Source organism: Quercus robur, chromosome 4 (genome assembly GCF_932294415.1).
Source record: "Quercus robur chromosome 4, dhQueRobu3.1, whole genome shotgun sequence".
In the NCBI taxonomy this organism is placed as follows: Eukaryota; Viridiplantae; Streptophyta; class Magnoliopsida; order Fagales; family Fagaceae; genus Quercus; species Quercus robur.
Window position 1 is genome coordinate 46,415,311 of NC_065537.1, and position 63,882 is coordinate 46,479,192.

General features: G+C 33.1%; 3 protein-coding genes across 4 annotated transcripts; 1 reads left to right on the forward strand and 2 right to left on the reverse strand.

The window, feature by feature from the left end:
* Nucleotides 1-12,531: 12,531 nt before the first annotated feature.
* On the forward strand, nucleotides 12,532-14,124 carry LOC126722312 (40S ribosomal protein S17-3). Of its 2 annotated transcripts, none has more exons than XM_050425465.1 (2): nucleotides 12,532-12,697; nucleotides 13,488-14,124. In XM_050425465.1, the coding sequence occupies exon 2, from the start codon at nucleotides 13,507-13,509 to the stop codon at nucleotides 13,930-13,932; it is 426 nt and encodes a 141-aa protein (XP_050281422.1). In that variant the 5' UTR covers nucleotides 12,532-12,697; nucleotides 13,488-13,506; the 3' UTR covers nucleotides 13,933-14,124. The 2 variants fall into 2 exon arrangements, with proteins under 2 accessions (XP_050281422.1, XP_050281423.1); XM_050425466.1 differs by having other exon boundaries at nucleotides 12,538-12,697; nucleotides 13,494-14,124.
* A 2,935-nt stretch (nucleotides 14,125-17,059) lies between these two features.
* Nucleotides 17,060-19,878, reverse strand: LOC126722314 (pentatricopeptide repeat-containing protein At5g04780, mitochondrial). The gene has a single exon (XM_050425468.1). The coding sequence runs from the start codon at nucleotides 19,543-19,545 to the stop codon at nucleotides 17,620-17,622; it is 1,926 nt and encodes a 641-aa protein (XP_050281425.1). The 5' UTR covers nucleotides 19,546-19,878; the 3' UTR covers nucleotides 17,060-17,619.
* A 13,374-nt stretch (nucleotides 19,879-33,252) lies between these two features.
* LOC126722318 (cationic amino acid transporter 7, chloroplastic) lies at nucleotides 33,253-38,569 on the reverse strand. The gene is made up of 5 exons (XM_050425471.1): nucleotides 38,116-38,569; nucleotides 37,796-38,015; nucleotides 37,363-37,711; nucleotides 36,119-36,353; nucleotides 33,253-34,106 (listed from the first exon to the last, which is right to left on the reverse strand). Exons 1-5 carry the CDS (start codon nucleotides 38,492-38,494, stop codon nucleotides 33,541-33,543), a joined length of 1,749 nt encoding a protein of 582 aa, XP_050281428.1. The 5' UTR covers nucleotides 38,495-38,569; the 3' UTR covers nucleotides 33,253-33,540.
* Nucleotides 38,570-63,882: the final 25,313 nt, after the last annotated feature.

The following is a 63,882-nucleotide window of genomic DNA, read 5'->3' on the forward strand; positions in this document are numbered from 1 at the left end:
GAGTTGCCTTACCTCTTGCATTATCCAAGATACATAATGCACTTCATATCTCTAATCTTAGAAGATATGTTCCTGATTCAAAGCATGTGATAGAGTATGAACCACTTCAAATCCAAGAGAACTTGTCATATGAAGAGATCACAATTAAGATTTTAGATCGTAAGGAGCAAGTTCTTCACACCAAGACAATTCCTATAGTCAAGGTGCTATGGAGAAACCACTCTACAGAAGAGGCAACATGGGAGCAGAGGAAGAAATGAGACAAAAGTATCCAAATCTCTTTGTTGAGGGTATGGTACAATTTTCGAGGACGAAAATTTTTTTAAGGAGGGAAGGATGTAACATCTTAGCTTAATTACATAATTAATTTTATGGATTTATATACTTGTTATTATCTTAATTACTTTAAGTGCATAAAGTTTTGATATTTTGATGTTATAAAACAAATATGCTCTTTTAACGTTATGGAAAGAAGTTTATAAAGGTAAGACTTTATATGCAAAGTTATTTTATTATTTGGACCTTTCTAGAATATAGAACTATGGGAGGGTGATAAGTAAATTTTGAAAAGCTAAAAGGGTGAGTCATTAACCCTTTTTCCCTTAACAATACATGTGCCCTACCCAAATTCTCTTCCTTATTTCTTTGTTGCTACACTGAATTCATACTTTGGTTGATTTGTTCATCTTCCTTTGTTCTTACACGGCAGCACCATCTCACACACCAACAACCTCCTTTCTCTCACCAAGATTTCATATACGTACCTCTCTCTCACACATCAATAGCCCTTTCTCTCGTGCGCCTTTTCTCTCACTGAAACCATATATACCTCTCTCTAAGAAGAAATTAAAAGCTTAACACTAAAGTTTCAACTACAAAGTTTATGGGTAAGTAAATAAAACCTTATTTTATTTTTGGTATTTTGATGGTGTAATTGTTTTCTTTAGTTTCCATTCTATGCTCTCTAATATGATTGTTAGAAGTTGAAATTTGTGATTTTGTGTTAGCAATTTGAAAGATTGAAGATATTATGGTCAATTAGATGCCTATTAATGTATTCTAACATGTATAGTATAGGTATAAAAATACCCACACGAAATGAAGGCCAATTGCAATTAGTTGATGATTTTTGTAAGAAAATATGTTAAAGCTGTCACTGTATCAGATTCAGTGTTTACAAAATGAAAAATTTGTATTAAATCAATTTCTATGAATTAGGATGCTAGGAGTAGTTCTTATGAATTCTAAGACACATATGATTGTAATAGAAGTGGTCTCACAACAATTGGATCAATATAAAAATAATGGTTTAATTTCTAAGTTGAATGAAATTCTGTTAAGACAAATTTGAGCATGTTATCTTGTATGATTTTTAATAAATCATGATTTTACGCTTTGACTCTGAAATTGATATGGTATCTACTAGACATCCAGAGGAGTGGCTCTGTAAAATTGCATAAAGATTGGATGTGAATAGATAGCCTATTTGTATTTTATAAATGAGATATATGCTACTGAAATGAGCAGTGAACAGTAGATTATATACCTGACTTTGAGGATTTAATTCTAAAGTTATGGTGAATGTTTTGAACTATAAATTATTATGCTCATCTTTTGGTATGTTTGGATCATAGATAAATTTTGTATGCTTTGGTTTCTCTATGGTTTGGTATATAATGTGTTTGATGAATGTACCTTGTGCTGTGGGAACCTTTTGAGATGGGAATTAAGATTTTCTTGAATTTAAGAGTAGGTTATGATTCATGTATAAGTTTAAATACTTAAGAAGAATTTGTCAGTAATAAGTTTTGATCTTTCATTTAGGTGAGAAGAACGAGAACGTGAACACTTGAGCTCCTCTACAAATTTCTCGCGTCTTCTGTTTTCAGGTAAGAGATATGTGACATGTGCGTTTAATAAGTATAAGAATTGTTTAAAAAATTTATTATGCATCAAACCCTTTTAATTAGACCTATTACATATAAGCATGTTTTAAGTAAAGATATATGTTCGTGAATTGTTGAATCCTATATATATGACAATTTTAGCATATTGATGTTATTACTTATATCACGAACATAATAATTAAAGAATGAAGTAGATATGCTACTGTTATGAAATATTTTTGTAAAAGCATAATTGTCAGAAAAATATAGTTTTCAAGTTATTCCATTATTATGATCTGAACTCAGTCAACAGGGGTTATAGTACTGGCATTTCCATGGAAATTTTGATTGGCCATTATAAGTGGTGATGACTCAGCTATACCCGCCCTCATTGGGAATGACCAACTGTGGAGGATGCTAACCGACCCCCATGGTTAATGATATGATCACACCAAAAGGGGTGATACTTTCTGATATGATCCTGGGATTTCCTAATATTGTGGGGAATGCTGGATACCTGGCACAATGTGTTGGAAGCCTCCCAAAGTTGTGACAGACTTACAATTGGATTGACTAATATGTATTATAAATGAGCTAATAGGCTATTTGGAAATTATAAGAAAAGTATGTTGAATGTGTTATAAGTTTGATGGAAAGTTTATGATAAAGTATTTTATAGTCTATTCAAAAGATAAGACTATTGAATTATGTTTATGTTTTTTAGGGTGTGTTTGGATACCGCTTATTTTGCTTAAAACTGAAAACACTGTAGCAAAATAATTTTTAAAAGTGCGAATAGTGCCGTATGACCCATTTTTAATGAAAATTGTGATAAAAAAAGAGGTTTGTGAGTCCCGTGAACATTGCATGAGATCCACTAGAAGTGCATTGGCTTTGCTGAAATGCATTTCTCCAAAAAAAAAAAAAAAAAAAGAAAGAAAGGAAAATGCAGATGGTGGATAGTGCTTTTCAGCACTATCTAAACGCACAATTATTATATGAAAGGAAAATGACATATTTTCATCTGAAAATTCATTAGTTAGTTTAAGAAGGGTATGAGTACTATTGAAGGCTATTTATCAAAGCTGACATATCCATAAAACATTTGATTTACATGCATTCTTATTAAATGCTCATGGAGTTTAAAACCTTACTAGACTTCACAGCTTACCTTATTATATTTCAATGCACAGGTTTTTTCCTGGAAATAGTGAGAGTATTAGAGATGACAAAGAATCTGTAATTCTCATTTGTTAGAATGTATAGTTGTTTTTGTATAGTAGTTTAGCTTTTTTGTTATATAGGAATCATCAAGATATACTTAGTTTGTATAGTAGTTCAGAACCTTAGTTTGTTTTGAACCCCAGTTGTATGTCTTTAGGGTTAGACTTGTAAATAATAGTTTTGCTAAATGTTTATTTATGTAATAATTACACGAATACTTTAAGTTTCAGTCAAGTTGTAATCTTGCAAAGTTCGAAATGAAATGAAGTTTCAAGATTTTTATCAATTTTGTATATTATGGCTTTTATGCAAGGAAAAAAAAAAAAAAAGAGAGAACACAAGAAAGGATTTTTGATAAGCACCTTCAGCTTAAGTTGGTTCGTGTTAGTATTGAGGTAAACTTGATATTAACATGTCAGACATGCTTTAAATTCTAAAGTACAAGTTTGAGTCGTGACATGTGCTAATAGGATGTTATCAGTAATGTTTCTACCCTGAACAAAAGCATTCTGATAAGGAATTATGAGCAAGTCCATGAGAGGTTTAAGCCTAAATACCAAAATTTTGGAGATAATTTTATAAAAGACATTGCAAAGACTAATGGACATATACCCTTAAGTATTTAAAATTCAAATGACCAATTGGTCTTCATGTTTCTAAATTCTCAATTAGCCCAACCTTATTAAAATTGCATCTTTACCGTACCTTTATAATATTTTTCCTAATGCTTCAAAGTATTAAAGTCTTATGCACCTCGAGTAATTAAAAATATGTAAATCCATAACAAATAATCAAGCAAATTGGTTGGGATATTACACTTGGGCTGCAACCAAATTTGTTGTCAAACATTATTCTTTTTTAATTGTTTATTTATCTTCACACATTACAATTATTATCCTCTCTCGTTCTTTGTCCTCAAAAAACGCAACAAAATTAGAAAAAATCATGCACAATATCAGTGCATGTATATATTTACACAAGTATTATAACAAAAATGCATTTTATATAATGGATACAAAAATTGATGTAGTTGACTTTGGGGTTGGTTGAGCAAAATTTAGCCCTTAAATCATTATACCACAGCTGATCTGTCATGCAAGTGCTCTTATAAGATAAGTAACACTTATACTTTATGGGTAACTAAACACCCATTTGGTAATTAACGCTGAGATCACTAAAAAAAAATAGACCATAGAGTCCTTTTGAATATGGAACCAAAAGTTAAGTTTCAAAATGAAACTTTTGAAACACTAAGGATAAAAATGAAAACAGTACTCTATAAAAATAATGAAAACAATACCAAATGTTAGAGTATTCGCTAATTCACATCAGCTTGTTCAAAAATTTCTATTAATTTTAACATAATAACTTTTTATTTTATTTTACATATTCACTTTTCAAAACATCTCATATCAGATTATTTATTATTCGTTATATTTCATTAAAATATCAAATTTTCTTTATTTTTTTAAATTTTTTATCTTTCTTCACACATAACAACCATCATCCACTCTCTTACTTCATCATCAAGATACATAAAAATAAAAAAATAAAATAAACAACTAAATACAAAATGAATAGTATCATTATAAATTTACATGATTATTATAGCAGACTTATAAATTTACATATTTACACACAGACTGATGTGGGTCATTTCTAGGATAAATTGTGTAAATTCTACACATTTTTCTAAGTCTTTTGGCTGAATATTGCTGAATCTGGAGTTTATTTGCATTATAGCCACTGTTCCAAGTTAATTAGAGAATTGAGGAAAGAGAGTAAATTTCGGCAACGATGTTGCTGAAATTCAACAAAAGTATGAGAGAGAAAGAGAAAAAGTTGGAGAGAGAAAATTTTGAATTTCGATAATCACATTACTGAAATTTTGCTGCCCAAACCTGCTGACCGAGTGGCTCGAAGTGTCCTAGTGCTAGGCGGGTGCCCAAAGGAAAACTAATTGTGGCAATGCCATTGCCGAAATAGGGGGAAATTTTCTTTTTTTTTGGCAATTGTGGCAATGCCATTGCTGAAAATGGGAGGAAAAAAAAATGGTTGCCGAAATCTGGGGAGGAATTAAAAAAAAAGTGTTACGTCCACAATATTTTCACAACAAATCACAAGTAATTAGTTATTATTAGTTCAAATTTGAATTTAACACTGAGATTACTTTTTTAATCCAACAATAACAATCAATAACAACCTGCCACTTAGGATTTGTTGTAAAAATGTTGTGAAAATTTTTTTTTTTTTTTTTTTTTTTCCAGTAAAATACGATTGCATTAAGAACTAAGGAACAAAAACAAAATCAGTACATATCCTGGTTAAGGACAAACCATTCAAGTCAGAATTGAAAACAATGACTAAGTCCACAGGCAGACACAAGAAAAGCTTAAACTGACTATCCTGAGCAGCTCCCATCCTAGCCAACTTGTCTGCACTTCAATTGGCTTCCCGAAAACAGTACTTAAAGTGAATTTGGTGGATCTGAGTAGCCAGTTGCTTGCAGTCATCAACCAAGGGAGCAGCCAGACTGTTAGTGCACTTTGAAGCAGAGAGAACATCAATTACAACTCTAGCATCCACTTCAACTTCAACAGCATTAAAATTCCTATGAACACAGATCATCAACCCATCCCTTAAGGCCCATAGTTCTGCTATGAAACTAGAAGAAATTCCTATATTCCTAGCAAAACCCACAACCCAGGCACCTTCTTCGTCACAAATAAGGCCCCCACCTCCTGCTAGCCCCGGATTTCCAAGGGAAGACCCATCTGTGTTCAACTTAACCCATCCACGCCCAGGTTTCTCCCATCAAATTTGTTTGACTATCAGTTGAGATGCTATTTTTAGGAAGTAAGCACAGTAAAAGAACTCCGTGGCTTTATGAATTATATCTTTAGCTAATGAAGGATTGGGAGTTTTGTTGTTGAACACAACCTGATTTCTATGACTTTAGATTGTCCAAACAGCAAAAGGAAACACAATCTTCCAAGAAATTGGGGGGGGGGGGGGCAAAAATCTGCCTTATCATTTGCACAGTTAGATGGTAGCCATGAGTGAAAGTTTTGCACAAAGAATGACCCATTGCTAACCGAAATACCCAGCTGAATCCACATATCCTTGAGAGTGGGACAATCTCGAAAAGCATGAGAGATTGTTTTAAGACCGGTTTGACATAAAGGGCGGGTGGCATTAGTGCCTATGCCTCTTGCTACTAAGAGCTCTCTAACCCCGATACTATTGTGGCAGCACTTCCAAAGAAAAAACTGAATTCTAGGGAGGGTTTTTAAATCCCAAACCCACTTCCCGTGGAAAGGCTCACTAGCTCCCAAATTCTCTGCAATTCTGTAAGCACTGTGAAGATCAGAACCTCCATGTTTGGCCCCCACCCAAACCAATCTGTCTTGACTTCTAGTAGTTAGGGCGAAAGGGATTGCTTGAATCTCTTTCTTGTAATTCAAAGGGAGATCAAAAGGGATTAGATCCCAATTCCACCCTAAATCATCAACAACATCTCTAATCTTCAGCTTCTCACTTTCCAAAGGCAAAGGCCCTTGAACCACCTGCCTTAGTGGACCTAGACTTGTCCAAGAGTCAAACCAAAAATTCAGATTGCTTTCCCTTCCAGGAAACCACCTTGTTCCATTTTGAAAAATAGTCTTAGCCTTCCTCATCCCAGCCCAAACTTGAGAGCAAGGAAGCTTATCACTGTTCCTTGACCTCAATCTTTGCTGGGAACAATACTTGCTTTTAATTACTTTGGCCCATAAGGAATCCCCCTCTGTCTGAAACCTCTAATTCAGCTTTGTAAGCAAATTTGTATTTCTACCCTTAGCTGTTTGAAGACCCAAACCACCTTCCTCCTTTGGCTTAGTGACCTTTTCCTAACCTATCCAATGCATCTTCCTAGAAGATTCAGTAGACCCCCATAGGAAATTCCTGTTCACCTAGTCTATACTGTCCAAAACCTTAGCTAGTAAGTGTGTGCATTGCATCACATAATTAGGAGTTGTTGACAAAGATGACTGAACAAGCACTGCCCTTCCTGCTTGAGAAAGCAAACTAGCCTTCCACCCCGCCAACTTTTGCTTCATCCTATCCACAATAAAATTGAAGTCCCGAGTTGAGGAGCCCGGCACTTTAATGGGGATACCAAGATATTTCCCAATTGTTAAGGTGGACTGAAAACCAAGGATATCACTGAGGGATTCCTTTGTATCATGATCCACATTGGGAGAAAAGTATACTCTAGACTTGGATTCATTGATAGTTTGTCTAGAAATAGCACAAAACTCATCCAAAACATCTCAAATGGTTGAACAATTTGTGTAATCAGCTCTAGCAAACAAAACAAGGTCATTGGCAAAAAAGAGATGAGAAAAGGCCGGTCCACCTCTAGATGCTTTGATCGGAATCCAAATATTCTCCTCACACTTCTCTTGGATCAGCTGCCCTAAATAGTCCATACAAAGTATAAAAAGATAAAGGGAAAGTGGGTCTCCTTGTCTAATACCCCTTGATGGGAAAAACTCTTCTAAACAGCCCCCATTAAAGATAACCGAAGAAGATACTGTCGACACACAACTCATAATAATTTGGATCAAATTTTTTGAAAGATTAGCTTTCCCAAGAACATCCTTTATAAAACTCCATTCAAGCTTGTCATAAGCTTTCTCAAGGTCTATTTTGATCGCCATGTAACCCACTCTCCCACTCTTCTTGATAATCGTGTGGATCAACTCTTGCACAATGATGGCATTATCCGTTCCCCTCTTTCCAGGCACAAAGGCTGTTTGAAACGGCGAAATGAGCTCCCTCAAAATTGTCCTTAACCTTGCCACAATAATCTTTGTAATAATCTTGTAGACCGTGTTACACAAGCTAATAGGCCTATAGTTCCCTAAAGTTTTAGGCCCTTGAACTTTAGGAATAAGTGCTACATAAGTCTTGTTTAAATAGCTTGGGACCTCTTTTTTTACAAAAACCTTTTTAACCTCAGCCTTCACTGAGTCCCCAACAATCAACCAAAACCGTTGAAAGAAGCCCGTGTGCAAACCATCTGGCCCCGGGGCTTTAAAGGCTTTAAGAGACCACAGGGCTACCTTAATCTCCTCATCTGAAACTTCAGCATCAAGATTATCTCTTTCACTATCTGTGAGAGAGAGTTGCCATGGGGTAGTGGGAGAAGTATGCCAATCAGACCATACCTAGGAGGTGGAGTAAAGATCCATGAAACTCTTAGTAATATGCTCCATAATAGCACCCTCTTCAAAAAACGAATCCCCTACACTATTCTTTATGGCTGAGATACGGTTCCTTTTCCTTCTTACTATGGCTGGGAGATGGTAGAAGGAAGTGTTCGTATCCCCAAAAACTATCCAATTAACTCTAGATTTTAAGGCCCATAGCTCCTCTTCCTAGGCAAGGGCAAGGGCAAGGTCCAGGTCGAGAAGCAATTTCTTTTCTAACTCAACTAAGAAAATCGAAGGCTTGGAAGCTAAAGCTTGTTGTATGCCATTAAGTCTTGACATTAGCTTCTTCTTTTTCACAAAAATATTTCCAAAATGAGGCCGATTCCAAGTTGCTGCCCCTTTAGCAAAGCTCTCAATGGCCACTGGTAACAAGGCTGAATTTCTCCAAGCATTTGCTACCACATTGGGAAAGGATGGATCAAACACCTAAAAGCTTTGGAATTTAAAGGCCTCTTAAGGAAGGTGGAGGGCCTAGGTTGTGTTTCCAGCAGCACAGGGCAATGATCAGAGTGGCACTAGGTCAAATGTGTGATTTTTGCTTCAAGAAAAAGGCTAAACCACTCCAGATTAACAAAGACTCGATCAATTTTCTCTTGGATTAGAGCATCCACTTCTCTGCGATTAGTCCACGTGAACCTTGGCCCCCAAAACCCCAGATCAATCATATTGCACTTATCCAAGAATTCCTTGAACAGTAAAGACCTGGTAATACTAATCTCTCTACCACCAAATTTATCATTAGAATTAAGGGGCTCATTAAAATCCCCAGCAATAACCCAAGGTAAATTATGAGACTCAGCTACTGTAGCCAAATTATTCCATAAAATGGTTCTTTCTTCAAGCCTAGGACTAGCATACACAGCAGACAAAATCCAGGAAAAGTCAGAACCACGCACCTTAATAGAAACGTGAATTTCCTGCTCGGTGTTGGCCATCTGAGTAACTTCCACCTTATCTGAATTCCACAGAACCCATAATCCACCCGAGTATCCAATAGTCTTTGTATGGATAGCTCCATCCAAAGGTAACCTGTCGGTGATTCCCTTTGCTTTCTCACCACCAAGATGAGTCTCCATCACCACAAACACAGCCGGATCAGGAATCCGGGTTAACTCCCCAACATGCTTTTGAAAATTGGGCTTCAAAACACCCCTGCTATTCCAAACAATAATATTCATGGAGTAAAGATGAATCAAGATGAGAACCTCATTAGGAAGGCGCATCAACTCCTCCACCAACTTCAGGTTCCGCCCCATCTTCGCCAACATGAACCTCACTCTTGCTATTGAGTGTAAGCTGAAACCCAGAATTGGCTTGAGCATATGAGGAAGCTTGAATACAAGACACATCCCCATTACAGAATCCAACAACCTTGGAATCATCTTGCATAAAAGTATCGCCGGCATCTACCACCAAATTGCCTACCTCGACTTCCTGGCGAACCACCTTCTCAGTTGCAAAGGCTTTGCTCTGGATTCGACAACCACTAACTCCGACCTCACCACTGCTCTACCCCTCTAGTTGATCGCCACTTATGGAGTGCACTGAAGCTACAAATTGGAAGGGGGGATCCGATTTTCTCTTGTTGCCTTCAACACTTCTCCAGGACCAAGTCTGATATTTTTTTAGTAGCAATCCTGTTACTAAAGTCAGCAGCGGGCTTCATAAAAGAGTTGAGAGCCCTAGTTCGTGCTATACCCTTTTTCCCCCTCACGGATGGGCTTGTCTGAAATGAAGGAACAGAAACACTTGTTGAACTACCCACAAGGTTCGGCCCAACCTGCACATTCGTCTTATTGGGTTTAGCATCAGCTTCATTAAAATTGGTGGGTTCCAAGGCCCAGCCCATCTTCTCGGTCTTACTAAAAAAGCCTTGATCGTAGGCTTGGTTCGACCCTGCTTTCCCTAGACCCATGTATCCCTCCTTAGTCACAGCATTCACTGAACTTCGTTGTCCTGACTTCTTACGTGTCACAATCATCCAAGGCCCGTACGATGTACTATCCGTAGTTGCTCCACTACCACCTAACGTGTCACACCCATCTGTAGTACTATCCGTAGCATGCACCTTGCGTGACCTTGTTGACTCATCAGGCTCACCGTTTTCCTCCCTCTCCGGCGAAATCGGCTTCCGAATAGTGTGAGGACAATCATCCTTCTTATGTCCAATCCTACTGCAGGCAAAACAGAGTTTATGGATACCCTCGTAAACCACCTGTTGCTCAAGTCTGCCAATAAGCACAGTATTAATGAGTGGCTTGTTGATGTCCACTTGGAGACATAACCTCGCATACTTCCCTCTCGCCTCTAATGCTGTGTGAGCATCTATACAAAGGACTTTACCAATAGCATCTCCAATCTGCTTCAGCACCTTAGCTTCATAGAGTTCCAAAGGAAGTTGATGAAGCCGAACCCAAACCACAATCAAAGAGACAATGGCCATGGCTGGTTTGAAAAAAGGCTCCCATGGTTTGATGGATAGAAAGTGTCCACCAATGAACCACGAGCCTTTTTCCAGAATTGAGTTCATGTCCTCTTTCAAGGCGAAACGGACCGAATAAAAATCATCTCCTAGATCGACGCAATCAAGTCTCCCAGTTAGTTTCCATAAGAGATTAAGCTTACTTTGGAGGAAGCTAAAGCCAACCAATCTCCCAAATAGCTTAACTATCAGAGTTTGAGCCTAAGGACCTCTAATCCGCCTCTTAGTTTCTCGAGAAAGCTTCACAGCTGCTAATCCTTCCTAGAGGTTGGAAACCTCATCATTGGACTCTGCCTTAGCATCCATCAGATCTGAAAAATCAAAGGCTTCTGCAAAAGCACCTGGAATTTCGCCCACTAGTTTGTCCTTGAAGGACGCTCCAGCCAACCCCCATGTATTCTGGTGACTCTGTGAATGGCCACCGTCGCTAGACCGATCGTTAAACTCAGCATGGTGAACGTCCTTCACCTTCTTTTTGCTACGCGAGATTTCGACTTCCTCTTCTCTAGAGAGGAAATGGTGCTTAGAGAGACCTATCCGTGCGACACACTTATTTGTGAAAATGTTATGGACATATCATTTCTCATTAGTTCCTTAGCAATTGAAAATCTTATGTCTTTGAAACTATAGCTGTGTGCTCTAACCATCTTGGGGATTATAATCTGGTTAAAAAAAAAAAAAATTTGAAGTCCATTTGCAGTGAAAAGAAAGTACATTCACTTACACGAGCTTTCAACTTCAACCTTGGTTGTGTCACTGAGTGCTCCAACCACTATTCTTTTTTTTTTTCCTCCCATTTTTGGCAATGTCATTGCCACAAATTTTTTTTTTCCCCTATTTTGGTAGTGGCATTGCCACAAACCAATTGCAACAATTTTTTTTCCTCCTATTTCGGCAATGCCATTGTCACAAATCCATTCCACAAATTTTTTTTTTTTGAAACGATATGTGCACACAATTTTTACAACAAATTCTAAGTGACATGTTGTTACTAGTTGTTATTGTTGGATTAAAAAAATAATCTCAGTGTTAAATTCAAATTTGAACTAATAATAAATAATCACTTGTGATTTGTTGTAAAAATATTATAGACGTAGTATTTTTATTTTTTTTTAATTCCTTCTCAAATTTCGGCAACCATCTTTTTTTTTTCCTCCCATTTTCGGCAATAGCATTGCCACAATTGCCAAAATTTCCCCCCTATTTCGGCAATAGCATTGCCACAATTAGTTTCCCTTTGGGCACCTGTCTAGCACTAGCACACTTCGAGCCACTCGGTCAGCAAGTTTGAGCAGTAGAATTTCAGTAATATGATTACCGAAATTCAAAATTTTCTCTCTCCAAATTTTTCTTTTTTCCTCTCATACTTTTGTTGAATTTCGGTAATATCGTTGCCAAAATTCACTCTCTTTCCTCAATCTCCTAAATAACTTGAAACTGTGTCTATAGAACAAATAAACTCCAAATTCAGTAATATTCAACTAAAAGACTCCATATTTCTATTATAAAATGATTGACATGAATCCACTTAGGGTCGAGTGGAATAAAACTTAAATTGTTATTTTCAAAAAAAAAAAAAAAACTTAAATTGTTTTTTTTTTTTAAATAGATGAGGCACCAAATGTCGAATATTGATTGGCTCCTATTGTTAAGTCCACGTGACTGCATCCACAGACAATAAAAGCTCAGTGTGGGGGTTTCATGAGAAACCCTAAATCTAGTCTCTCTCCTTAATATCTTTAACCCATAATATATAGGCTCTCGTTTTCCCCACCCGTCTTTGGCAGCCGCAGCCTCTCTTCCTCACTCTCTCCTTCGCCGAGGCACTCTCGGCTCTTCATCTCTTTCCGGTGAGTTCTCATCAAAACGTAGAAACAATAAAAGTCCCTGATCTTATGTTTTTGTTGTTTTGAACCTAACTGGAAAAATAGAAGATTATGATGCTATCATATGATATGCTTTTTTTTTATAGACCCATAAATCGATACTACTTTTTTGTGTCACTTAATTTAATTTTTGTGTTACTAGGGAAAAATGCTTTACTGGGTATGAGCCAAAAATCAAACTTTAATTGTCTCTTGAAAGATTTAGCAAAGGGTTTTGGGATTTTGGAAATATAAGTAAATTTGATTGTTTTTTGTTTTCTTAGTTGTATTAGTGCCCAATAGTAGAATCCCTTTTATGCTATATGATTTTAAGGTTATTTTGATATTAGCTGTTTGTTGATAAATTTAAGATCCATAGTGTTTTTTTTTTTTTTTACCTTGTAAACAAACCAATGAATAGTTTGTTTTGTGTTTTAAATATTCAGCCTTTGAATAGATGTTTTGCCAACATAAAACTGAGAGTGAGAACTTGTGTGATATTAAAGAGAATCGCTTCTATTATTGCGTAATTAGCTCATTTTCTTTTCATACATTTGCAGATAATGTTTTTTTGTTTACATTTATCCTAGATGGTCTCTTTGACAATAATTGTATCAAGGTTGATGGGGTGTGTATAAACTAATTGGTTATTTTGACAATGTGAATCGGCATAATGATATATTAGTCGTAATTTTATTTTCACTGTTTGTTTCCTAGATTTTCTTTGAGAAAGTAAGAAAAGGAATTATAGTATCTTCAATCATTGTCTTTGTAGGAACAGCTAATTCTCTATAATGGGTCGTGTTCGCACCAAGACTGTGAAGAAGTCTTCCCGGCAGGTCATTGAGAGGTACTACTCGAAAATGACCCTAGACTTCCACACTAACAAGAAGATCTTGGTGGAGGTTGCCATCATACCCTCAAAGAGGCTCCGTAACAAGATTGCTGGATTCTCTACCCACCTGATGAAGAGGATTCAAAAGGGTCCAGTGCGAGGCATCTCATTGAAGCTACAAGAAGAGGAGCGTGAGCGCCGTATGGACTTTGTGCCAGAAGAGTCTGCCATTAAAACCGACCTGATTAAGGTTGATAAGGAGACCCTTGACATGCTTGCTTCTCTTGGCATGTCTGATATGCCCGGACTAGAAGAAGTTGAACTACAGCCTGTTATTCCAGCCCAGGTGTTTGGTCGGGGTGCTGGTGGCCCTAGGAGGTACTGAGGTAACTCGGTGGGGGTTTTGATAACCAAATATATTAGCTGTTATTGAAATATTGGGTACCTTTTTTTTTTGTTAATTTTGATACTGGTACTAATGATAAAGTAAGCAGATCTTATTTTATGGTTGTTTGTGAACTTTGAGTGTGGTACCCCTAGCTTATTTAATGGAGATTCTGAATCTTGTTATGGTTCATGGTTATGTGCAATTGTGCTTGGCTTTGCTATCAATTGGTATCATTTTGTGTATGCACATTTGAGATAATTAATGCGGTTCAATTTGTGCTTTTTCAGAAGTGAGAGGAATATAGCGTACGTTTGGATTGCATTGAAATGAAAGTTTTATGCGTCTAGCGTTTTTTGTGTGGGTCCCATGCACTATTTATGAGACCCACAAGTACGGATTTCAGCAAATTTTTCTTTAAAATTGGGTCTCATGGCATTATTCACACATTTAAAAATTATTTTACTACAGTGTTTTCAATATTTAGTAATAAACGGTATCCAAATAGATTCATAGTATACTTTTTCACCAATGCTCATGTTACATACAATTCTGAGGGAGTGACAATCATTTGGCCTCCCTAACTGGTTTTCTACTAGTTTATATGAACTTATTGGTTTCTATGTATATTTATGTTGATCCTAAGCTTCTTGGAACTTAGAAGAGCTCCATTATTCTTAGGGACACATCTGGCCCTAAGATGATGAAATTTCTAGGTTATTGACACTCATTTTTATGTGCTTTAGGAGCTAGGATTGCTACCCTGTCATGTTTTACCGGGATGCAGACATAGGTGTGTTAGTCTCAGAAATATTAGCTTGTATAACTTCCATCAGCTCTCATTTTAGATTAGATAGGACTCGGGTGTAAAAACAAATTGGTTAAAAAAAAGTAAAATTTTAAAATGTTGTACATAAGTCAAATAAATCGAATAAACTGAAAATAAGTAAGCTGTGGCAATCCGGTTGGATCAAAATAACACCTTGAGTCTCCACATTGGAATGTTATCTATATGTAACCTTTTACTTTGCTATTATCTACAAGCAGGCTATCCGGTGCTGCTAACGTGTGGGTAGCTATTTTACTACCATTGATTTCATTGTGAACTGTATGAAGGCATATCACCTAGGACTTCCCCTAGGTGGGAGCAGGACTTCACTCCCAGTCCCAGGTTTTCACTTAGGTGGGAGTAAGAGCATCTCCAGGAGCATGGCTATCCAGGTATATTAGCTATAATATAGAGAACTTGTGCACTGTGGATGCTCTAGCGGATTCGGCAAAGTCAGTTTTTTTTGGGCTTATGAACAGTAGTCCATCAAGTCTGATGGCCTACTGTTCATTCTTCAAATTCTTATTTTCTATTATAATAATTAGGTGCTGAATAAAAAAATATTGGAAGATGTGTAGTTGTTAAAAAATAAATAAATAATGAATGAAGAAATAATATTTAAATGGGATAGAGAATATGTTGGAAAGTATATTTGAAAAGTGGGTAGGCAAAAGCTAAATGTCACTGAACCGCCAAACAGTACAAAAATTTTGCTAATCTGTTGGAGATGCTCTAACAATGCGTATAGGTGCTTCTATATTTAAGAAAAACAATAAGGATGATTAATAACAAAATGGTTGGATCGAGTCTACAAAGTTAGGACTCACAAAAAAGGTGTTCTCAAAAAATAATTGACTGAGTTAGGATTATGTCAAAGAAAAAAGATACTCTCGAATGGATAAAATTTACCTTCAAACCAGTCTGGTTTGGTGGACTCCAATAACGAGTACTTTTATTCATTGTGTGTATTTAATAGTCATGTAACAAGGGGATGAGTCGTAAATTCTATATATCTTCATATGATGATTGGTTTTCAATTTGGTGGAACTATAATAATCAAACATGCCACTTATAACTTGAAAATGATGCACGTCCATTCAATAAATTAAAAAGAAGAAAATGGTGAAGACAAATATTACAATGTTTTCCAATGCATTAGATACAGCTATACTGCATTTGAAACAGAAATTACATTTCCCCAGCTTTTTGCTCCAGTATGGTGCTAAGGCACTATTTGAACTCCCACAAACAAGAACCTGAAACACAAGTAATATATAACATAAGAAGAAATTTCATAGGGGGTTCTTTTCTTATAAATTTAGTTTTGAAATTTAGTATAATAATTTTATAATGATTGAAGTATTTAGGGCCCTGCAGAAAAAGATCTAACGTAAGGTATTATGCAAATGCTTTTGGGTTTAAGCAAGTGAGATCACTCATTGATTTATTAACAAAATGATACAAGAGTTGGTCGACCATTCAATACATGAGGTAGATAACATCAATGAATTGTTTTTGGCAATAGATCATCACTTATTATGCGGACTGTGATGAGTACCTGAACTGTGTCGACCTTAAGAAGCTACTCAATTAGTTGATGAATTATGTCTCAAGAAGTTCAGTGCTTATTCTAACAAAATCCGAAATGTATGTACCAATGCAATAATAGATGAAACAGAGATTAATTTATATCATCAAGGTGTTGAAATTAGTTTCATTTTTTCTAGACAAAATGGCAAATGCCAACATGCACAAAATACCAATTGGGACAATTCAACAAATCAAAGGGAAATATGGAGGTAGAAAAAAAGGGCTTACTTTGGTGAATGGCACCAGCGGATCCATATGTGGCAAAAGCAGGAACAATAGTCTACAAAGGCAATTGAGAGAGAGAGAGAGAGACGATTGTTCCCAGTGTTTTCCCTAGTGTTCTGAGAACACAAATACTGAAACCAACCAAAAGTACCATTTTTTTATTGACAAACAGAAAACAATTTTTTAGGAACCATTTCAATCCCATATATTTTCTTAGACTTTAATGATTGCAAGAACAAAATATAAACATAAGGTTGTAATACAAATAAAAATATGTAATTGGTAGGCAACTAAAGTAAGGAAAAAACAATCTAGACGTGTATCATTTGACAACAGAGTCACAAATCTCTTGGGTCCTTAAGGAATAAGAGGTAAAGACATTTATTTTCCTACGTTCCGTTGACCTTAAAGGAAACAGGTCTGTGCCTTAAGAAATTAAGAATTGGCCAAGTCAAGCAAAGGATACCTAATAAGTTCTGTCTCTGGGGAAATTATGATCTTTATATTTATTTTGAAAATTTGATAGTTACAACAATGTGTGAGAGGAGATTTGAACCCTGGTTCTCCCAATAATGTCCCTCTCTAGGGCCATTATTAAATCCTCTTGATACGAGACAAACTCTCAAGCAGCTATACCAGCCAAATAGATAGGGAGCTCACATTGAGGTTATGATAAACTAGACTGGAAAAACAAAAAATCAATAAATAAAGAACGAGAAGAAATGGGATGAGTCAAAATTTGAAACCTATATAGCCATAGGCTACGCAATTGTGTAGCACTTTAAGGGTACTGAAGCCACCCCATTTTTGCACTCCTGCCTTCTCTTTTAAGTTGCAAGCACCAATTCTTTACTTGCTTGAAACTGATCTTTTGGATGATAGAGGAAACCAAACCTCCATGTAATGTACCAAAAACTTCTCTAATATCATGAGAATCGGTTCATAGTCATTACACTTGGACACACCCAGATGCAGTAGGGCAAATGTGTTAAACCAACAAGTCAGTTGGATCAACACCACAAGATGGTAAGGTAACCAACTTGTCACCAAAAGTCTCCACAAGAACAGTAACCATTCTTAAAATGGTGAAATCGATTTGTATCCCGAACAATAATCTCTCTCCCTGTCAAACTTGATGTAAGCTTCATAAAAGAATGGCAATCCCCACAGATCCTAAGATTCTTCATAATCCTGATAGGCACATTTGAAGGTAAGCACATTAAACCAAAAGTAAGAGCAAGCTTCTCACTATGGTGCCTTAAGAGTTCTTGTTTTCTGCCCTCTTCCACGTAGTGAAGGTCATGTGCAGTCTCAGCCTTGTAATCTAGCTTCTCCAACTCTTCAATTAAATTATCCAACTTTGAGTAAATCTCAGCAATTTTAGGATGGTTTCTCTCTCCAACCATAAATGAATGAACCTTGTCTTTGATTCCAATCCAACTCTTACCCCTCTCCTTCTTCACCTCACTTTCGTTAAGAAGCTTCCTTGCTCTTGCCACTTCTTCCCACTTTTTATTTGCTGCGTATATGTTTGAAAGCAAAACATGATTCCCTGCATTATTAGGTTCCAGCTCAAATAATTGCTTAGCTGCAACCTCAGCCAATTCAAGATTTCCGTAGACTCTACAAGAAGACAAAAGCGAACCCCAAATTGAAGCAGTCGCATCAAACGGCATGTTCTTTATCAAATCATAAGCTTCGTGAATCTGCCCTGCTCGACCAAAAATATCTACCATACATGAATAGTGAAGGACATCAGGTGACAAATTGTGCTCCCTTGTCATAAGATTGAAATATTTCTTTCCTTTTTCAACCAAACCCATATGACTACATGCTGATAACACAGCAATATAGGTTACTTTATTTGGAAAAATACCCGTCTGCTGCATTTTCTCAAATAAAATCATCGCTTCTAGGGAGTGGGCATGCCTACCAAACCCCGAAATCACTGCGTTCCAGAGAACAATGCTCTTCTCTTCCACACCTTGAAACACAATGTATGCTTCTTGAATGCAGCCACATCTGGCATACATGTTAATAAGTGAGGAAGCAACATATATATCGGAACCAAGTCCAGTTTTACATAACACGGCATGCACCTGGTTCCCTTCAATCAGAGCTGCCAGACCTGCACAAGCACATATTATAGATGAAATTGTATACTGGTTCTGCTCCAACCCCATCATTTGAGCTTTGCGAAACAAGACCAAAGCCTCCTCATAAAGCTCATTTTGTACATAACCTGCCACCATTGAACTCCATGTAACAGCACTCTTTTCTGGCATGCATTCAAAAACCCAGATTGCATCCTTTATCAAATTGCACTTGGCATAAACATCAAGCAATGCAGTTCCCACAAAAACATTAAAGTCCATGGCAGCCTTTATTGCGAAAGCATGCAACTGTTTACACTCAAACATAGCACATTTTGCAGCACAGGCACAAAGAACACTCGAAACGGTGAATTCACTAAATGAGATTCCTTCTCTTTGCATCTCAACAAAAAGACTAAGAGCTTCCTGCTCCTCTCCGTTCTGTGCAAGTGACCCAATCATTGTATTCCATGAAACCAAGCTTCGTTCTGGCATTTTATCAAACACTTTACGAGCACAGTCAACTAAACCACATTTAGCATACATTGCAATAAGCATGTTTGCTGTTATAATGTCTGCTTGCAACCCAAAACAAATTACTTGTGCATGGCAAGCCTTCCCTTTCATGGGTACTCTTGTTCTTGCAAATAACTGCAACATTTCATGCAAACTTGAAACATGGGCAACCCTTGCACTCACATAAACAAGGTCCTCTAGTGTTGGACTCTGAGGTTTCACATTAGCTAATACTGAAAAGTGTCTATAATGAGGACCAAAACTACACCACAGTCTAGTGTATCTCCTTAGAGTTTTCATATTATTGTCACAACTTGGCAAAAGCCTTTGAAATGGACATGACCAACTCATTGTGTGCATTTAATTAATCCATTCCAGACCATCATACATATATGTAAAGGAAATGTCCAAGTGTATCACCTCTCCCATCTGGGTCAAGATGGGAGAGGTAATGTTAGAAAATAAAGATTGTACATTGGATTTGGTTGAATCATGAATGGCTTAAGAATGGGTTCAGTACAGTATAGGCTAGAGACTTGAGAGGAGAATATGTTGCTGAAAAACCAAAAAACGATGCTATGGTCTAAGCCTTTGGGCCTAAGCAAGTATGATTTTGGGTTCAGTCATGCAAAGGCCTAGGAGAAGTACACATGCTAAGGTCTAAGCCCAATCGTATTGGGTTAAGAATTGGGCTCAAGTTAGAATGCATTTCTTTAGAAGAGTTTTCGAGTGTGTGCTATTTACTTTACAAAATATTTTAATTTTGGTTTCATCTTTTTCTTCCTTTAAAATATTTTTTTTCCATTTTTTCATGAATTTTTGTTTGATTAGTGGAAACATGCTTAATAAGATAAAAACAATGATAATGTATTTTTTTTATTTATAGGTAGATAATGGGTGAGGGAAGGGGTTGTGGTTTATACCACAAATAGATTACCACAAAAGACACCATTCCTACTGAGCTATTAGTTGAATCTCGATAATGCATTTGGTATGAAATTTCCAAGTAAGACTATGTTTGTTTAATTGAAAATAAATGAAATATGGATTTTGTGAAATATTTATTTTTGATATATATAATTTGGATTTAATTAGCCTTTTAATCGTATGCAGTGCGGGAATGATTTTATGTGTCATAAAATACTTCTAATCTAATCTAACTTATTCAAACCAATCCTAACAAACTAAAGACATTACCAACTCAATACTAATAAAAATAAAGCAGTTTCTCAAATAAAAAACATAATAATAAAAAATAAGACACATAACATGATACTTTTTTCTTACTTCTTCCTCCATTTGGTTTCTCTGCCCAGTCTGCCCACTATCACCTTTTTTTTTTTTTTTTTTTTTTTTCATTGAATCAAGTTTTAGCTCCATTCTTGACTAAGAGCGTTCCCATCCATCTCCCTAAAATAGGATAAGAGACCAATTTAAGGAATGAATCCAAAAATAATCCACACATTGGCTTCCCTACAGATCTCCTAAAAAAACACCATTTTGTTATAATGTTATAATGCATCCTTACATTTAGAGAACATTGTTAATTCCCCAAACAATTTTTTTTTAAAGTATTTATTTTGTTTATTTTTTAAACAGTTAGTGTGAATATTTTGAAAAGTGGAGGAAATAGTAAAACAATGAATAAAGAAAGAATATTTGAGTGAAATAGTGTTTAGAATAGAGAATCAGATGTGAGTGTTTTGAAAAGTTTTTGCTAAAATAGAAAAAATAAGTTCTTTTTCTAAAATAAAAAGAAAATTTTGCACGAATCAATGTGAATGCTCTAAAGGCCACTGATTTTAAGCTTTTAATTTTTTTTTTTCAATTAATTAGGTTATATATATATATATATATATCTTATTTGACGGGTATATAAGGACAAAGTTGTCAGTATCATACGATACATATCACGTATCGTATGATTCGTGTCGTATCATATGTAAAAATTTTCGTATCATATAAGCATATCCTAAGTGTTTATGAATTGTACAATACAATGTGTGTATCATATGAATCACATTGTATTGTAAAATCGTACATATTGTATGTACATAGACAAATACTTTAAAATGAGATTTTTTTGGGTTAAAATTATTATTTTAATCTAACAGGTTGTTAGACTTTTTTTAAACAAAAAATTATTAGGTTATATGATTTAACCTAATAAAATACCATATTCTTAAGATTTTTTTTTTCCCCTCTCTTTCTCCTACAAAATTTGAACTATACAGTACACACTTACACTTCACTTTAATATTTACAAATTTATTTTCTATGCTATGAATAAGATATTAATTGAAAATATAGTTATTTTTATTTTTTTTCATTATTGTTATAAGTCCAAGAAACTAGATGCCAAGAATTTTTTTTTAATTATTAAAATAAAAAGAACAAGGAGAGATAGTAAATGTTAGTGATGATGAAGAAAATTTTAATGAAGAAATAAATTTGCAAAATGATAAACATGATGATAGCATTGACTTAGATGGGCTTGATTAGCCAATATGATGAATATAATGAAAATAAATTAATTTTTGGGTCATTTGTAATATATTATCACTTTTGAATTTAAACAATTTGAATGTGAATGTTATAAACACATGCTAGTTTTATTTATTTAATTAGCTTGTTAAATATTATTATATAAATGATTAAATAAATTAGTCATTAGTTGAATATATTCAAAATTTATAATAAATATACCATTTATATATGTATATCTATAATTTTTTATAAATTTTATTAAGTGTTTATGTATCTTATGATACATAATACGAAAAAAATCAAAAATTAATTCACGATACGATTCACGTTTTGAAAACTATGTATAGGGTTATAAACGAGTAAAGTCGAGCCAAGTATTAAAAATTTAAGCCTGTTCATTTAATTCTTTTTCAAATACGAGCCAAGCTCAAGCTCATTACCATACAAGATTTTATGTTAAAGCTTGACTCATTTTCTTATCGAGCAAGCTCAAACTTGTTCACAATTTACTTGATTAACTTATTATTGTCCTATATATTGTGAAACTATGATTAAAATGTTTCACCTTTTCATAATTCTATGACATTTTACTACAAATAGATAGTTTATATCATCAATAAGTACAAATAATAATTCAATGTCATATGAACCTATTGACAAATTTATACAATCTAATTTCAAGTCTATATAAATATATTTTTAGACATATACAGATATAAAAATATAATATTATATACAATTAAATCGAGTTCTTATGTTCATGAGTTTGTTTACAAACACATTGTTATATTTGAGTTTGACTCGTTTAATAATCGATCCTAAACTTAAAACTTGAACTTGGTTTATTTTCTAAACAAACTAATATAAACAAGTTTTTTCCGGAGTCAACCTCAAACTGTTCATAAATAGATTGGTTCATTTGCAACATTGCTTGTATATTGTGTTCAAGCATACCTAATTTTTTAAAGGATTTAACAAATAATGGTTTCTATTTTAAAATAAAAGGTATGTTGACCTTTATTGAAAATCTTCAATTATATAATGATATTAATTGATATTAAAATATTTTATTATCTTAATCAATCCAAACTGATAAATGGTACATCCATCATTATCGTATGGTTGGGCAAACACTAATTATTATTATTTTTAATATATGGACAAACACTATTTAGGATAACTAAATGCATCCCTGTTACACGTCCATTGATTAATCAATGGCTACCAATATATTTCATTTCTTAATCAATCCAAATAACGAACCGTACGGCCAACATTGTATGTTTCACGGGCAATCACTATTAAGGATAACCATTCCAAACGCATTCACGCATGGAGTGACTACAGTTCACTGATTAATGAGCATTTAGGTCTGTCCACTTGGTAGAGGCGGCTCAATGACAGGAAGTCTCGTGATTCATACCTTGTGAGTTCGAGATTATGAATTCGAATGGTAACAAATTTTATTATTGGATAATAGTTTATAGCTATTCATAAATAGGGTTTATATGAATCAAAAGCAGTAATCGCACTTGTGATTTATTTTAAGGTAAAAAAAAAGGTAGTACATGTTACAATCTTAGAGATACTTGGATGATTTTAGTTGGATCCAGTTCACTGATTAATGAGCATTTAGGTCAGTCCACTCGGTAGAGAAAGCTCAATGACTAGAAGTATCGTGATTCATATATTGCGAGTACAAGATTATGAATTCGAGCAATCACAAATTTTATTATTAGATAATAATTTATAACTAATCATAAATAGGATTTAAACGAACCAAAAGCAGTAACCGCACTTGTGATTTTTTTCCTGAGGTAATAAAAAAAGTAGTACATGTTATAGTCTTAGAGATACATGGATGATTTTAGTAGGGTCACAAGAAGATAACAATTTTGACGTGGTCCAACAACTTGATAGGTCAGATCATAAAAAAGAAAAATCAGATGATGATGGCTCTAATTGATTGATTTGACATGATCCCTATCTGGAAAAAAAAGATCGTAAGGTTTAAATTCGTCAGCTATACTTTTGTAGAATATGAATATCTCGAAGTTTTCTACATAGGTCAATGACTTAATAGACCGAATATTGAACACTAACTATTCTTTGCCCCCATTGAAGCTTTTTGAGAACCACATGGTCCACTTCAATCTGCAGGAGCAACTAAAATGAAAAAGAAAAGCACTCGTCATCATATATCACTCAATGGTTTTTAAATACAAATTTGATTAAAATATTTAGTCCTAGCTAGTCTCTTACAATTTGTCAACCAGTTGAAATGTATTGTGATTCACTGTCCAAGAAATGTATTGACATGGAACCCATAGAATAGATGACCCAAATAAGTTGATATTTTAGTGAACATATAAAATGCACATAGTGGGAGATAATCAAATTGTGTGAGAGACTATAGTGTCAGCTTGACATGACAAACAAAAAAAGGAGAGCATGGGAGGGACAGAAATTGAGGCTTAGGATTTGCAGTTCACATACAAATTTTAGCATTATGATCAGTATAATTTAGTTTTGGGTTGACTAATTTTTTTAAAATTTTTTAGAAAAAAAAAAAAGGTCATTTCGGTAAGATCAAGCATATCTTAACCAACTGAAAGTAGGAATAAAGAGCCAAATATTGGGATGCCCAATTCAACTCCAAAAACATGATATCCTCCTCATCTCATCGCCTTTTTATACCTTTCTTTTTGGGATGTAGTTTTTATAGCCATTATTAAAAGGTCAACTCAGATGGACGGCAAACTGTAGTGTGAAAGTATCAAACGAGTCCTATGGTTGGTTGATGATTAGACCTACACAGTTGTGTTCACTTGCCTTACCATGTAGCTAAAATGGAAACCCCATGACAGCAGGAAAAGAAAATAAAAAAGCAGTTGGGAAATTCAATGTTTTTACTATTCCCTCTTTTAATGGCCCAAAAACAAAAACCCTTCTATTCCTTCTAGAATGTATTGTCCATCTAGATATTGCTTTTTATTTATTCATTATTACTATGAAGAAGTTAAAAAGAAAAACTATATGTTATAGTTATACTTCTATTTCAAATTAAGTCAAGAGTATTTAATATTTTCAATTAAAATTTTATTATTTTTAGACAATTTCAATGTTCAGTATCTTTCTACTGACGTATCTTGATAACGTCATTTCTTACCCAAATCCCAATATTCAAATCCCATCATTTTTTTTCTTACGGTGTCCATGCATTGATTCAACTCAAGTTTGATGTTAACCCAACAACTAACTCGTTGAGTTGACAACAGGTTTGAGAAAGGTGAACCTGTTGTCAATTGTGACAAAATGAGTTGTTAACCACAATGCTAGCTAGGGAAATCAGATGGTCGAATCGGGTCCAAATCGCTTAAGCTCTCCTATGTTTAAGGTTTTGTGATGTCAGCCAAATTTGGTGGAGATCTCTTTGGATCTCTAAAGCAATGCTCGAGCGACTAATGACGAAGCTCCAAGGAAGAAAGGCAGCACATGGTGAAAGCCCAACATAGCACATGTACATTCGAATAGGTCGATTTCATCAAGTTCTAGACAAAAAACCTATCTACTTAACCTGAGATTGTTGGGATTTGGTGACAAGAACTTGCAATCGACCAATCCCGCACTTACATATGGCAATGTTTTAGTCGAATACCCACAAGTTGAGCAAATTAATCGGGTGCAAATCTAGGTTGGACACTCCTAATTTTTCCACATTTACTCAATAACCAAACATATCACACACACATAAACTCGAACACCTTATTACCTAACTTTTTTCCCCCTAAAATAATATTCTCAACCATCAACTCACCCAAATTTTCAGCCAAGCCAAAAATATATAAAAAGAAGCTATACACAAATTTTGAAACCCTAAAAAGCACCATGCTGCCATAACCATCGATCGTGGCTGAACCCACCCATGGCCAAACAACTTCAAGCAACGCTCCACCAATTGCACTTTCTTTTGGGCTTGAACTTTTGGGCCACATGCTTCCAAAACCACCCTCAATATGTTCTTTAACTAAATTAACAAACAAAAATACATATTTTTTTTAATAAAATTTTAATTGTTCTTAAATAGTTTGGTTCAATTATAAATAATAATAATAATAATAATAATTAAAAAAAAAAAAAAAAAAGGAGCTTGCGTATGAAACGATATTCTTTTCCTCGGCCACGAGAGGCAAAAAAGGATGAAACAAATATTGACATTTTTATTTTAGGAAAATTATTAGGTAGTTCCAGAGTACCATAAATGCGTAGTTTTCTTTCTTACATGAATAGTGAGTCCCACCATAAATTTAATTAGTGAAATCCACCATTCATGTAAAAGGAGAAAGTACGCATTTATGGTACTCCGAGAGTACACAATAATTATCCGTTACTTTAAGAAATAATTCATTGATCAAAGGAATATTATTTATTATCCGAATAATTCCTAAAAGGCTAAAATTGTGTATTAAAGGGATGCGAATGAAAGCAAGAAATAATTAAGTAAAGCATTAGAAGCATATTATTGTATCGTTGAATCCTTTAATTTTCTTTTTTTGCATTGGTCTTCATCATTTTGCCTTTTTCCCTTTCGACTTAGAATCCAAGTAGTGGAACGGTGGAACCGCCCAACCCATTCCAAAATCCACTTGTGGAGGAATCCACACCCTATATTTTTAAAATCAATTAAAAAAAATATCCGAAGATGCTTATGTATCTTCATTTAACCAATTAAACCAAATCTCAGATTGGACTTCTAAAATTAGTAATGCAATCATGCAATATCGTCGGTAAAGCACTAAAACCTAGTTTCATTGCAGAAAAATTAAGATGTCAAAACAAGAGTACGATTGATAACAACATTTAAAAATAATAAAAAACTAATATGTAAAATATACATTATTATTTTTTTTTTTTTTTTTGAGAAACAAAAACCTCATATTAAGAAAAAATAAAGGCTAAATCAGCCTGAAATACAAAAGCAAATTGTGATAAAACATACTCCATTCACATTATCAATTTAAAAATATTAATCCACACTGTCAAATAAAAAACATTAATAAGAAAAATTGGTAATGCAATCATGCAATATCGTCGGTAAAGCACTAAAACCTAGTTTGATTGCAGAAAAATTAAGAAGAAGTTAAAGCAAGAATATGATTGATAACAACATTCAAAAATAATAAAACACTAATATGTAAAATATACATTATTAGTTTTTTCCTTTTTTGAGAAACAAAGACCTCAAATTAAGAAAAAAATGGATAAATTAGCCTGAAGTACAGAAACAAATTGTGGTGGAACATTCTCCATTCACACTGTCAAATAAAAACAATAATAAGAAAAATTGATAATGCAATCATGCAATATCGTTGGCAAAGCACCAAAACCTAGTTTGATTGCAGAAAAATTAAGAAGTTAAAACTAGAGTATGATTGATAACAACATTTAAAAATAATAAAACTCTAAAATGTAAAATATACATTATTAGTGTTTTTTTTTTTTTTTTTTTTGAGAAACAAAGACCTTAGATTAAGAAAAAATGGCTAAATCGGCTTGAACTATGGAAACAAATTATGGTGGAATATCCTCCATCCACACAGTCAAATAAAAAACATTAATAGCGTGTCTAGTTAAACTGTGAGCAACCTTATTACCTTTCTCCTAACATGAGAGTAAAGCAATTGAGAAAAACATCTAGAACTAAACTTAACATCTTCAATCAAAGGACCATACGAGGCCAGGCAGACTTCAGCACAAGTTAATGTCTTCATGAGCACTGCTGAATAGCTTTAGAAACACCAATCTGCTGGGCAAAAACAAGAGCCTACGCAGCAGCTAAGGCTTCAACTTCACTAGCATGAAAGGCCTAGCCGCCTAGGGCAGCAGCTTGGAACATGAAGCAATTACGATACCATACTTGAGCTATCTTTGATCGCAACACCAATCCCAGACTTGTTTTCAGCAAAGAAATTTAAAGTGGCTCCATCGAAGTTAATCTTCATCCAATCACTCGGGCAAGGTCGCCAAGTATCATGAATACGAGGCTGACGGCTTGGAGGACTGGTTAGAACGGCTAAGAACTCATTACACCGATCCGATGATAACTGAGCCCACTGATGAAGCACATAAACAGGTTGGAGAAGCCGAACCTGATTCCTCTGCATCCAGATCGACCAAACCATCATTGTAAAAAGCTGCACATTTTTCCAGGATCCAAAATCCATGATAACAACTCTTTGTAGTCCACAAATTGTTCTTGGCTTCTAAAATTCCATGAACCCATATCAAACCAAACTGTATCTAGTTCCAAGCATGACCATAACGCATGAATAGGATTTTTCAAAGCAGCATTGCAACCAGGGGCGTAGCCAGAATTTTTAACTTGGGGCCAAATTATATGCTTGTACATTAGTCATAACTCATATATTTATGTGTATGTATGTGTGAGATAGATAGAGTTCAAAGAAATAAAGAAATGAAGCTTAAAGACTAAGACTGCCACCAAAAAAAAAAAAAAAAAATCACTAGTTTAAGCAAAATAATAAACTTTTAGCAACCTTCATATTTGAACATGCACAAACATAGTGCACTTTTGTTTACTTAAAAATAAATAAATAAATAGCATCTGGACAACTTTGTTTTTTTTTTTTTTGGTTTGAGTAAACGTGTGTTTTGTTGGGTGAAGTCTACTTGAGAAACTAAAATATTGTAATTGTAAAAATAGTCAAATTTCAAAATGAATACTAAAAAGAAATTAACATTGTATGTTGCATAAGACCCACAACAAAATAAACACATATGACAATTACTCCAGTCAATTGCTGAACCAAAGGCTAATGATTGAAAGATATATAACTCATACTTTTACTTTGTTTTAGTAATTTTATATGCCATAATTTGCTAGACAACCCCACTTAGCTAATTATTTTCATTACTTTCATATCCCTTCTTTAATCCAAATAGTTCCATACTTTGGATACATACAATTGTCAGCTAAAAAAATTGAGACATACTTATGGTATCAAATATTTTTTTTATCACTCTTGCTAGTGTGTCATTCTATGTAGTTTTGAGAGATAATTGCCTCAGCTCTTTGATTAATCATACAACCACAACATATTTCAAAGGGGAAACCACTAAAACTAACATTAGACTAGGTATGTGAATTTTTTTGGAGGGGCCAATTGATACATTTGTAGGGGTTAGCTTGTTTTTATATAGCATTATATAGGGGATTCAAAAGTTTTTTTTTTTGGGGGGGGGGGGGGGGGGGGCATGGCCCCCCAAGCTTATGTGTGCCTCCGCCCCTAATTGCAACGATCACACACATGGTCTTTTTATAATGGTTCTTCGGACCAGATTAGTTTTGGTAGGCAAGGCATTTTGACAAGCACACTAGAGGAAGTTCTTAACTTTGATTGGAGATCGAATAGCCCAAACTCTCCTACAAAACTGGATGTTCGATGCAGGTGACTGTAACCAAGAACCCAAATCAACTTCCTCCTTCAAAAAATGATACCCAGATTTACAACTATATTTCCCATCTTGTGACTATTCATTATTAGTTGGGAGTAACTGTGAGATAAACTAGGCTGTCAACCAATCGTCTGTAAAGAGAGGGATTAGACAATGGTTCCCCCCCCCCCCCCGAGGGTGTCAGATGCGCATTAAGTTCAACTGGAGTGTCAACAATCTTGCTGTCAGTAAGTCTAGCTCGAGACAAAAGGTCAGAAGCATACTTGGCTTAAGTAATATAAAGATCATCTGTGGAATGAGTAATTTTAAGACCCAAGAAATAGCTGAGATGTCCAAGATCTTTCATCTCAAATTGCTGACTGAGAAAATCCTTGAGTTTTTGAATGCCACTGAGGTCATCACCAGTTATGATCATATCATCCACATATAGAAGAAGCAAAATGGTGTCTTTATCAATACGACGAAGAAATAAGGCAGAATCATACAGACTAGCAGTGTAAACCAAGCAAAAGCATAAAGTATAAAACACAATAACACACGAGGGTTACGTGGTTCAGCCTAACAACCTACATCCACAGACGAAACCCTAAAAGGTTACATCAATAATATATTATAGTGTAGCACAAATCTTGTGTTACAATGAATCATAATATGTGTATATATAGTAGACCAAACCCTAGACTAATAGACTTCTAGTACAAGTAGGAGACTTGGCTTGCACACATAGTAGAATTAGGCTTGGGCATTTGCTAATGAGCTAATATATCTCTAACATTATCAATGTGATCTTTCGTTTAAGCTCGCCAATGATCAATATGGCAATTATATACCACCTAAGTTTGTAATGTCTGCTAGTTGGTCTAATTAAAACATACAATGTTAATTAAATAGCAAAACAAAAACAAAAAATTAAAAATTAAAATAAAATAATCTGGTTAATTTCTTTTTCTAGTATATTTTTTTACATCCAAACAAAGAGTTGGAAGTTGGGAGTCTTGGGACCAAACTATACCAAAGTGCTTACCAAACATTCTCCAAAATTGACGGTGGTGATGTATTTGATTTCTTCACCACATGTAAAATAACCTAGAACTTCAAATTCTCCATACGAGATATATAGAAATGAAAACCACAAAGCATACACTCATTGATGCTCAAGAATTATGACATAACATATAAATTCAATTTTTATAATAAGTGAAAAGGAGAATTTGAATCTTGATTCTCGTTAATATTATGTAACTATAAAATTCTTAGCATAAATCAAGATATAAGAAAACGGATGCTTAAGTCTTTTCAATTACAAAAACAAATCTTCTACGAAAACAACTGTACAACTAAAATTCAAAAAATCTCGTCAAGATTCCATTTCAGAAAGTAGAATTAAAATTTTGAGTGATAGAAGATAGGAATTTTCCTTTTTATACCAAAAAATTCATTAATCAAAACAGTGTTGGAATATTTTTCCCCCTTTATTAAAATTTGAGTAGTCCATTGAGAAACAGTGATAGAATAGGAGATGCAAACTAATTCTACGTACTATGGAGGTCCCACCCATCCAAAAAAAAATATAAATGGGACATTGGGTTGAGAGTCTTGAGACCAAGAAATCTATATGGTCAACTGACTAGTGCAGCAGACAAAAAGGATTCAATTAGGATAGCAAAGCAAACATGGAACCAACATGATGACCCAGAACTCTTTGTCCCTATGTTTATTTTGTCAAGAAGGAAAAGAAAAGGATCACTATCTTTCAATTAACAAAACAACAATGATATAACACGTACCCAATTTTAGAGTATTTGCGTTCGTGCAAAACTTTCTATCTATTTTTAGCATAAAAATTACTTGTTTATTTTGTTTTACACTTACTTTTCAAAAAAATTTACGTCAACCATCACTTACTATTTTCTTTTATAATTGAGATATATATATATATATATATATATATATATATATATATAAAGTAAAAAATAAATAGTACCAGTATAAATTTTTACTGGTGAATAGTACTTGTAATTTTACACCATTACTATAACAACCATATATTTTTACATAATTTTACATGACTTGATATGGTGAATTTTAGGCTTGATTGGCGAAAATGATATATATATATATATATATATATATATATATCTATTATACAAGCACTAATATGAATGTTTTTAATTTGTGCAAATGTGAATGATTAACAAAAAGTAATAGGTTGCATAAACCAGTAGTAGTTAATAAATGTCAGCCACTCATAATCACATAAGTCAACAGACCGTTAAATTAGATGTACAATTGGACGTGGCACTCAAATTATTACTCCATCGAGAACAAAATTAAGTGAGGCATGGTCCAGCTGTTTTTCTGATTTTCTATTCTTTCTTCTCATTTTATAATTGGCTCAATGATTTTACTATGAGACTATGGTATTTGTCTTAGACAAAAAATTGCTACTTTGGTACTTTGCATGCTACTTTTTATTTTTTATTTTATCGTTATGCTGACCACACTGAGACAATAGAGGTGCGTTATACCAATAATTATGAATTGTGAGACTTTAGGAAAAAAAAACACTTAAAAAATACAAATATGAATTTATTAATAAATAGAAAAGATGGAAGTTTTTCTTGCATAAAGCCGAAGACAGTTTTATGTTAGGGCATAGGGGATAGGGTCCGTGCCCCACATTTTTTATTATTATTTTAATTATATATATATATATATATATATATATATATATATATATATATATATAGTTATATAAATGTTGACTATCTAGGTTCAAAAAAATTTCACCTAACCCCCAAGAATTATACCCATGACTATGGTCCTCCTTATAAATAAAAAAATCACATAAATAAAACATTTTTCAAAGGTTTTGAGTACCAGACAATATTTTTTTTTCTTCTAAAAAATTAAATTCTTTCTTTCATTGTCACGTCATCAATACATCATTTTTTATTCTCAACATTGCTCTTTTTTTCTTTTCTTTTTTTTTTTTTTGAAATTAGGTTATTTCATATAGGATATAATTGTGTATAATCTTAGTTGTGGGAGAGAATTTTGGTCTGGCATTTGACTAGAAAAACTACTCAAATAAGGTTTATTGTAGATTTGGTGCATTTGGCAAACCCAAAAAAGAGATAGCATTTTGATGTTTTTGAGCTTATTTTGACAGATTACAAAGAAAAAATAAAAACTAAATTCCCTCACCTTTTCTATTATAGTTTAAAAAATAAACAATAAGTAAAGTGCATCTAAAAACACACTTATATTTATATGTTATAAAATTTGCTCTTGAATTTTTAAATTTTAGTAATGAGTTTTGATTTACGAATGTATAATATATAAGTTGTGATTTCTTCTAATAATGAAAATTTTTATAATGATTCTAATTTATTATTTATGAAACATGAATTTTGAATGTGATTTTTTCATGCTTTTGTCTCTTCAAAAATTACATTTTCCATCATTCTCTTCCCTCAAATTTTCTTTTATGGCATCATGAACCACAATTGCTTGAGGGGAGTGAGATATTACCACTTGTGTTTCTTTTATTTTTATTTTCAAGGAAAAGAGAGAGCAATCATCAAGTACAAAGTTGATGACATGTGAAAAGAAAATTGTAATTCGTCATTCCACTATATAAAAGTGAAACAAAACAAAAATAATAAAAATATATATATATATAGTGCAATATATATGGATTCCCGAATGCTGTCCACTAAATTTAGTAAAGGAGAGAAAAAAGGCTTTGGACACAAATATCATTCTTGTTTATTAGCTACAGCATGTTGAAATCAGAATTATCCACAATTATCTTTAATTCTCCAATTACGTTAACAATTCCATATATCCACCAATCATTTTAGTAGGTTCTATGAGGGGCATCTTAGCATTTTTATCACAATGATATCAAATACCCTTTTTTTTAAATATTGCGTGGACCACTTTTCTCATTCTCTCAGTTGATCCTCGAAGCTTCGGTCCCATTCGTAGAATTTTCAAAAACATGCATTAGTCAGATGCCAAATATTTCATTAATCTCAGAATGATCTCAGAGACCACAAAATATTCCATGAGGATCAAGCATAAATTCACTGTTCTAAATTTACTGAAAGAGACCATTATAGCCTTTTTGTTTTCCATCACTCACTGTCAAGGTCAAAAATCCAACTCTCAGAGTTTGATGGATTATATGACCCTAATGTACAAAAGGATCACAACCTAAGCCTACTTGTGACCTTACAATTTTCCATTTGTGCAAAATTGCAGCATAGTTATTCAGTTATTATATTCTATTCTATTCTCTTCTCTTTTACTTTTAGCCTCTTTTTGTAAGTACCCATCAACCCACAAAAAGTTGGCAAGTCCAGAGAAGAAAAGGGAAAGCAATTTCTACACTTTAATAAGGTCCACAGTTTCTTTTGGTTCCACATGAATTTCAGAATTCTTTTGACCAAGAAACCCATCTTCTTCGGCATCAAAGCTAGCATGGACACTGTAAAAAACATAGACAAGCACTGCGAGAGCTGAAAATATTCCAAATCGCGCATAGGCTCCTCCATCAAAAGACCCCAGCAAAAATATGTTCAAGAAGATTGAGATTGAAGGTATCCATGGCATCAAAGGGACACCCCAAAACTCAGGCTTTCTAGCTTGAGGGACCATGCAATGGAAAGCCTGTAATATTGCAAGTGCTATCACACCACAGGCACTTAACATGAAGGCTTTAAGCATGCCTGTTGGGGAAAATTTCCAAGTGAGGGTGAATAAGATGGCGGTGATGGTAAATGAACATAAGAACGATAAGGTTGGCCACGGATTTGTTGTCCCCACTGTCACATAACGTCTATAAATCACAGCATTCGCCACCATGTAGTAGACAAAGAGAGTGCCCATGGATACAAGTGTGAGGAGGACATTTAAGTCAGTGAAAAGGGCAATGGCAGCCGTTAAGATTCCTGAAAATGAACTTGAAAGTGTGAGAATATGAACTAGCTAGCACAAGTATCTTTCTCAAGTTATTGCTACACAAACCTGTATGTGACATTTCAATTAGGATGGTGAAAAAGTCAAATGGACCCACTGACAATCAATTTTGAAGGACGATGATAATATATGTAAGGTATATTTTTCATTAAGTGGCATGCCCTTTGGACCAAAAATGATCTTTTTCAATTGCTTTCAGCATTTTCTGAATGCAGTGTTTCTGGTGACCTTAATCAGTACAAGCTATTTTCGGTCACTCAATGTAAAGTTGGCTGAACCAATTTGGACCATTTATTATGGATTTCAAAATCAAATATTATAAGAGTATAAGAGTCCGATCCTCTCAGATCCGTGATATTCTCAGTCACTCAATGTAAAGATGGCTGAACCAATTTGGACCATTTATTATGGATTTCAAAATCAAATATTATAAGAGAGTAAGAGTCCGATCCTCTCAGATCCATGAAAATCTTGTTACTTTAATTTCATATGCCCAACCACTTTGTACAAGCCCACCTATCACTCTTTGCCTGATTTTAATTCCAAACATAATTGTTTTAGACACAAAAATGAAATGTATTTTGAAGCACTTCACGTGGATAAGGCTACGAACCTAACAAATGCTAAAATTACCACCAATCACAACCGCTAATGGTTTCAAAACAATATATAACTAAAACATGCAATTCCTCTCAAGTGACTATATAAAATAGCTAACTTTTAAGAGTGCATTCTCTACAGGTCATTTTAAAACAAAATTATCTAGTGCTCCAGCTACAGTGCTCTGAACTCTCACATTCAAGTACATAGACCCGTGCGTGAGTTTAGTGTGATTAAGAAAGGTCAAGAGAAACTGTATCTAATGCACAAGATACTGCCCCCATTTAAAGGAATCCAAGTTAGAAGACGACTTCCAATTTCATCAACTATTTATTGACTATTAGAAAAAGCACACTAAAAGTCTGATACCATAGAAGGAGCCCTTCACAAGCTTTCCCCTATGGCATATCTCTAGCGATCAGATTGAATTTCAATCTCACTTGTATCGCATATATGTACCAAGTGGACACTAATAAAATATCATTTATTAACACCTGGACCATCATCTATAGGACTTGGCAAGATAGACTCAATTGTTACAAAGACCGTCATCTCTAGGAAAATGCAAAAGGTAATATACAGTAACTGTTATTACGTAACGGTTGCAAATTGATGTTGCAATAAATGTATATTTCAGTTTCTTTTTTGATGAATATTTTTACTTTTTTAAGGATAAAACTTGGGTCTTATTCTCGTTTAGAATAAAAACCATATCATAAATGTGGTGGACTCCACACAACTTGATGTCCTATTCAAAACAAAATAGAAGTCTTTTAGCTACACAGAAGTTCATCTCATAATTAGATTTTTTCTCTCTTTTGTTGATGAGGAAGTGAAACGTGTGAGATACATGATAAGTACACGAGGATGGGTGCCAATCTAAATTCTCTTTTCCCAACCAAACAAATATATATACCTACTCTCGAAATCTAATCTCATCCAAATGACAACAAAAATGGTACAAGTGGGTCCCATAGCCGACGACCAAGACCTGAGAGAAGTGAGAAGCAACAAAACAACCAAACGACAGTGCAGATTGCGCTGTTTTCAAAGTGTTCTAAAAGCGTGCGCAGTGCACTCTAGACAAAGCGCCACCCTCTCTCTCTCTCTCTCTCTCTCTCTCTCTAACGCGTAGAAATAGAACCCAATAATTAAAGCCTCATCCATATATACTTCAACTTTTTCACATCTAGATTTAAACAAAATATATAAAGCAGTGAGTAAAAGCAAACCACATTTACAAGTGAGAAGTGAGAACCCACCAAAGCTTTACAGCTTACGAGTTCACATAATTAACGTGGTCCACAAACATCGTCAACTACGTTGCAGATTCCCTTCTCCGAGTTTTAATAATAAAAAATGAAAAAAAAAGAGTGTAACGTACCAAGAAAAGCGGATGCGTTGACAGGCGTAGATGTGGTTGGGTGGACCCTAGCGAACCAAGAAGGGACCACGCAGGACCGTCCGATGACGCACATGTAGCGAGCCTGACCCAGCATCGACACCAACAACGACGTCAGAATCCCAAAGCTGGCCCCCACCCCGATCACATTCGACACCCACTCCCACCCCTCCGATTTCTCTCTGAATGCATCCGCAAACGGGGCCACTAAGTCTATCTGCGTCATGCTCTTTACAATTACCATTTCATCTCATTCTAAATTCACAATCAATTCCATCAACAACAACAACAATAACAAAAATTTCACTATCAACTCAACAAACTTGTAAATATCTAGGCATGCCAAAATTTTGACAAACGAGTGCGAGAATACTAATATAAAGTCAATTATGGATCTATTTGAAGAAGAAAATGTTAAAAGTCATGATCTATTTTACGAATTGTCAATGTGATTTGTAATTATTAAGGACTAAAAAGTAATATTAGCTCTGTAAAAATGGTATACAATAGTTGGTGACTGCGTATAGACTTCATAGAAAAATGGTAAAATCACAAACTATTTTAGAAATTGTTAAGGTGATAGATGGTTATTGGTAACCTAGTTGAGGACAAGACGGAAAAAAAAAAAAAATTTCATCACATTAACAATTTGTAAAAATATTATTTAAATATTGTAAACTAATTTGGATAACATTGCAATATTATGCCAATTCACGAATGTGCCATGACATATTATTGTCGGTTGATAATAAAGTATTGTAAATAGTGATCCAAGTTTTCTAAAAGTTATCAAATAAAAAACAATATCTTTGAAAAACAAAAAGAGAAAGATTCACCGCTAAGCTCAGCACCAATTGGGCAGGTGTGAAATTTGTTGCGAAAACTATTGTGTTTGTAATAATAATATTATTATTATTTTTTTTTTTTTATTGAATTGTGTTTGTAGTATTTAGCTAAAGTGCTAAACTAAATGACGGTCCATCATATTACCAACTTCAAGCACATTTCGGTCCTTTTTATTCTAAACAAATTCACAATAAACCAAACGACAGCCGTTAGAGAACACCAAAATAGTCATAAAAAAATCACAAACCCACTCAATATAGTCTTCAAAAAAATCTTTGATTTTTTTAGATTTTTTTTTAAAGTAATTTGTATAGATAGAATCTTCTCCAAAAAATAATAATAATAATAATAATAATTAGGATTAGGATTAGGATAATTACCATATCATAAGGAAGAAGCATAGACATTGAAGCTGCCATAAGACAATAGAGGAGGGTGACGATGACAACGGAACCAGACACACCGACAGGTATGTCTTTCACTGGGTCACGGACTTCTTCAGCCATGGTGGAAACGGCGTCGTATCCAATATAGCTCACATACACTATAGACGCCCCATGGAAAACACCTTGAGCTCCGTGCGGAAAGAACCCAGATGGGTTTTCCGGGTGACCCGCTTTCGTAAAATTCTTCAACTCACCTTGCCAAAACCCCATTATTATTACAAACGCTATGAACGTAATGTGCAGCGCCGTCAACACCATGTTCACCACCGAACTCTCCCTCGTACTAAACAAAATATATAAAAAGAAACAAAGTTTGAGAATTTGAGATTGACAAAAATGGATAAAAGTTTTATGTTGGATTTGTTACCTGTAGCATATGATGACGGTCATGATCAAAACGACAGCGACAGCGACGAAATCGATTTGGTTGTACCCATCAGGGAGTCCCGGCACAGTGAGTCTCCATTTGTCGGTGGAGACTCCGATGATTGAGCCTGAATATAAAGTGAAGCTTCTGGCCACGCCGGCGTTTGACATCACGTACTCACTCACGAGATTCGCGCCTGTTATAAAGGCCGCAAACTCACCTGCCAAAAAAATAAAAATAAAAAAACTGATATGAGTACATTAAATACAAAAAAACAAAAGAAGAAGCTGAAGTGGCAGGTGCTTCTCGTGTTTTGGTACCAAAAGTGACGCGAAGGTAGCTGAAGGCGCCGCCAGCTACGGGCATATCGACAGCGAACTCGGTGTAGCAGAAAGCGGAGAGGAGGGCGCAGAAGCCGGCAATGGCGTAGGAGAGAATGACGGCTGGACCGGCGTAGTGGGCGGCCATGCCTGTTGTGACGAACACGCCGGCGCCGACCATGCCGCCGAGGCCCAGTCCGACGAGGTCGAACCACCGGAGAGTTTTCTGCATGTGGGCACCGGAGCGGGCTCGGACTCGGCTCATTTCATCGTAGGAAGTGGAGACCGACCCGGCTCGGCGGGCGAGTCGGGTTGGGGTCTGAGCCAGGGCTCGGAGATAGGCTTTTGGGCTTGAAAAGGACGAGGAATGGTTCTCCATTGAGAAATGAGAGAGAGAGAGAGAGAGAGTTGAAGAAAAAGAGTGAGAGAGTGAGTGTGGGTATGGATGCGAATGGGTTTGGGAGTTTATATAAAAGGAGGTGAGAGTGAAGTGGAGACTTTTGTAAATTACCAAATAATAGTTTATCTGACAATGGACGGTGAATATTGAGTCCACTTTGTTAATCGGAGAGAACCCGAACCGAAGATTTGTAGGGGCCTTTTCTTGGTGGGGCCCTTACATTTCTTAGTGAGAGAGAGAGAGAGACTGTGAAACCAGCCTGTCCACTTATTTAGAATTTCTTTCTCAACAAAATTATATATATATATATATATATATATTATTTCATTCCTTACGTGAACAATGCTTCATAGTATTTTTCAAATCAAAATTTTATAATTATTGAGTTGTTAAGTTATTTTTTATGACACCAATAATACCACTTACAACTTTTTTTTTTTTGTTGAGAAATAATATCACTTATAACTTGAACTTATTCTCTCAGTTGTTGATTTTTCAATATACCGTTACAATCTTAATTATTGTGAAACAAATTTCATCGTCTAAACTTATTGAATTATTATAGAGTAGTAATGGATAATCAATGTTTTCATATTGCAAGTTGTTTTAATTTATTTGTGCATGTCTAGTGTTCTTGCTTATGGGTCAAAATCTTTTTTTTTGTCTGCTTGTTTGGATTATGGGTCAAATAATTTTTAAATAGGTTCCAACCTTTGTAACTTTCCATGTCATTTTGAAAATTGTATTCTATGAGGGTGTTTTTTTTTTTTAATCTTTATTAAAATCCTTTGGCTAACAAAGGATTTTGTAATTTTTACAGATATTTTGAAGAGTGCTTTGATTGCATAATGAAGAATTAGAGGTAAAATTGTTAAGTTCCATTGAACATGGTGAAGAAGCAATGCATTATTGTTAAGATTTTCACTTTTTGAACTTTGAATTTTGGGGGAAAAAAACACCAATCATTCGTGATTATTTGATATCGATTGATGAATAATGAATCGATTCTTCTCTCTTTTTTTTTGGAGACTCACTGAATCTATTCTTACTTTTCAAAATCTTAGAAATGAATATTGAGATATTTCACTTTAGACATATTTTGCATGCGACTCAGTTTGGACTTTGGAGAAATTCCTCCTTTATAGATTAAGTGATATGGGACTCAGGTGATATGTTAATTTTCTACGGTGCTACCTAACTCAATACGAAGAAATTTCTCCAAACTTGTCTACCTATAAACTTTTTCCTTTTAGTTCTCCCCACAAAATAAGTTTTACACATATTTGATATTTGAAACGAAAAGAGACTCTCTCGTTTAATGGTGCATTGTCATCGTTTATTAAAGAAAGCCAAAAGACATTTGGAATTTTTCGCACTAGTGGGGCTAGTTGTAGTTCAAATATTGAACGTAAGGAACTCAAACAAGAAAAAGATGTCAGGAGAAGCGTTTCGTTTCAACTGAAAAATCAGAGTCTCTCAGAGCCAAGTGTACGGTACGTTTTCTTTTCTCACAGAAAATTTCAATTTAGCACGTCTACCAAACAATGACACGTGGGAGATAGTGAAGCTTTAGGAGATAAGCATGGATATTTAGTGCAGACTAAATGGATTGCTATGAACTGTGAATTTTAATCTTGGAAGTAATGATTGAGTATTTGAAGAACAATGCTTATATTTCATGAAATAAACATGATGTAATAGTTAATACTTTCAGTATATAAGGTAATTTTACCGACCGCTCTAAGAGTTTAAACTATTGAGATACAGTAAATTTAATTATTTAAATATATATTTTTGATATTTCATTTTATGTGCAGGTCAAAACTATATTTTAATATATAAGGCTCAACAAGTGAAATCTTAAATTTATATAATAAATTTAATTATTTAATTATATACTTCTAAGACAATTTTTTTTAAAAAAAACAAAAACATCACACCAGAAAGTGTTAATTAAACAACTCTTGACGTAATATTTTGTTCTTTATGTACGAGAAAAATCAGCAAAGCACCAAAAACTTGCACACTTAGTAAATTAGTGTATGTGCTCCCCAACAGAAAAATGAACATTGCATCATAGACTCATTAGTGGCCACGGCATGTCTTAAAGTCTACAATTTAAAAACCCTATTAAGGGGAAAAAAATTGGTTTAAATCATTAATGACTTGATAAGAAAGTATTTTTCATGCCCCAACTCAACACTAAAAAGAGCCAAAAAGACAAAAGTTGAAGGCAAGAAGTTACTTCTTAAAAGTAACCTTGTCTTCCTGTTTTTTTTTTAATTTATTTTAATAAGGAAAACGACGAATTTTTATTTCTTTAATGTAAAAGGGTTACATCTCTTTGAATGGGAAGGGTATGACCTTTATAGGTATCCTTTATGTAAAGGATACAACCGTATATTCGTTTTTTAATCAATAGGGTGTCTATGTGGTAATTTATCACCAATATGAAACAAACACCAAAAATAATTTGACGAATGAATTTAGAAACTTACAATATCTTATAAGTTTCTTCATGTCATAATGTGTAGACGGCGCAACAAAAAAGGTCTATAAATAAACCAATTAAATAGATAGCCTTTTGTCTTTCTAAATATCATTACCATATAATAATTTTTAAATGTGATAGTATCTTTCGTACCTAGGTTATCATCTTTTTTTAATATAAAAGAATTCATGTAGAGGAAAAAGAAGTACTTCACATTTTATTCAGCAAAAAAAGAAGTACTTCTCAATACCCTTTTGTTTCATTCTTTTAAATTGAAAAATACTAAGTAGGGATTGGGTTATCAATTCAATTATTAAGATATTGAACAATACGAAGTTGTTGAACTAATTCAAGTATTAAGATATTTAAGTTTGATTCAAACTTGTTTTTTTAAAGTTTAAAATAAGCTTAACCTTTTTTTTTCAAACTTGTTTTTTAATTTCACAAAGGATCTTGAGCTTACTCAAGAGTCTGGACAAGTTAGTTAAAAAATAATAATTTACTGCAGCTTTTACTTAAGAAAACTATGTTTCTACCTTATAAGACATTAAGACCATCAAAAATTCAAAATACATTCTAAAGTTTACTTCTCACTTGGTTCCAAAATTGAACTAGAGCTTGCTTTATTTACTTAACAAAATATCTCAAAAGAGTATCTTATCGAGCCAAACGCAAACAAATCACGAATTTTGAATTATTAATTGTCCTAAATAAGTTAGATGCTTGGACAAACTGCCTCATCGTAAATTTCCAGAAAAGTGGAAGCTACAAGCCAATAGATGACCACAAGTCATGGACAATCGCAACGAGGGCATAAAAATTATGGGATTGCGATCCCATGCAATACCACGGCACAGTTTTTTCACAATTCTTTTTTACTCTTTTCAAAATTTTATTATTCAAGGACTTATATCGAAAGTCACTTTTGTAACTTTCAATCTAGCTCCTTCAAAAATTGCCTTCAATCTCGATCATTGAATGTGTTAAAACTTTTATAAAAAATGTAGTAGAGAGCTACAGTGTACTGTAACTCATACAATTTTTTTTTTTTAAATTTCTCTCTCTTCTCTATTAACTTTAACTTTCTCTTTTCTTTCTTTCTCTCTCTCTCTCTCTCTTTAGGATATCTCTCGCCTCTCTCCTCTCTCATTTACCCTCTCTCTTTACTGTAGATTTTACTTTTCTTTTAAAGATTTTACTAAAGTGTGCCGGCACATCATACTAAACCAATTTTAGAAAAAGTTTATCGAAATGTATGCCATTAATCGGACCCTTCTTTTAATAGAAGGTATGTGTTACTTTAGAATATTTTAATAAGAGATGTGTTAAAGTATAAAATGGGCTATAAGGTTTAATGTTAAATGTTAAGTTAAATTAAAAAAAAAAAAAAGTTATGATACCTTAGAGCATCAGCATCTTGAAATTCTAATTCTACTCTATTTTACCATCCCAAAAAGTCACTTTATCATTATACCATACCATTTTATAATATCTCCAGCATCCCAAGTTTTTATTTTCTTATTCTACTCATTAAAATAATATATCTACATAATGAAATAATATATCCAAAAACTCAAATAAAAACAAAAACCCAAATCACCATCTACTACCACCACCACCACAAACAACCATCAACCCATCAACAACCACCGCACCGATCAAACCCATCATCGATCCAATCCCATCAACCCAACAAATCCATCAGCACCGATCAAAAAAACCCAAATCACCACTTGCTACCACCACCACCACGAACAACCATCAACCCAGCAACCCATCATCGATCCCAAACCCATCAATCCATCAACAACCTCAGCATCGATCAAACTCATCATCGATCCCAAACCCATCAATCCATCAACAACCTCAGCATCGATCAAACTCATCATCAATCCAAACCCATCAACCCAACAAACCCATGAGCACCGTTCACGGCACCAAAAAAAACCCTAAGGAAAAAAACCCAAAAAAACCCACCACAACACCAAGGAAAAAAACCCAGCCACCACTAAGCAAATCCACCACAACACCAACCAACAACCACCAAGAAAAACCCACAAAAAAACCACCACCGATCTTCTTGTTGTTGATCTAGAAATCCATCAACCATGGCAGCAAAGCCACCACGCCAACAAACAAAGGGAGATAGAGAGAAAATAGAGAAGAGAGACGATGAGTCAGACAGAATAAAATATTGTTTTTGGTATTAGAATTGTGCTACAATGCAATTCTACCTTTAGAATTGCACTGTAGTAATATTGCAAAAAAAATTGTAATACTTAATATTAGTATTTCTTGATACAGAACATTTTAGAACCTGAAATGTCAAATTCTCCTTACATTTGATATTAGCATTCCCTAATGCATGCTAATGCTCTTATAATGGAATTTTTTTTAAACATGTTTGATGCTCAATTTATTGGGGATTGGGATTTTTAGGTAAAGTTGCATCAAAACCCTAAAAATTCTTTTCTTCCTCAACACAAATTGCTTGGGAGATAACCACTCACAATCACATTCATCGTAAAGGTCACCATCATTAGTTTGTCCTTCCTTTCCTGTTGTGGCGCTTTTATGGATTTACCAAATCTCTTTTACTTCTCAACTCACTCAGTTCAGTTCTATCCAAAATGAATAAAAGTGTCTTCCGCTGTCAAACCTTAGGCCTTAGCTAGGCTAGGCTAGGGCTTTATTTTGAGCAATATCTCTTATCGGATATGACCAATCTGTAGGTTGAGTATATCTAAACTTTATGAGCAATGTTTCACTCTGCTGAGTTGGTAGGATACAATTCATTATTCCAGGAGCTCACTTTTCAATTTCTATTTTATATGAGAAATATTAACAGCAGCCTAAGCTCATGAATTACAGAGTTCAGCTATTAAAAAATAAGAGAGGTTATGCTTATAACATTTTTACAATATTTTTATAATAAATTATATATGATTAGTTAATTGATTTAAATTTAAATTTAATATTAAGATTATTTTTTTACCCAAAAAATAACAACCTGCCACTTATAATTTGTTATAAAAATATTGTACAAATATTATGGACATATCATTTCTCTTAAAAAATTAGTATAATACTAATGAAGTAACAAGAAGTGGCTGTCTAAGGCCCCAAGTGAAAAAAATGCCCTTCAATTTTAACTAATAGTATTAATTAAACCAAAATACTGACTAATAAATAAAATAATATTTTCTTATCAAATGAAAAACAAATAAAAAAGAGAAATAAATGTTATATTCACAATATTTTTCACAACATTTTTACAAAAAATCATAAATAGTAGATGGTTAAATGATGTTATTGACAGCAAAAAAAATAATTTTAGTGGTAAGTTCAAATCGAAAATAAGAAGTAATTTAACACCTAAGATTTGTTATGAAAAATATTGTGAAAAAAAGCCCCTAAAAGAAAAAAGAAAAGAAAGAAAGCAATCCACACAAAAATTCATAACATTTTTCACAATAGTTGAGTTAGCAAACTTTTACTAGTTTTCAACTAAATTCACCTCTAACATCAATCTTTTACCCACTATTATCAATTTGCCACATCAATAAATGTTAAAAGTTTTGCCAAAATTTTTTTGTGTTTGTAAACTTAAAAAAAGAAAAAAAAAATTATACATGATTCATGTTAATTAATATTAATTTTATATATGAAACAAAATAATCAATTTTCGTCTTAGGCCCCCAAATATATCAAGCTGCTTCTAGTAACAAGTAAAATTCATAAAATTAATTTTATTAGTTTCACACCTTATAAAATTGGTAAAAAAAAAATAAACATAAAGTAAAAAAAAAATGACATAAAGTTATTTCTTAATGGCAAAATAAAAATGTTTCACACCGCTAAGTTGGTAGGATACTATTGATTATCATATGAGTTCACTTCTGACACTATTTTATGTGGATTTCAGGTAGTTCAATTGGTAAACTCTCTTATTCTCAAATAAGAGATTTAGAGTCTCAGCCCGTACCAAAAATCAATTGGTGTTTTGGTTTGATTATTAAGGTCAATCATCAGAAGCGAACATCATAAATTGAAACTCTATCTCTAATATATATACACACACACATATATAGTGTTGAGTTCAAGTTATACCTGGTGTAACATGCTTAGAGTTACACCACCCAATAACTTGTTATATAATTCATATTTTGAAAATTTCACCGTTGAATTATATGTTCTATATGTTATTAACATTCATGTCAATTTTCATGTCAATTGGATGTTATTTACCATTTGATCCATAAACTCATCTTTTATACATTATTTTAAACAACAAAAACTTGAATTTAAACAATTGATTGATGACATAACTATTAATTATTGATCACCTTGTATTAAGGTTCAAAATGTTACAAGTATCAAAATCCAAAGCAAATGGGCCCTCAAAATAAGGGAGGCCCAATCTGCGAGCCAAGACCCATTCAAAATGGGCAAAAGGAAACCCAAGTCCATGAATGGATAAGCCCTGAGCCTCAGAAAAGAAAGAGAAAAGCAAAGAAAGTTTGGCCGAACCTTATGTAAAATGAGCTCCCAAGGAACCTAGGGAGAAGAAAGGGACTGGACCAAAATACCTTGGAACTGCTAGAGCTAGCAAGGGGATCCTCAAGATGTATAGGATAATAGGAAAGAATCAGCTGAGATTTGAATAGCTCAAGGAGGCATGCCCATGGGCACAAGAAACAAAGGAATTCATGTCCCATCAGCCGCCCACAACTTAGAAGAAAAGCTTTGGAAAATAGATGGTGACTTAGGAATCAACACCTGATGAAGGGAGCCTAGTACCTCAGGAAAAGCAGGAAGGTGAACCACGAAGGAAGGTGGCTGGGGATCTTTCAACATGACAGGGGAGAATCTACCTATTTGAAGAAAAACGACAAAGGGTAAAACAGCCAAAAAGGGGCTTTAAAAAGTCTCTTTAGCTTTAGGAAAAGGAATAAAAACCAACCTCATCAGGACCCCCCAAAAAAGGAAAGTCAATTGGAAACTTTTGGGAGGGAAACCTCAAAAGAAGAATGCAATGAGAAAATGAGGAAAGGACCAGCCACCAATGTTGTTGACACAACATTGGTTCTAGTACTCAGGGCAGCAAAAAGAATGAATCAATGGTATACCAAAAACCCTAGGAAGGTACTATAAAAGGAGGATTAAGTCATCAGTAAAAGGCATTCAGCAACTATTAATCAAAGCAAAAAAAGAGCATTAGATAGACTTATTAAGCTTTAGAAAAATAGAGAGAAAAAAAAAGGCATTGTGAAGGATCCCGTAACATGTGCTTGAGGATACACTTGAATTCAAGGGGATTCAAACCTCACAAGTCTTGGAAGCTAGAAAATGCTATTCAAGCCTGTGAATTTTGAACTTGTTTGAACCTTGTGGCATATCCCAGTGAAAAATAGGGTCCAATGTACTTAAAAGCCTAATATAATGACCTATCACTCTATTTTCTGAGGATCTCTGACGTCCTTACTTGCATTTTCTTAATAATTCTTTAGTGTTCCTCAGCCACTTATTTTACAATACGTATATGTTTGCATGCATGAATGTTTATGTGTTGTAGGGCCCATGTTTTGTGCACAAATTGGTTTGTAATTGACCCAATATAGCTGCAGTGAACCAAGCCTAGTCTACCAACCAACAAACATTGTTATCTTGGGAGGCCCAGGATCCTTACCATCATTTAGGCCTGAGTGCTATCCAAAACAGGAACCCATACCTTAAAATTTTGCAAGCATGAAGAATATACAAAAATAATGTAATCTAATGGTGCAATTGTCAATATTCGTATCCAATTAAAAAATATTGAGTGGTGCAACTTTAAAGTTACACTAGATGTAACTTGAACTCAACCTATATATATATATATATGAGATTAAATTTTGTAAGAATGTAGTGTAAAACTCATGTTTATCCCTCTAATTCTAACATGCCACATTATCTTATTACTTATTTAAGAATAAGTACAACTACACCCAATCAATTCTAATACCCATATATAAATTCAACCAAACTAGGAACTTATTAAGATGTTATTAGATGTGGTAGGATGTATTGAGTTTTAAGTAAAATGTTGATGTGACAATCTCTTATTGGATGGTGTAAAATATAGGTTTTACACCCCATCCTTACCAAATTCGGACTATATATATATATATATATATATATTATTGTCTACCATTAACAATTTGCCACTTATGTTGCACCTATTGATATTGTATTTACCTAAAGAATACGGTCCCAAAATGGGTTGCACACAATGGCAAGACCGCACTAGTGCCGCCTTCCTCTTTTGCTGGAATTTGAGAAGAAATTACACTTTATCACTTTGAATTATATTTTATATTACACTTTGCACCATAAACTATTCGAATGCATAGTTTGCACCTTAAACTATGACCATTGTTACACTTCGCACTCCAATGTTAGTTTTATTGTTAAGTTAGACAAAAATATAAAGTACGTGACTTGCACATGTGTATTGCTTAAGTAGAACAAACTTAAAAGATCAAAATCCCCTCTTCCCTATCAATTAAAAACAAAACTTCTATTTTTTTTTCCAGCTTTCTCTCTCTCTCTCTCTCTCATGCATATTAGCCCCTCTCCCCAAATCAAAATCCCTACAACCCTAAATCCCCAAATCAAAATCATAATAAGTAGTTTTAAGTGTGTATATGCTGCTATGATGTTGTTATAGCTTGGTCATGGTCCTTATGGTGGTGTTGTGAATGATACTAGGGAAGAGAATTGATAAGGACAAAAAAAGGCCGTGGCAAGTAAGACTTGCTCTAAAATACAAGTAATTGGAATCTAATAGAGAACTTTTAGTTTTTGTGATGAGAAGGGGATTGGGTTAAGGAATTCGGGTGAGCCATGCTAGTGGCAATCAAATAAAGAAAGGAAAAAAAAAAAAATCAATTAACACAATGGTGGTGCCAAGGGGCTGATACGCAGCACGAGAGTGAGAGTTGAAAAAAACTATTTTTAATTGAATTGGGAAGAGAGGATTTTGGTCTTTCAAGTTTGTGTCACTTAAGCGATATATATGTGCAAGTTGCATGTTTCATATTTCCGTCTAATTTAACAATGAAACTAGCATTGGGGTGCAAAGTGTAACAATGATCATAGTTTTGGATGCAAACTGTGCATTTGAATAGTTTATGGTGTAAAGTGTAATCTGGAGCATAGTTTAGGGTGGTAAAATGTAATTTCTCTGAAATATTAATACCTTTAAAATTGGTAACAAGTCATCGCCACATGATACATCATTGAAGTAATGTTAAAACAGTTTTATATGGAATTGATGAAAGTTAAGTTGCATTAATCTAATTCATCATTTAAATAAACTGTGAAATGCTAGAGATACAAATGTTTTTATAAAAAGTTTTACAAACTGCTAATGTGATGAGTAGTTATTAATAAATAAAAAAAATTGATGTTAATGATGGGCCTAGATGAAAACTAATAAAATGTTGGCCACATCAACAATTTGTAAAAATGTTGTAAAATAGTTTGTGACTGTAACATTACTCTTGTGACAAAAATTATAAAATCTATTATGCAGTTTTAGTGATACACTTTGTAACCGTATTTATATATTTATTTATTTTTCATATAATAATTGATTTGTAACTGTATTTATTTATTTATTTTCCATATAATAATTGATGGTAATTAGACAATCTCCCTCCACCTATTCAAATGGATTTATACATTTGTTGTTTTCATTTCTTTTTTGATATGATGAGAGTCGAGGAATTTAATCATTAATTGTCTCTTTTAATAAAACAAATACTAGAAAGTTTTAGTTGAGTTACAATTTCTTGGCATTGTTATTTTCATTTGAGCACCTTTAGCATTCACCCTTCAACATTTTAATTAAATCTTAACTAAGGAGATTTTTTTTTTCTTAATTCCCTTTTGATACAATAATATCTGCTTTTTTATTCTTTTTATATTTCAATTTCCTATCTTCTTCTTCTTCTTTTTTTTCTTCTTTTTTTTTTTTCTCTCTCTCTTCTCTCTCTGTTAGTTGTCCTCTCCACCTCATCCGACTAAAAGTTGTGATCAAGGAAACCTCTTGCTAAAAGGGAGGTTCTTCTCTTTGCCTCTGGCACTAGGCCTTAGCCATCTAACACCTCCGGTATAATTTTTTTTGGACAAAGTTTTATCTAAACTAGTTTAGTAAGAAATTCTTCAAAATCCAATTAAAAATTTTAATATAACTATATATTTTGAAATCTAACCATTGAATTACATGTTATTTATATTATTAAAATGTATGTCAAATTTTATTCAAATCGGATATTAATTACAATTCGATTTATACACGTAATTTTTTATGTATAATTTTAAATTACAAAAACTTGAAATTAATTTAATTGATGACATAGTTATTAATTTTTGATTTTCTTAAAAGATTGTAGACATGGAGGATATAATTTAAAAAAAAATGTAATTTAATAGTAGATTTGTCAAAATTCACTTCCTATAAAAAAAAAAAATATAATGAGAGTTTAAAAGGTTTGCCTCCAAATTAATTTGCAGAGAAAATTTGTCTATTTTTTTTCTTTATTTTTATTATCTATTTTTCTTTTTATACGAAATATTTTCCTAGAAAATGTCTATTTTGCACATGAATTAAATAATGAGTAGTTATGTAATAAATTTTACCCTAGGTCAAATATAAAATTCTATGAATATGTAGGGTAATTATTGAATACTCATGGAGTACCATAAATGCATACTCCTTATTTTCATATAATTGTTGGTTCCACTAATTAAATTTATGGTGGGACTTACAATTCAATAATTTATTATACACATTTATTATACTCTCGAAATATTCAATAATTTTCCGAATATGTAAAAATAAGTTTATCCTTAAAAATTAGCATGTGTGAAATAATCTGTTTACCCTTTATTTAGGTACTTTTGCTAAAGAATGTAGCTATTTTCCACGGTTGCAAAATTGGGGGAGGGGGAAGAAGGAGGAATATTTGTATTACAGTTTGAACATTTATTATCTATATTAAATAAACCAACATAAATTTACATAAGTTATATATATATTTTAAACTATATAAGTTATAATTGGTATTTATTTAACTACTGGAAAACTTTCCTTTTTGTAAGCGTAATTTTGACATTGAAATAATTTAAAAAGAAAAAATGGATTATTCATGGGAAAAATCCACCAATAGACAAGCAGAATACAGTAAATTATTGGTACCATTATTGTTTTTAGAGAAGGATTGCAGTCCTATGAGGGTGGTGATCACATGCTGTAATATTGTTTGATGGAATGGATGTCAGAATGACTTGACAATGATGTGTAGTATACTATTTATACACCCACATGTCCATTCATGAAAGGTTATAACTGTGTGAACAGTTATGTCCTCCCATCAATTGCAACCCTGGATTGAGACGAGGTAGTATTGCACCTAATTAAATAGTGATAAGCTGTTGAAATTAAAAGTTGCATAAAGTAATTTTTAATTTTAACTATTAAATAGAAAAATATTTTAAAAAGGTAAAAAATTAACGTTATAAAGTTAAAAATATAAAAAAAATTGTGAAGAAAGTAGAACAATTGCTTTTAGTAATTACATCGTGCAATTGCTTTTTTGTTCTAAAAAAAAAAAAAAAAAAATGCTTTCTCAATCCTGTAACCCTATAGCTAAATGAGATTTGGACCCGATGCAATACCTTTACTATCCTATTTTTTAACTTTAACCTTTTGTGTAAAACTCACCCACACCCACCATCGTTGTTCTCATGCTCATCTTGCTATGGGTGATAAGTGTTGCAGATCTCATAATGACTGGAGGTTAGAGGAAGTTTAATTATGAAACAGTGATAAAGGTGGGTATCAAAATTATTGGAGTATGGTACCATTGATGTTTTGATTCTTGAGTAAGCATTGGTGTTGAATAGTGGAAATCAGGCTCAAGAAGAGAGGGGATTGGGTTCTATACGATGGGAAAAAAAGATTTGGGTGTTTGTTTGCTTACAAAACAAAGGACGTGGATTTAAGTTGAGTTGATGTTTGTTTACTTAGAAAACAATGGAAAGATCATAGAAAAAAAAAGCAGAGATAAAAATAATAATATACAAACGAATAATAATGATCATTTAATTAAAATAGAAAGTAAAATAAATAAACTGACGTGGAGTGTTTTGAAAAACTGTTATATAAAACAGAAAAAAAAAAAAGTTTTTATACTAAAATAGATATAAAGTTTTAGATGGATAGATATGAATGCTTTGAAGAGTTGTATCTTTTTCAAGATTTGCATCACATCACCAAACAATGTAGTCTTATCATTAAGCAAACAAATCTTTTAAGGATGGAATAGGAAACATGAGCGTGCACAAGTGGAATCACCCTATACACTTAAAGAGATTATTCCCAAAGTTTAGATGAGTTTTATCCTTCAGCCCTTATTTTCTTTTGATTTTTTCAACCACAGTGATCATGTGACAATTGAAAACTACTCGGTGTTATATTGACTTGTAATTTGAAATAGAGTTATACTTTACTTATCTGTAAATTGAGTTGAGGTTTTTCCAAATTAAAGTTTAAAAGTTGCAATTTACTCACTTCGGATTTAATTGTATTTGCTAAGAGCATTGTAGTTTAAGCATTTAGGTGGGAAAGGTTTCAAGTTGCAAATGTAGTAGTATATTGTAACCAGGGGCGGCTTGATATATTTGGAGGCCTAAGGCGAAAATTGATTATTTTGTTTTAAATGCAAAATTACTACTAATTAACATGAACTACATAGAATTTTTCTTTTTATAGAAATTTTATAAACAGAAAAAACTTGACAAAATTTTTCATACTTATTAATGTGGCAGATTGTAGTGGTAAGTAAAAGAGTGGGGTTAGTGATAGACTTAGATGAAAACTAGTAAAAGTTTGCTGACTCACCTCTTATTATTATTCTTATTTTTTTTAAGAAGTGCAACATTCACAATATTTTTTTACAACAAATCCTAGGTTTTAAGTTGTTTTTTGTTTTCTTTTTGAAAATATCACTATAATTATTTTTTTGCCATTAATAACAAGTTGTAACAACCTACTACTTAGCATCAGTTGTAAAAGTGTTATGAAAAATATTGTAAACGTTGCATTTTTCTCTCTTTTTTATTTGTTTCTCATATGGGAAAAAAAATTATTTTATTTATTGATTATAAATAACCCTATTGGTTAAAATTTGGGGGCCTTTTTTTTACATGGGGCCTTAGACGATTGCATCTTTTGCTCACCCATTCAGCCGGCCCTGATTGTAACTATCTAAGAAAAAAAGACTTAATTGTATTTGATTTGCTAATTTAGTGAATAAATTTCCTAAGAGTATTGGTTTAGAAAATATTTTTAGAAGCTTTTTATAGGAAAAGAAAAAAGTATCTAATTTTTTTTACTAGTTTGTTTTTTTTTTTTTTTTTTTAAATCTCATAAAAGTTGTATCAAGTATCAACACTTTCTTAAAATGGTACAATAAGAAAAGCCGTAAGGGCACATGTTAATCAGATCTAATTTTAATTTAAAACACATATTGATAAATCAAATTTAATATATATGTGACAAAAGTGTAATCTTCTCTTTGACTTAATATAAACGAAATATCTTTCTCAAAAAAAAAAAATATACACGAAATACGAGATTGTTACGTGGTAAGTTATAAATTGTTTCCAGTACACAAAAGCACTTAAAAGGAAGTCAAACCCAAAACCAACAATGAAAAGAAAAAAATCATACGTGCATACGCATATTCAATTTACTTTATAGGGAGGTTGATTGTTGGATGTCATCTTCTCCTTTTGCACTACTCAACCTCTCATTGGACCATAGGCTAATGGCATTGGAACTTGGAAGTTGGTGTGCTTCTAAAGGTTAGGTATTCTAGGCTGGAAAATAATGCTAATATCTATGGGGAGCATTCCCAAATCTCAACCTTAGAAGTAGGTTGAAAGTTTGTGTTTATAAAACTCATTTTGATATTGGTCTATGTGCTCGTTTGTTTCAGGTTAGAAGCTGAAACGCACTTTTTGAAAAAATAAAATAAAATGTGCGTTTAATAAGGTTTTAAAAGTTACTTTTTTTTTTTTTTTTTTAAGTTGCGTTTTTATTTGTGAAGTAAAAGTCCAAATTGCGAAAGCAGCAAGGAGTTATATTGCAAAAAAGCGTTGAAGCGCGTTTCATGTTACCGTTGGAAGTTGCGCAAATTTCCCAAATTGCCCACTAGTTATTCTTAAAAACCCAATTTTATCCATTTGCTTATAACACAATTTTACAAAGGAACCCAATAATGAAATCAGAACACAAAAAAAAAAAAAATAAATAAATAAAACCAACCAATCTGACCCATTTCTACTGCATGTCATTAGTAGTGGGGAAGAGATCAAGTAGCGATGGGGAGGAAGACAGGTGGCGGTGAAGGCAGAGTAGATCAGTAGACGACAGAAATGATTTTCCTCTGTTGGCGATTTCCCCCTCTCTCTATCTTCGTTTAATGAGAATCAAATGGTATGGTTGTGTGTGACTTTTAAGTTTGTGTGTTTTGATGGGAGAGAGGGAAAGAAACTTGTAGATGAAGTGGAGAGAGAGAGAGAGAGAGAGAGAGAGAGAGAGAGAGAGAGAGAGAGAGAGAGAGAAGAAGAAGAAGAAGAAGAAGAAGAAGGAAAGAGAGCTTTGGAGAATGTTCTGGAGTTTGGAGGAAGTGGTAGGGAAAAAAGTGGAAAGAAGGAAAAAAAAAAAAAAAAGTTAGGGTACATGTGTGGAGGAGAAAAAAAGAGGGGGAAAAAAAGAAGGAAATATGGATGAAAAAAAAAATTGAAATAAGGGAAAAATAAAATAAAGAATAAGAAATTAAGATTGAGAAATGTTATCACAATATTTTCACAATAAATCTTAAGTGGTAGGTTATTATTAGCTAATATTGGTGAGAAAAAAAATAATTTTTTAGAATGAGAAAAAAATAATTTTTTTGTACGTTCAAATTAAAATTAGTATTAATTTATCACAAATGATTTTTTTTAAAGTGTTGTAAAAATATTATGAATGTAATTTTTGGAATGAATGAAGAAAAATTGATTTAAGTATTATGAAGTAGTTGATTTAAGTATGAAATAAACTTCTTTATATATATATATATATATATATATTGTCCTTTTGGTAATTTACCACTCAAACCGCCACTTTTATAAATATACTCAATTTTTTCAAAAAACAATTTTTAACGATTTTTACCAAATACTTAGTTTTTTCAAAAAGCTTTCATATCGCACTTTTTAAAACCTCCACTTAAAAAAAAAAAGCACAATATTAAAAAGTTGAACCAAACTAACCCTATATCTATTATGGAACTATTGGTCTATATCAAGACAATCCAAGCATTAGGAACTTTCAATTGTAAATGCACTGCTTCAATTCAAATTCCAGAACCTTTTTTTTTTTTTTTGAGAATGAAAAAGGGTGGCTCACGTGTGTTATCACAGCCGACCACACCCCACAGATACATCGCCTGTGGGTACCACCAGCACATAATGGTGCCCGCGACTTGGACTCCACCCTTGTGCTTTGTTTTTTTTTAGAAACCAAAGTCCAAACCCCACACCTGTGGGGTATGAGGACTCGAACCCGCACCTGGCACAGCCATCAAGAAGGGGGCAACCACTAAGCCACACTAGCTGGTGGTTCCAGAACCTATAATTTAAAATATGGGACTATGGAACTTTCAATTGTAAAAGAATGAAGCTGTCATTATGTGAAGTCTCTTCTTACAAGGTCTGATTGATATACATGTAAGAACTCGAGATAATTATTTTAACTCAATTTTTTTTCCTTTTCTGAATCAAAAACTTAAATCCATAAATTGAATCTAATATCATATTTACACAGCTGACATTGACGTATTGCAACAAGTTTAATGGCTTAAGCCTTGTCGTGACAATGGCAACTCAATGCATGTCTTCTCACCCGCAAAATGATTTAATTATTATGTGAATTTTAGTTAATTTAACTGGTGAAGTTTTTTATTGTCGAATAAGAGATTTGAAAGTTTATTCCTACCTACTCGAAAAACCAATTCATATCTTGGTTTGATGATTAAGAAAAATCATCATAAAGCGAACACTATAAATTTGAAACACTAACATACCTATAAAAACAAAAAGAGGATTTGTTATTTTTAGAGTTACTTCTAGTTGTCGTTTATATTAGTATATTAATAAGGGCATATCTATAATCATGTTATAAACCCTAATATAAATATATGCAGAGGTGGGGGCCTGACTGATTAAGCCATAAACCGTAGTTTCTTTCTTCTCTCTGTCTCTATATTTTTCTTCTTCGCACCTCTCGCTTAATCCTAATTTTCATAGTTTACAACTTAACTATTTTTTTGTATTACCGTTGGATGTAATATTTCTCTTATGTAGGAGTAGAACCCATCCCATGTAAGAGGGATATTGCTTGCAAGAGTTAGACTTATGGCTTGTTTGGATTAAGGGAGAAGGGAGTGGGAGTGGAGGAGAGTAAAGTAGAGTTGGCTGAAAATAGGCTAATTTTAGACCAATTTTACTCTACTCTACTTTACTTACAATTCTTCTCCCTCAATCCAAACAGAACATTAATCCCACCTCCAATATGAGAGAGAGAGAGAGATGATTAATTTTCATTAGCTCATCTGCCATTACGTGACAAATGCATGCTCTATCATTTTCAAAGACTCAAACTTCCATTGCATGCCAAGTGCCAACATTTTCTCCCTCATTTTGACTAGCACAACACAAAAAAATCTAGCCTAACCTTCTTAGAATTAACTTTCGCGATCTAATTTGACCACCCTCTTGGACTCTTTTCTTTTATCTTCAACCAACAATGGATGGACGGTTCAAAAAGTATGAGTACAGGCTTATGTTAATTCTAACATATAATCTTTTCCAGCATAAGTCCAACCCATTAGCTGTAATTCCAATATGATTATGCTTACCTATAAGATGGACGCTCGGTCAAACTACATAAAGAAATGAGGTTTTCTAACAGATTATCTGAAAAAGCTAATCATTCTTGGGTATCATATTATAGTGGAAGGTAAAGCCATTCATGATAAGGTAAGCAAATATTGTTAAGACTAAACCTCTCTCTATACCAGAATCGTTTACTGATCACAATACCAATCAATCTAAAAGCTCGGCTACTTTATTTTTTTTTATTCTGTCTTTCTAATCTTAGTTTAAAGAAACAATTCTTTTAGCTTTTATATATATATATATATATATATTAATAGCTAAAACTCAGAGAAAATCCGATTAGATTTTAATTGGATTTTCAATTTTGCACCATGTATACCATTTAATTTTTAATTTTGTGCCAAGTGAATTATTGAGTATAAAAATTGAAGAATTTAAATCCAATTAGATTTTAAATTGGATTTCAATTAGAGTCCAATTTTTTGCCATGTGTCTATTTATTTTTTATTAAAATTTTTGCGGTAAGTAAATTATTAGGTTTAAAAACTGAAGAGTTTAAATCTAATTAAATTATAAATCATATATATATAATGAGAAATCATTACATATTTTAGAAAAGTTTGATTTAAAAAAAGTGTAAGCTAATACTATGTATAATTTGAATCTCTTCTAAAAAAAATGTATAATTGTGATTATTTTTAATTATACCTGTGCATATGTATGGTATTACACACTATTTAGTAATAATAGGAGACAAAACTATATAAGTAGGTATGCTTGCAATTTTCCCAACATTTAGGAGTGGTGACATAAAATAGAAGAGTGCGAAATGGGTTAGATCTCATTCTACCTAAATGCAAGTTCCCAATTTTGTAAATAGTTCCATGAATTTACAGTGAAAAATTATAAATCTAAAATTCAGACTCTGTCAAATTAAATTTAGGGTAAATTATACAAACCCGACCCCTTGATGTTTGGAGGATGACACTCTGCTTCAAAAGGGAAATGACATTCTTCTTTATTAAGGTTTAAGAAAATCAACACATTAGTCATTCCATTAATAACAATAACATAATATTCCGAAATTTGAAAATGTTTCATTGACTAAATCCTAACCATGGTTAGTGGAAATATTTTTTTGGTTAAATATTGTTCATTGTTTTTACATTTTATTATTATGATGATGCTCTCTATTCTCCTCTCTCTCAAAATGGATGGTCTGCCTAGGTTGGACAGTCTTGAATAGAATTCTTGCACACTCGGTGGGAGGTTATAACTAGTGCTTGATTTATGAAAGCATTTCAAATGATTTGAACAGGAAATGGGATTTATCAGTGATATTGATCAAGCTCGTTCCTCTTTTTTTTTTTTTTTTTTTTGGGTGTGGTTTGGTCTGAATTGAAGTTCAGTTGTCCTTGATTTTGTAAAACTAGTAAACTTTTTTGTTTCTTCTTTTTTCTGTCTGAATGTTTTATTCCAACAATAAAATTACGACAAAACGCTGAGTAATGAACGGCCCAAGTTTACATCAAAACGTGGGCAACAAATTCAATTAACAGAGCCCATGGGCAGGTTATTTAAACGATCAACTGAGAATAAGAAATTTTAGCCCAACCTGAGTAATGTAAGATTGCAGACTTTGCAGTCCTAAACGGTGATTTCATTAGTTTTTTATTTTTGGAGAATCGAGGCTGAAATTTTATTTAATCAAAGACTAAAGTCCATGCCTAATACAATTTGCAAATCTAGTGAAACAAATTCCATCCAGGCCAATAAAGTGATTGAGAGTCTAGCTAAGAAAACAATGAAAGAAATTTCTTATAAGAATTATGGGGCAATATATATATTTTTGAACCCATATGGGGCATTATGTAAGTGATGATTACTTACAAATCTGTAATTTCCTGCAACCTCTTAACCAAATGTGGTGCAATCTCTTGTATTTTGATTTGGGTTACATAGTCAATCTCTTATCCTGTTTGTTTTTAAGTTTAATATGCTGATACTGGACTATAGTACGCAGTGCATAAGCAATACATTTTTTAGCATAGGGTCCTCAATCTAATGGGCTTTGTTTCTTCTGTTGGATGCTCTCGTGCCCTGGAGGCCCATTGAACTTTACGTTAAGTGGCTTTTACCAATTAAATTTATTGGCAATTTCAATTTCTTCAATATGGACAAAACTTTAAAAAAGAAAAAGGGAATATATGAACAAAACTATAAATCTTTAGGTATTCTATTTTAATTTACTAATAAAATTTAAGGGTTAAAATACATTGGAAACTTTGAATGTACAGAATTGTTAAATTCAACGGAAACTTATGTATATTAGATATATAGATTGTTTGGATTTGTTGAAAAATTTGGATACATTTAATACGTTGATTGCACAAAATCGTGAAAATTCAAAGGATAATTGTGTACATTAAATGTACAGATTGTCTAGAATTGAGGAAAAATTTAAATATGTTGGAAATGTTGAATGTATAGAATTGTTAAATTCAATGGAAAATTGTATATATTTGATGTGCAAATTGTATGGATTTGTAGAAAAATTTGGATACGTTTGATATATTGAATGTACAATGTCGTGAAAATTCAATGGAAAATTGTTTACATAAAATGAATAGATTGTTTGGAATTTGAGATTTTTATTTTTTATTTTGAGGTCAAAACAATGGAAAACTTTCATTGATATGGAAAAATGTATACAAACAAGACACATTCCAAAACTGGGGTTCAAGTCAGCTGAGCTGCCGAGACTCGAGAAATTTACAACAGGGAATTCCGTGTGTGTGCAGTAGGCGTTGATACTCTGTGACCAAGTCGCTAGCAAGTTCAAGGATCACCTTCAGATGGGTTTGAAAGTGCTCAAGGTAGAGTCTATTCCTCGTGTTCTAGATTTCCCACGCCATGACTGCCCACCTCTCCAACTCCTGCTGGTTGAGTTTCAGTTGCATCTGTCAAAAGAGGATGAAAAAATCCGTAGCTGTGTTGTTGCACTTCTAAGTTCCACCCTTAAACATAGCCCACATGTTTCGTGCCAATGGGCACTCCCACAAGATGTGATTCACCGTTTCAGACTTATGATAGCAGATTTCACAGTGCGATTCAACACTTACTCGTCACCAATGGAGATTGTATCTTGTTGGTAGGGAGTTTGAGCACACTCCAGAAAAACATGCGTACTTTTGATGGCATGTTGAGGGACTAGATTTTGTTCCACAACAGAGTGTGATCAAGGGCCAAAGAGTGCTCTACCCAAGTTGGATTGTTTAGCCACAGTGCAGCTCGGTAGGCTGTCTTCACCGAGAATTTATGGTTTCTGTTTTCCTTTCAAACCAGTGTGTCCTTTGAGTGCAGATTGGTGAGTGGTATATTAAGAATTTCTTGTCGAGTTCTATATACATAGATGGCCTCGAGTTTCCCCCTATCCCATTATCTTGTGTCTTCATCAATGAGATCACAAACTCGCAATTCCTAGGAGGTTTCATTCAAAGGCACTGGGGTATGTGAGATCCATTTATGAGTAAACACCCCAATTGTTCTACCATCCCCAACCCACCAAAAGGATCCTGCATAGAGAATATCCCTAGCTCCAAGGAGGCTTCTCCAAAAAAAGAAGGATTGCTCCCAATTGCAGCTGTGATGAAAGAACAATTTGGAAAGTACCTAACCTTGTATACCTTGTAAAACATTGAGTGGGTATCCTATATTAACCTCCATGGTTGCTTAGAGAGCATTGCTAGGTTAAAAGTGTAAAGATCAGGAAAGCCCATTCCTTCGTCCTTTTTTTGAGTGCACAGCTTCTTCTGATTGATCCAAAGAATCTTCCTTTCATATTGATTTTGTCCCCACCAATATTTTGCCAACAAAGAGTTTATGTTGTCACATATGGATCTGGGTAATTTGAATAGGCTCGTGGAATACTTGGAAATTGCTTGTGCTACCATTTAAATAAAGATCTCATGGCCTGCCTTGGATATGAACTTCTTTTCCATCCCACCACGCGCTTTGTAATTTTCCCCTAGAGGTCTTTGAATGTGTTAACCTTTGAATATACAAAATATTTTAAATTTAAAGGAAAATTGTGTACATTAGATGTACAAATTGTCTGGATTTGAAGAAAAATTTAAATTCATAAGATACATTGAATGTACAAAAGTGTTAAATTCAACGAAAAATTGTGTATATTAAAAGTACAGATTGTCCAAATTTGTAGAAAAATTTGGATACATTTAATACGTTGAATGTACAAAATCGAGAAAATTTAATGGAAAATTGTGTACATTAGATGTATAGATTGCTTGGAGTTTAAGAAAAAATTAAATATGTTAGAAATGTTGAATATAAATAATTTTTTAAATTCAACTGAAAAGTATGCACATTATATGTACAAATTGTCAGGATTTGAATAAAAATTTAACTTTGATGGATATGTTGAATGTAAAAAAGTGTTCAATTCATCAGAAATTTGTATAGATTAGATATATCGATTGTCAATATTTTTAGACAAAATTTGGATCATTTAATACGTTGAATGAACAAAATCGTGAAAATTCAATGGAAAATTGTGTACATTAGATGTACAAATTGCCAGGAATTTAAGAAAAATTTAAATATGTTGGAAACGTTGAAAATACAAATTTTTTTTTTTTTTTTGAATTCAATCGAAAGTTGTGTACATTATATGTACAGATTTTCTAGATTTGAATAAATATTTAAATTCGTTGGATACGTTGAATATACAAAAGTGTTCAATTCGTTGGAAATTTGTATACATTAGATGAACAGATTATCAAGAATTTTAGAAAAATTTGGATACGTTTAATTACGTTGAATGTACAAAACCATTAAAATTCAATGGAAAATTATGTACATTAAATATACAAATTGTCTGGATTTGAAGAAAATTTTCAATACATTGGATACGTTGAATGTACAAAACTGTTAAATTCAACGGAAAATTGTGTACATTAGATGTACAGATTGTCTGGATTTGGAGAAAAGATTGGATACATTTAATTCATTGAATGTACAAAATCGTGAAAATCGATTAGGAACTTGTGTACATTAAATTTACAGATTTGCCGGATTTGAAGAAACTTTTAAAAATATTGGATACGTTGAATGTATAGAACAGTTAATTTCAACGAAAAATTGTGTACATTAGATGTTCGAATTGTCTGGATTTGAAGAAAAATTTAGGTACGGTTAATAAGTTGAATGTACAAAATCGTAAAAATTCAACGAAAATTTGTGTACATTAAATGTACAGATTATCTGGATTGTGAAAAAAATTGGAAATGTTTAATACGTTGAATGTGCAAAATCGTGAAAATTCAATGGAAAATTGTGTACATTAGATGTATAGATTGCCTGGATTTGAAGAAAAATTTAGATACATTTAATATGTTGAATGTACAAAATTGTGAAAATTCAATAGAAAATTGTTTACATTAAATGTACAGATTGTGTGGATTTGAAGAAAATTTTAAAGGTGGGTATTGAGACTATCAGAGGCATATGGTACTATTGATGTTTTGATTCTTGAATAAGCGTTGGTGTTGAATTGTGGAAATCAGGCTCAAGAAGAGAGGGGATTGGGTTCTATACATTGGGAAAAAAAGAAAATAGAAAAAAGATTTTGGTTTTCGTTTGCTTACAAAATGAAGGACGTGGATTTAAGTTGGGTTGATGTTTGTTTGCTTAGAAAACAACGAAAAGATCATAGAAAAAAAAAAAAAAAAAAGAGACAAAAACAATAATAAAAAATGAATAAAAATGATTATTTAAATAACATAAAAAGTAAAATAAATAAAATGATGTGAAGTATTTTGAAAAGTAGTTATATAAAATAGAAAAAGCAAGTTTTTATACTAAAATAGATATAAAGTTTTAGACGGATTGATATGAATGCTTTCAAGAGTTGTATCTTTCTCAGGATTTGCATTACATCATCAAACAATATAGTCTTATCATTAAGCAAACAAATCTTTTTAAGGATGGAATAGGAAACATGAGTGTGCAGAAGTGTAATCACCCTATACACTTAAAAAGATTATTCCCAAAGTTTAGATGAGTTTTATCCTTCAGCCCTTATTTTCTTTTGATTTTTTCAACCACAGTGATTATGTGACAATTGAAAACTACTCGATGTTATATTGATTTGTAATTTGAAATAGAGTTATACTTTACTTATCTGTAAATTGAGTTGAAGTTTTTCCAATTTAAAGTTTAAAAGTTGCAATTTACTCACTTTGGATTTAATTAGATTTGCTAAGAGCATTGTAGCGGAGATAAAGGTCAAGCTGCAAAGATAGTAGTATATTGTAACTATCTAAGAAAAAATGACTTAATTGTATTTGATTTGCTAATTTAGTGAATAAATTTCTTATGGGTATTGGTTTAGAAAATATTTTTAGAAGCTTTTTATAGGAATAGAAAAAAGTATCTAATTTTTTTACTAGTTTGATTTTTTTTTTTAAATATATTTCTTATAAAAGTTGTATCAGGTATCAACACTTTCTTAAAATGGTACAATAAGAAATGCCGTAAGGGCACCTGTTAATCAAGCCCAATTTTAATTTAAAACACATATTGATAAATCAAATTTAATCTATATGCGACAAAAGTATAATTTTCTCTTTGACTTAATATGGACGAAATACAAGATTGTCACGTGGTCATTTTAAGACATAGATAAGTTATATGTTGTTTCCAATACACAAAAGCAATTAAAAGGAAGTCAAACCCAAAACCAACAATGAAAAGAAAAAACTCATACATGCATATGCATATTCAATTTACTTTATAGGGAGGTTGATTGTTGGATGTCATCTTCTCCTTTTGCACTGCTCAACCTCTCATTGGACCATAGGCTAATGGCATTGGAACTTGGAAGTTGGTGTGCTTCTAAAGGTTAGGTATTCTACGCTGGAAAATAATGCTAATATATACGGGGAGCATTCCAAAATCTCAACCTTAGATGTAGGTTGAAAGTTTGTGTTTATAAAACTCATTTTGATATTGGTCTATATCGAGACAGTCCAAGCAGTGGGAACTTTCGATTGTAAATGCACTGCTTCAATTCAAACAATTCAAATTCCAGCACCTTTAATTTAAAATATGGGACTATAAAACTTTCAATTGTAAGAATCAAGCTGTCATTTTGTGAAGTCGCTTCTTACAAGGTCTGATTGATATACATGTAAGAACTCGAGACAATTATTTTAACTCGATTTTTTTTTCTTTTCTAAATCAAAAACTTAAATTCATAAATTTAATCTAATATCATATTTACACAGCTGACACTGACGTATTGCAACAAGTTTAATGGCTTAAGCCTAGTCGTGACAATGGCAACTCAATGCATGTCTTCTCACCCACAAAATGATTTATTTATTATGTGAATTTTAATTAATTTAATTGGTAAGTTTTTTATTATCGAATAAAAGATTTGAAGGTCCATTCCCACCTACTTGAAAAACCAATTTATATCTTGGTCTGTTTATTAAGAAAAATCATCATAGGGCAAACATATAAATTTGAAACACTAACATATCTATAAAAACAAAAAGAGGATTTGTTATTGTTAGAGTTACTTCTAGTTGTCGTTTATATTAGCATATTAATAAGGGCATTTCTGTAACCATGTTATAAACCTTAATATAAATATATGTAGAGGTGGGGGCCTAACTGATTAAGACCTAAACTGTAGTTTCTTTCTTCTCTATGTCTCTATATTTTTCTTCTTCGCACCTCTCTCTTAACCCTAGTTTTCATAGTTTACAACTTAACTATTTTTTTGTGTTACCGTTGGATGTAACATTTCTCTTACGTAGGAGTAGAACCCACCCCATGTAAGAGGGATATTACATGC

Bases quoted from the DNA above. Each gene is read 5' to 3' on its own strand.
- LOC126722312 (XM_050425465.1), top strand. From the start codon at position 13,507: ATGGGTCGTGTTCGCACCAAGACTGTGAAGAAGTCTTCCCGGCAGGTC.
- LOC126722314 (XM_050425468.1), bottom strand. From the start codon at position 19,545: ATGCACACAATGAGTTGGTCATGTCCATTTCAAAGGCTTTTGCCAAGT.
- LOC126722318 (XM_050425471.1), bottom strand. From the start codon at position 38,494: ATGGAGAACCATTCCTCGTCCTTTTCAAGCCCAAAAGCCTATCTCCGA. The intron at 38,016-38,115 runs GTACCAAAACAC...TTTTTTTGGCAG, and splicing joins CTACCTTCGCGTCACTTTTG to GTGAGTTTGCGGCCTTTATA. The intron at 36,354-37,362 runs GTAATTATCCTA...AGCATGACGCAG, and splicing joins TGCTTCTTCCTTATGATATG to ATAGACTTAGTGGCCCCGTT.